Source organism: Sus scrofa, chromosome 14 (assembly GCF_000003025.6).
Source record: "Sus scrofa isolate TJ Tabasco breed Duroc chromosome 14, Sscrofa11.1, whole genome shotgun sequence".
Taxonomy (NCBI): domain Eukaryota; kingdom Metazoa; phylum Chordata; class Mammalia; order Artiodactyla; family Suidae; genus Sus; species Sus scrofa.
In genome coordinates this window covers 30,967,987-31,028,934 of record NC_010456.5, presented here as the reverse complement: position 1 = coordinate 31,028,934, position 60,948 = coordinate 30,967,987, and the positions used below count along the sequence as shown (strand labels likewise).

The 60,948-nt window shown below is 47.6% G+C and overlaps 2 protein-coding genes and 1 long non-coding RNA gene across 3 annotated transcripts; 2 read left to right on the top strand and 1 right to left on the bottom strand.

Moving 5' to 3' along the window:
* On the top strand, positions 927-16,723 carry ORAI1 (ORAI calcium release-activated calcium modulator 1). Its single transcript, NM_001173519.1, is given in 2 exon segments — positions 927-1,250; positions 16,016-16,723. Coding segments are annotated over 2 exon segments (921 nt in total). The 5' UTR covers positions 927-941; the 3' UTR covers positions 16,628-16,723.
* Positions 18,130-34,398, top strand: LOC106505926. Its single transcript, XR_001300826.2, has 3 exons — positions 18,130-19,619; positions 30,465-30,554; positions 34,273-34,398. It is a non-coding gene; the product is annotated as an uncharacterized LOC106505926 (long non-coding RNA).
* MORN3 (MORN repeat containing 3) lies at positions 22,357-37,038 on the bottom strand. The gene is given in 7 exon segments (NM_001243709.1): positions 22,357-22,626; positions 23,854-23,934; positions 24,222-24,406; positions 27,334-27,493; positions 29,589-29,746; positions 33,554-33,723; positions 36,836-37,038. Coding segments are annotated over 5 exon segments (723 nt in total). The 5' UTR covers positions 33,699-33,723; positions 36,836-37,038; the 3' UTR covers positions 22,357-22,626; positions 23,854-23,859.

The window sequence follows — 60,948 nt, the reverse complement described above, 5'->3', positions numbered from 1 at the left end:
CAATAACTGCCTCCTCCTCAACTTACACATGCTGAAAGCGAAGCAGAAAAAAAAAGGCGCTTCTAAGTTTTTCAAATTAAAATCGTAGCCCTGCACTACCCATGTTCCTTTTCCCTGCTTTATTTTTTCTATACATCTGTCACCTTCTAAACGATTATAATTTACTCAGTGTTTGCACCGCTCCTCCACTAAAATGTAAGCTCCATGTAGCGGGCAGGAGATTTTGTCCATCTTTTTCACCAACCTAGCCTCAGTGCCTAGAGCAGTGTTGGCACCCAGTAGGTGCTCAATAAATACAGAATTAACTTTAGATCACAGCCGCTCTTTCTCCTGCAGGTCTTGAGTCACCTTGTTCCAAGGGGGAAGGAAATTAGCTTCAGCAGGCGCCCAGAGGTGACCTCAGGTGGCCCGACCCAGCAGTCGGAGCTCCGAGAGAAGGGCCATTGGAGCAGCTGTGGAGATGGGAGGCGCTCGGAGAGGCCCCGGGGGCTGGGGTGCTTCCAGGAAGAGAGGCGGGTGCAGTCAGCGCGGGCATAGGACTGTGGGTGGTGCTGTCGGAACAGAGAAGTCACGTGACTCGCGTTGCTCGCCCCCCCCACGCTTCCTCCTGGGCGGGGCTTGAGTGGGCAGGACGCATGCAAATAAGCCAGGGGCGGCAGCCAATCCTGGAGCGCGCCGAGGGGCCCTGGGATCCTGGACGCTGGCTCACGCGCAAGCTCTCGTCTCTGCCGCCCCCGGCTTTTGCCAGCGGCGAGACGGCCCTGAGAGCTGGATCTGTAGTCGCTTCCTCGACCTCCTTGTTTTCCGCGGCCGGCCGGTTGAGGCCGGACCCGCGCGGGGGGCAGGCGGCGGCTGCTTCAGCAGAGGCGGAGGTGCGGCGGGGGCGGGGGCCGCTGCCCTCGGAGGCGCCCGGGCCGGCCCGCGCCTTTGCAGCGTGCTCCATGCATCCGGAGCCCGCCCCGCCTCCGAGCAGCAACAGCCCTGAGCTTCCCCTCAGCGGCGGCAGCACCACCAGCGGCAGCCGCCGGAGCCGCCGCCACAGCGGGGACGGGGAGCCCCCGGGGTCGCCGCCGCCGCCGCCGCCGCCGCCCGCGGTCACCTACCCGGACTGGATCGGCCAGAGTTACTCCGAGGTGATGAGCCTCAACGAGCACTCGATGCAAGCGCTGTCTTGGCGCAAGCTCTACTTGAGCCGCGCCAAGCTCAAAGCCTCCAGCCGGACCTCAGCTCTGCTCTCCGGCTTCGCCATGGTGAGCTCGGGCAGCCTGCCCTGCCCTGCCCCCTTTCACGTCCTGGCCACTGCCACTCGCAGCCCCGACGGGACCCGTGGGGGATCTAGCTGAGCGAGCTGGGGTTGAAAGGGAAGAGCTGGGAGAAAGCTGCCGTGGACGCGGGAGGGGGCCAGAGGTGCTGGACGTGAGGAAAGAGGGGCGATCATTGACACCCGATGTGGGAGATTGGGTGTCTTACTATGTGCAGGGTTGGAGGGCTCAGGTGCCTTCAGGTGGACCAGCTTGATGCAGCTTGGTCCTCGACGTAGATCTGTCTGTAAGAAGACAGTCCCACATATGTTCTGGGGGCAAGGAAAGTCATGAGCGGTCTGATCTCTTTGAGAACAGGTGGCAGGAGGTTGGGAGAAGGACCCCCGAGTGTCTCCCTTGTGCCCCCACATTTGAGGCTAGCAGGAATTTGCCAGGTTCTTTGATTACCTAGTAGAGGGGATTTCCTCACAGCCTTGCTCCTGCTGCGTTTTCCGAGAGCCTCAGCCCAGGGGGGTTGACAAACACTCCCCACCCGCAGTTTCTTCTTCAGAAACTTGCCACTGAGTCACTGGGTGTGGGGGAGGAGCATGGGACATGTTCCCGTTGAATGGGCTCGTTCTTGATTTAGGGGGTAGGCCTAGTGTCCTCTGCCAGGGCGGGCTGGATTGGAGTGAGAACTAGCCTTGAAGGTGGGATGGGTGAGGCTGAGGTTGGGCTGAGAAGTGACCCCGTGGATGCCCTCAGGCCAGGAATCTTGGCGTCTACCCAGGCAGGGAGCTAGAAAACAATTCATGGTTCTCGCCTTCAGTGACATCAGCCCGCCTGAATGGGGTCTGCCCCCACCCCAAGATCTCTAGCCCACAGCACTCCTGCCTCACCCATGAGTGAGCTAAGCTTTTGGCCTTGAAGGAGGGAGTGGCTGCACCCTTGTGTTTTCTTGGGAAGGCGTTGTGTCTGGTACTCTCCCAGAGTCTCACAAACAAGTGGGTGATGCACAATGCACAGGAACAAGAAATTTTTGGAGGCCCTAAGCAGGCCCTCAGCACCCCAGGCCTCAGTGGAAAAGCCAGAGGATTGAGGGAGGGAACGAGCTCTGCCCCTTGCTGTCCCCTTGATCTCAGACTGATTCCTCTGTGGGCCTTGATTTCTGAATTGTAAAATGAAGGCTGCTACTCAGAAGTTTCTCAGACTAGCAGTAGCTGAGGGAGCCCTTGAGAGAGGGTGTGTGTGTAAGGGAGTGGCACTCTAGTTTTTAGTTTAGGTCCATATGACAGGATTCTGTTATCAGCCCCAAATCCTAGGAAGAGCTGACACTTACGAAGCACCCATTAGGTGCTAGGCACTGTGTAGGTTCCTTGACTCCCCCACTAAGTCCTCAACCCTTTGATGTGGTTTTGTCAGGGGACTTAGGTGCTGAATCAGGATTTGAACCCGAGTCTGCTGGCATCCAAGACTCTTTTGGGCACTTGTGCCGTTTGTGGTGTGTGGAGTTCCAATCAACATCCAGCCAGGGACATGTTAGGACCAGGCCTAGTAGGGAATGAGAAATAGAGCAGAGAAGCTTCTTTTAAGCAAAGTAAGATGTTACAAGTAGGTGGAAGGGAGTGACACCATGGCTATCAGCTTTTCACAGCAGTGCTCTGAGTTTCGGATGGGGGAGTGCCTATTTGCCTTTTTCTTGGGGTCATAAATTCATAGCTGCCCAGGCTCCTTCCCACCCCAGAGGAAGTGAGGAGCTGACGGGGACACTTTCCTGTCTTCTCAAGTCCTCTCTCAGAAGCCGGGCCTCCTAATCAAATGTCACCTCCCTCTTCCTCTTGCTAAAAACAGTGTGGGGGAAGTCGGGCAGCCTGGCTAGCCAGCAGCATTTGGTGGGCCTTTATTGTCCCCAGACTGTTTCTGGGGGACCTGTATGTTACCCACTGAGGGTGGAAAGGCTTCCTGGCTCCACTGATGAAAGTTCTGCTAGCAGGAAGGCTGAACCCTGTGACAGCTTCCATTCTGAGGACTTAGTGGGGGAGTCAAGAAAGTAACTGTGTTTGCCGTGAGTGTGGAAATCTGTTGGAGAGGTGGGGCTGGGGTGGGGAATAGGGCTCAGCAGTGCAGATCTGCCTGCGCCCCACCCCCACCACAGACATCCAGCCTTGTGAAGGAAGGGGTGCCCTGTGGCCCAGTGCCATGGAAACAGAGTGAACAGCTTTCCTGGACTCCTCTCCCTTGGCCTGTGAGTCAGCACCTCCAACTTCCTGCCCCCAGAGGGCTTCCTTCCTAAGGACCTGGAAACCCAGAGGAACTGACATGATGTGACCTTTGATCTCCAGGGGTGGGAGACTTGGTGAGGATGCCAGGCTCACCTGCTCAGAAAGGTGAGATCAAGGGGGGGGGGGTCTCCCAAGAGCCTGGAGGGGTTGGAGAGACTCCCCTTTCATGGGTGGAAGGGCCTGGCCAGGTGCCCTGTGCTGGGGAAATAGGCTGTGGGGCCTCAGACAAGCAGCCTTTTCTCTTTGGAGCCAATTTTCTCATGTGTACAAAGGAGGCGCATACACTGCTCTCACATGGACTTGCATGAGGATTCATTTACCAAGTCTGATTGGCCCATGAGGGATTGAGGAATTACCGGGGACTGATGATGTACACCTTAGCTGGACCCTCTAGTCTGTAGATAAGATTCCCACCTTTGACAGCATTTCTACAAACTACAGGCCTTGGGAGTTCCCGTTGTGGTGTGGTGGAAATGAATCCGACTACTATCCCTGAGGACGAGGGTTCAATCCCTGGCCTTGCTCAGTGGGTTAAGGATCTGGCATTGCCTCGAGCTGTGGAGTAGGTCACAGACGTGTCTCGGATCCCTCGTTGCTGTGGCTGTGGTATAGGCTGGCAGCTATAGCTCCGATTCAGCCCCCTAGCCTGGGAACTTCCACTTCCATATGCCATGGGCATGGCCCTAAAAAGCAAAAATAAATAAATAAATACAAACCTCAGGCCTTGTCTAGGCTCAGCATCCAGACTACAAAACCAGGAACCCTGGAGATGGCAAGTGATAAGCACTCTGCAAATGCTACTTGAGCCAAGGGTACCCTGGGCTAGGACCGGGGCCTTCCTTGCCTCACTTTACCTCAGCAAGAAGCAGCCAGCCTCGGCCTGTCCCTGTCCCCCATGGGGCCATGGCCAGCACAGGCTACGATCTTAGTTTGCTAGGGAGGGCAGCCTGTAACGTTAGCCTAAGCAGAAGATAATTGGGAAGGTCAGCTTGCTGCCGTAAACAAAATGCTTTCCATGACCTGGGATCAATTATTTTTGGATTATCTGCCTCCTCAAGTTCTCCGCCAGCCAACACCCTTTTGTTCCCAGGTTCCAGTGCAAGTTCAGAAGCTGCTTGGGATTTCTCAGAAAATGAGTTGGAAGGAAGGGCTCAAATCATAAGACATTGTTGGAGTTCCTGTTGCGGCACAGTGGCTAACGAATCCAACTAGGAACCATGAGGTTTCGGGTTGGATCCCTGGCCTCGCTCTGTGGGTTAAGGATCTGGCGTTGCTGTGAGCTGTGGTGTAGGTGGCAGACGCGGCTCGGATCCCGAGTTGTTGTGGCTCTGGTGTAGGCCGGCGGCTACAGCTCCGATTTGACCCCTAGCCTGGGAACCTCCATATGCCACAGAAGCGGCCCAAAGAAATAGCAAAAAAAAAAAAAAGAAAGAAATTAGACTCATTCCTCTTGACGCTAATTACGAATGGTAATCATTGCTGTCGTCGATTGGGCTCCTGCAGTAGGCTAGATGTGTGCTAAGTGTTCTCCTTGTAGCATCTCTGTGATCTTTACAGCATGGGGAGTGGGGGTAGCTGCTGGTCCCAAATGAATGGCTTGTCCGAGGTTGCCTGGCTGTGACAACCCGAGCCGCGTCTGCCACCTACACCACAGCTCACAGCAACGCCAGATCCTTAACCCACAGAGCGAGGCCAGGGATCCAACCCGAAACCTCATGGTTCCTAGTTGGATTCGTTAGCCACTGTGCCGCAACAGGAACTGCAACAACGTCTTATGATTTGAACCCTTCCTTCCAACTCATTTTCTGGCATACCCATTGCTGGGGGAAAGGAAGCATCAGAGAGAGTGGAGGGAGGACGGAGCTGGGAGGCTCAAGTATTGTAGAGCAAAGTAAGAAGAGGGATGCTGGAGCCAGGCAACATGGGTTCAAATCTTGGCTCTGCCACTTACAACTGTGATATCCTGGGGAAATCACTTAATGTCTTTGGGCCTCAGCTTCCTCATCTGTAAAATGAAGTAATGATAGTAATACTGACCTCGTAGGGTTGATGTGAAGATTCATAAAATTATAATATTTGCAAAGCACTTAGAATATACCTGGCCCAGGAGTTCCCACAGTGGTTCAGTGGTTAACGAATCTAACTAGCATCCATGAGGACACAGGTTCCATCTCTGGCCTTGCTCAGTGGGTTGAGGATCCAGCATTGCCATGAGCTGTGGTGTAGGTTGCAGATGTGGCTCGGATCCTGTGTTGCTGTGGCTGTGGCTGTGGCTGGCAGCTACCTCTCTGATTTGATCCCTAGCCTGGGAACCTCCCTATGCTTCAAGTACGGCCCCCAAAAAGCAAAAAAAAAAAAAAAAAGAAAAAAAAAGAAAGAGAAAAAAAAGAATATACCTGGCCCAGATATGATAGCCTGCACCTGTAGCATATGGAGTTCCCAGGCCAGGACCCACACAGTTGTAGCCTGTGCCACAGCTGCTGCAAAGCAGGATTCTTAGCCCCCAGCTACACCCCAAGGGAACTTCCTCAGGACTGCTTTTATAAGGCTTAACTGATTCCAGCTAAGCCTTGAGGGTGGTAGAGTCTGGTCTGGGGAGGAACCCTCTGATCAGAGGTAGTATCAGGAGCATTACAAAGATGAGAGATTATAGGATCTCAGAGAAAGGCAGAGGGTATCATGTAGCTGGACTTGAGAATGTGTTGGGAGTAGTAGAGGAAGATAAATCGAGCCAGACTAGATGTAGGGCCTTGACTTGCTATTTGGAAGTTTGAATGCTGGTACAGGCAATAGGGAGCCATGGAAGATTTTGGAGCAGAGTAGTTCCATGATGACTTCTTGAATAATGCTGATGTATTGCTGTTTAACTGAGGCATGAGCCTTTTCTTAACATTTTTCTTTAATCCTCAGAAAGGCTTTTAAAGGTATGTACTGTAGGTGGGAAAACTAAGGCCCACAGTGGCTCACAGAGTTTCCAGTCACCCAGCTAGTAGATTTCAGGCCCTAGTCTTTCTGACCTAGATAGAGTTTTTTCTCCTCATCCACCCTCTCACTGTGTACCTGTAGCTAGTTGAAAACTGGGCTTCCTTTTTTTTTTTAATACGACCGCACCTGCATCATATGAAGTTCCTGGGCTAGGGATCCAATTGCAGCTGTAGCTATAGGCCTACTCCACAGCCATAGCAACACCGGATCCAAGCCGTATCTGTAACCTACACCGCAGCTTGCAGTAAGGCCAGATCCTTAACCCACCAAGTGAGGCCAGGGATCAAACCCTCATCCTCACTTAGCCCACTGAGCTACAGGTGGAACTCCCAAAGACTGGGCTTTTGAAGTCTTCCAGATGTGCACATCTGTACTCTGAGTTGTGTGAAAATGGAGTTTTGCTGAGTGCTCCAAGAGGACAGACACTCCCTTCCTAGCTGAGAAGCCTTTTGTAAAATTTCGCACATGCTTGTGGCCACATTTCTGGAATTTTCAGCCAGGATCTGTGCTGAGCTCTGCTGGTTTCTGGATCCAGGGCTGGTGAAGGAGAGCTCTAGCGCTTCCCAAGGTGGAACTGTGGTAATCAGTGTTGGAGAGGAGTTCGCTTGGAGAAACAAACCTGAGAACATGTAAACAAGAGCAAATTTCTCTATGGTGGAGGAGTTCTCTTGTGGCACTGCAGATTAAGGATCTAGCATGGTCACTGCTGTGGCTCAGGTTCGCTCCATGGCCCAGGAACTTCCACATGCCCCAGGTGCGGCCAAAAAAAAAGTTTATCCCCGGTAGAACTACTGGGGGGCCTTTAATATGCTCCCCAGGAGGAATGCCTCAAACTGGTAGAACCACAAACACTTTTCTTTGGGGGAGAATCTTCTGGGACTATGATTTGACAGCCCTCTTTGAGAACATTGGTCTAACTCAGCAATGGGCCAACTTATTCTGTATAGTAAATATTTTCAGCTTTGCAGTCCACCCAGTTTCTGTGATAACTATGGGCACCTCCATTTTTCAGAAAGTTCACTTTATGCCACTTCACTTTCTTTCTTTCTTTTTTTTTTTAACACTACTTCTTCTACGGAAGACCTATATTAGTACTTGTTTTCACTCACCTGAAGGAATCCCAAAGAGGAGTTCCGTGGTGGCTCAGTGGGGGTTGTCCTGCTGTGATCTGGTCTGTCCTGCTGTGGCTCTGGTTACAGCTGTGGCACAAGTTCATTCCCTGGCCCAGGAACTTCCACATGCCATGGGCACGGCCAAAAAGAAAGCGAGAATTTTTACTTTTACCAAAAAAAGACGAAAATTGTTTGCAGCGTTTGGTTTGCAGGGAGACTTTATAGAAGCAGCGCAAACCCGAGGGGTGAGAGCAGCACCACCAAGCTCCTTTCTCAAGAGCCACACTCAGCATCATAGTCACCATAGCTTTAAGCTTGGAGCTGGCTGTGAGCATCTGTACATTAGTCTCTGTTTGTGCAAGACGGTAATTGCTCTGTCACTTCAGGCTATTTTGGCTTATGAAAGGTTTCAGAGTCACACCCTAGAGGGAAGCCTGTACTCACTTCTGACATTTTAGCTTAAAAGCAGACACAGACCATGGGTAAGTGAGTGGCATGGCTGTGCGCCACTAAAACTTTATTTGCAAGAACTACTCTGCGGAGTTCCCATCGTGGCGCAGTGGTTAACGAATCCGACTAGGAACCATGAGGTTGCGGGTTCGGTCCCTGCCCTTGCTCAGTGGGTTAACGATCCGGCGTTGCCGTGAGCTGTGGTGTAGGTTGCAGACGCGGCTCGGATCCCGCGTTGCTGTGGCTCTGGCGTAGGCTGGTGGCTACAGCTCCGATTCAACCCCTAGCCTGGGAACCTCCATATGCCTCGGGAGCGGCCCAAGAAATAGCAACAACAACAACAAAAAGACAAAAAAAAAAAAAAGACAAAAAGCAAAAAAAAAAAAAAAAGAACTACTCTGCAGTACAGTTTGGCAACCCCTGGTCTGAATGATGGTCTCCAGACTTTGGAGTCCACACCTCTCTCAGAATATTGTCAGCCCTAGGCTCAGTGTATGTATGTATACGTATACATACTATGTGTATATGAATACATAGATGTATGTTTACATATGATATGTGTGCTAGTATAACATGAATATTAAAATATATGTAGGCTGGAGTTCCTGTTGTGGCTCATCAGGTTAAGAACCTGGCATAATGTCCTTGAGGATGTGGGTTCAATCCCTGGCCTCACTCAGTGGGTTAAGGGACAGGCATTGCAGCAAGCTGCAGTGTAGATGGCAAATGCAGCTCTGATTCGACCCCTAGCCTGGGAACTTCCATATGCTGCAGGTGTGGCCCAAAGAAAGAAAGGAAAAGAAAATGTATTTAGGGATTTCTCTAGCGGCTTAGTGGACTAAGGATCCTGCCTTCTCTGCTGTGGCTTCGGTTGGTACTGTGGCACATGTTCAACCCCTGGTCTGGGAACTTCTGCAGGCCATGGGCATGGCCAAAAATAAATAAAAAATATATAAAAAATACAGTATTGGAGTTCCCATTGTGGAGCAGTGGTTAACGAATCCGACTAGGAACCATGAGGTTGCGGGTTCGATCCCTGCCCTTGTTCAGTGGGTTAAAGATCTGGCGTTGTCATGAGCTGTGGTGTAGGTCGCAGACGTGGCTCGGATCCCACGTTGCTATGGCTGTGGCATAGGCCAGCAGCCATAGCTCTGATTCGACCTCTAGCCTGGAAACTTCCATATGCCACAGGAGCGGCCCAAGAAATGGCAAAAAAGACAAAAAAGAAAAAGAAAAAAAAAAATACAGTATTGAAAAGTTGAAAGGATGAGCTAAAAAAGGAATGTCATTAGGGTTCTTGTATGGTCTTATGGTTTCCAAGCAATCATATAGGATTGTCTTTGGAAGCTTTAGAGACCCAGAACTGAAATACCCAAGGGTCGGGTCTTACCTTCATTTATTCCTTTCACAACTGTTTACTGAGGCCCTTCAAGGGATGAGGTCCAGGGCTGGAGGCTGGAGAAACTGGGAAGGGGAATGGAGGAAAGCAGATTTGTCACTACATCTTTAGAACATGTTTGGCAAGTGCCCTCGTGGAGGAGCATTACAGGCAGATGCCTATCACTCTGAGAAGACACTTGCTTAAAGTCACGATCCTGGGACAGGGATTGTGCTGTTTTCCTGCATTCTCTCCAGCAGAGCCACCAGATCCTCTAGGCACCTAGTAAGTTCTCAGTAAAAGTTTCTTTCTTGGGTTAAGAATCCAACTGGTATCTATGAGGATGTGGGTTTGATCCCTGGCCTCACTCAGTGGGTTAAGGATCCTGCATTGCTGTGAGCTGTGACATAGGTCACAGATGTGGCTCGGATCTAGTGTTTGCTATGGCTGTACAGCTCAGATTTGACCCCTAGCCTGGGAACTTCCGTATGCCACAGGGGCAGCTCTAAAATAGACCAAAAAAAAGTTTTCTGTGAATGAATGAATAGCCCCATCCTTACCTGGGAGGCCATGGGACGGGGTAACTGGGAAGGTGACAGCTGAAGCAGTCAGAATTAGCCAGATGAAGAGAAAGCCTCGGCCTGTTCTCTGTCCCGTCCCTTCAGTCTGTAGGCTCAACCTGTTAGTGGTTTATGACAAAAAATGAGTGAGTAGCTACCAGCACTTTTTTTTTTTAGTGGAATAAGAATGGAATGAAATAGAAAGCTGCGGCATGCATCGCATGTTGTAAGAGTAGGCCATATTAGTGTGCTTTGAGGATAATTATTGTTTGGAGAAACTTGTTTCTGTTATAAATGGGTATGTGTCTATTTATGGAAACCTTTGGAATACTGGACTGTAGTGGTCAAAAGAGTTTGTAAACTGCTGGATGAAGCCTCAACTCTCTTAATAGATGGTTTGCATCTAAGGTGGGGCCGGCAGGCTCAGACAGCCCTGGGTGACCCGGAGCCACTGCGGCTTGGCGGCCCTTTCCTTCCAGGCTGCTACCACCCACCCTCCTAAAAAGAGTGAGCTGGAGAAGCCCAGGCTTGGGAAAGGAGTTGTGTCTCCCAGCTGTTGAGCGCTGGGGTTGGGCCAAGGCTGCCTCAGAAGGGCCTGGCCCCCCCAGGCGCCATGTGGTGGGGGTCTCCTTCGAGCCCAGCAGGGCTGAGGAGAGGTGGTTGGCATCTGGGCGTGGTGGGCAGACACCGGGCACAGCCAGCCAGGCCTACCCTTCTCAGGATCCCAGAAGCCTCTTCTTGGCTCCTGCTTGAGGTTTGGTGTCCGGGGGAGGGGCGGGGAGGTGGTCCATGGGCCAGTGAGGTGGAGCCGGCCATCCCTCACCCTTTAGGACCCGGGCGGCCAGGTTTAAGCAGGCCCTTGGCTGGCTGGGAGCTGTTTATTTTGGGTTAATGGGCCCAGCACTCTGGCTATATTTACCTTGTGAAGCTGCTTGCAATCTGATCTGATCTGATCTCTCTGAGACTCAGCTGGGGCCCTGGGAGTCGCCTGCCAGATTCCAAGAGCCCCCCCCCTCACTTTACCCTCCCTACCCTTGGGGAGATTTCCCAAGTGGGACACATTCTGAAAAAAGTAGTAGTTTTTGTTCCTGTGAGCAGTTTTCCTCAGGATTCACGATTTGTGCCAGCCACTCCTTTACGCAGCCCCGTGACACTAAGCTTGGTCCCCAATGTGGGAACAGTACATACAGCCAGCGGCATGGTCAAAGTTCCAGGAGCTGTGGAGTCCAGTCAGAAAGGGCCCCTTCTTCCTCCGAGGGCCCAGCCTCCCCCAACACCAGCCCAAGACCTTGGAGGGAAGGCTGGCCAATTCTGATGTCCCCAGGCCAGGTGTGTCCCAACAGCTGCGTGTTCTGGCTTTGGAGCCTGTGGGTGTGACAAATGGTGTCCCAAGGGTGGCCTCTGTCCTGTGGAGGTGGCCAGCTGCCTAGCTGTGCTTTGGGGCACACATGCTCCTTGTACCTGGGGTTTGGAGCTGGGGCAACCTCAGAAAGGGGAAAACCAAGAGTTCCCATCATGGCTCAGCAGAAATGAATCTGACTAGTATCCATGAGAATGCAGGTTCGATTCCTGGTCTTGCTCAGTGGGTTAAGGATCCAGCGTAGCCGTAAGCTGTGGTGTAGGTCGCAGACGCAGCCTGAATCCCAAATCTTGTGTTCTCATAGCTGTGGCACAGGCCAGTGGCTACAGCTCCGATTCCACCCCTAGCCTGGGAACCTCCATATGTCAGTGCGGCCTTTAAAAAAAAAAAAAAACAGACCCGAGGGAGGCTCTGAGCCCCTCAACCTCCCCGGCGGGCAGGTCAGCTCTCCAGCCTGAGCTGAGGGTGTCCAGGGGCTTACTTGTTTTCCACTTTGTAAGTCCTGCATTTTTCTTTCTAACTAAGATTTATTGAGTACCTTCTGTGGACTGGCCCTTTGTTAAACACTTACGTGTCAAGACCTCATTTAATCTCCTCAATGACTGTCTTAGGCCATCTGGGCTGCTACAATAGCATACCACAGACTGGGTGGCTTATAAACAACAGATATTTATTTCTCACAGTTCTGGAGGCTGAAAGTCCAAGATCAAGGTGCCAGCAGAGTCAGTGTCTGGTGAGGGGCTGGTTCACAGATGCAGGACTGCTGTATCCTCACGTGGGAAGAGTGGTGAGGGAGTCTCTGGGAGGGCTCTTTTATAAAGGTCATTAATCCCATCACAGGGCTCCACTCTCATGACCTCATCACCCCAAAGGCTCCACCTCCTAACACCATCACCTTGGGGGTTTGGGTTTTAAAATTGAATTGAGAGGGTTCACAAACATTCTGTAGTCTCTAGTAGCAGGTGTGAGGAAAGTGCCGTGACCCCCTTTGCACACAGGCTTTAAGAGCTATTTGGATGTGAGTACAGATCTCCTATCCAACAGCAGGATAACCCTTGAGACGGCTGACTTCACATCTCTGAGCCTCAGTTTCCTCTTTTGTGAAAGCGTAACCATGGTGGTGTTACTCACCACTGACACTGTCAGGCACACAGCATTCCAGCTCTTGTTCTAAGGGCTTGGTATTCAGTGACCCACTGAATCCTTGTAACCGCCATAAGGAGGCCCCTGTTTTATAGATGTGGAACCTGTGGCGAAGAGTGGTTGCCAGCTTTGGGTGTTCCCGTTGTGGTTCAGTGGGTTAAGAACCTGGCTAGTATCGGGAGTTCCTGTTGTGTCCCAGCGGAACCATGAGGTTGCGGGTTCGATCCCTGGTCTTGCTCAGTGGGTTGGGGATCTGGCGTTGCCGTGAGCTGTGGTGTAGGTCACAGACGTGGCTTGGATCCCACGTTGTTGTGGCTGTGGTGTAGGCCGGCAGCCCCAGCTCTATTAGACCCCTAGCCTGGGAACCTCCATATGCCACAGGTGCAGACCCAGAAAAGACAAAAAAAAAAGAACCTGGCTAGTATTCATGAGGATTTGGGTTCAGTCCCTGGCCTCACTGAGTAGGTTAAGGATCCAGTGTTGCTGCAAGCTGTGGCATAGGTCAGAGATGTGACTTGGATCCAGTGTGGCTGTGGCCTACTAGGTCTCTGCTATAGCTCCATGTTTGACCCCTAGCCTGGGAACTTCTATATGTCTTGGGTGCAGCACTAAACAAAAAGAGAGAACAGTTACCAGCGTCTAAAGTCGAGAAGCCAGTTCACTCTTAATGTCTCTATAGAGGAGGAGATACCAGGTTTAAGCCATCAGGTTGGTTACCTGTATGTGCCCCCCCCACATCGGCCCCACCCCCCACCCCCCCAGCACTCAGCTCAGGGCCTGACATACCTAATGGGTCCCGACATTTCCCATGAGTGGATCAATAGCCAGTGGACCTGGGGCAGCCAAACAGTGGGCTCTCCTGGTTGTCCCTTCTCTGGTTTCAGGTTCCGGGGCATCAGGCCAAAACAGGAAGAGGAAGTGCTGGGGGTGGGGAGGTGACAGGAGGTACGCCCTGCTGGGGATGGGGAGGGTGCCCCCCCATTTTCCAGTGTGGTCAGGCCTGAGGACAGAGACCAGGGAGCCAGGGGTACAGCCTTAACCTACCCGTGCCCTGGTGACCTGCCTTGGTGCCTGTGTCCCTTACCCACATGTGCTAAGAAATCTCAGGGTTGGCCTTAGGCCACCAGTGATCCTAAAAATGGTCAAAATCCTCGTGGCCGTGGCCCTGGCCCAGATTTATATGAGCTTGAAATATTTTGTAAACTTCTTGGCTGCAAAAGTTCATGGAATCATCAGTTGTAGTTTGAAGATAAAAGTCTGTGAACCCTGTTGAAATTGTCTTAAAAGCCCGCTGACTATATATACCTGAGTGTTTTAAGGAGAGTATCCAGTATTTTCACAAAATTCTCAAAGATGTCGAACCCCAGATCAGCTCTGGATGCTGGCCTTCATCTTTCCCCTCCTTTTTCAGAGACACAGGTCTCTGACCTTGACAAGGTCACCCGGGGAAGCAGGGATGATTCTGGAGTCAGAACCCAGGCCTGCTGGTTTGGCTTTGATGTTCTCAGTACACGCATAGCCGTCTAGCAGGATAGAACCCAGTGGGCTTCATAGAGAGACAATGGGATTGAGGATAAGGTTAATAATAAAATTCAGTGTTGGGTTTTTTGGGGTGTTTTTTTTGTTTGTTTTGTTTTGGCCACCCCATGATATGTGGAATTCTGGGGCTTGGGAACAAATCTGAGCTGCAGCTGCAGTAACATGGGATCTTTTAACCTACTGGGCCGGGGGTCGAACTTGTGTCCTGGTGCTACAGAGACACTGCAGATCCTGATGTACCACAGCGGGAACACCCAAAGGTTACTTTTATTGACGTTTTTTTTCTGTGTCAGGCATTTAAGTATTTGACATGGGGTTACCTCAATCCTCACAACAACCCTTTACGTTGTTCCCATCTTACAGGTAAGGGAACTGAGGGCCGGAAAGTAAAAGAAACTTGCCAGAGGCACACGGCCTAAGAGCAGAGCAGTCTGATCTCAAAGCAGGCAGCCTGACTCCAGAGCCCATACTCCTCACCATTGCCCGACACTGCCCTTCCAGGCCACAGGAAGGCTGCCGAGGGAAAAGAAATGAAAGCCAGCAAGGCCAGGCATTACATACAGGCAAGAGAACTGGGAAGGAAGGAGCCTACCCCCTCCCCAGGAATAAGGAGGGGTTAGACACATACAGAGCAAACCCTTTATGAAGGGTCATTGTCCTTAATGGTATTGCCTTTGGCATTCACTGCCCCTGTCCCTCAGACTCTGGCAGCAAGCCCACTGCCCGCTTTTCCTGCCCAGATCTGATGAGCTGGCTTTTTCACATGAGGGTGATTTGCAAGGCTCAGGTGAGAAGCAGCGGGTAGCAGCCCCAAACGTGCCCCTGATGACCCGATCCACAGGTCTCCAGGAACTGGGGGGCAGCTACTGCGTCAGCGCTGGGGCCCTGAGCCCAGCCCCAGGGCTTGCCAGCTGTACTGCAGCACCTGGCCAGGGCCCATCTCTTCTGAGAAGCCTTTCTTCGTTCCTTCCTCGTCAGTGCACTGTGTTCTCAGAAAGGGCCTGGGCATGACCTGGGAGGGCTTTCATCCCTTCACCCCCATCCCTGGAGCAGGGCATGAAGACGCCTCTGTGTGGGTGATGGGAGTGTGGCACCAACAAAGTGGTACCTTTTTTTTTTATGTAAACTTTTTTTATCACAGTAAAAATTACATAAAATTGGAGTTCCTGTTGTGGCCTAACAGGTTAAGGACCTGGTATAGTGTCCAAGGGGATGTGGGTTTAATCCCTGGCTTTAGTGGGTTAAGGATCTGGCATTGCTACAAGCTGCAGTATAGGTTGCAGAAGCAGCTCAGATCCACTGTTGGTGTGACTGTGGTATAGGCTGGCAGCTGCATCTCTGATTCAGTCTCTGGCCCAGGAACTTCCATATGCCATAGGTGCAGCCATTTAAAAAAAAAAATTATGTAGAACTTACCATTTTAACTATTTGTGGTGATTACAATTTGGGAGATGTTTGCTGTGTACCAGGAGCTCTCATTTATTTGTTAAAATACTCCTATGAATAGGAGTTCCCTGGTGGCTCAGCAGGTTAAGGACCATTGTTGTCACTGCTTTGGCTTGGGTCACTGCTGTGGTGCAGATTTGATCCTTGGCCCCAGGAACTTCCACATGCCGCAGGGACAGCCAAAAAAAAAAAAAATCCTGTGAGCTAATATGATCTTTATTTTACAAATAAAGTCGAGGCTCAGAGAGGTTCAGTGACTTTCTCAAGGACACATAGCTCCTAAGTAACAGAACTCGGATTCAAATCCAGGCAGTCTGGGCTCCAAGCCTGCTCTCTTTACTGGTGCTTTCTGCCACTTGGCAACACTAAACTGGTGGGTCTTATTATCCCCATTATACAGATAGGGAAGCAGAGGCCCAGAGAGATCACTTGACTCACCCAGGGTCCCAGAGCTTGGTGGGAGGGGAGTCTGTGAGCCAGGACTGTCTTGTCACTCAGCCCACCTCTCTCCTCCCCAAGGTGGCCATGGTGGAGGTGCAGCTGGACACTGACCACGACTACCCTCCGGGGCTGCTGATTGCCTTCAGTGCCTGCACCACGGTGCTTGTGGCCGTGCATCTGTTTGCGCTGATGATCAGCACCTGCATCCTGCCCAACATCGAGGCGGTGAGCAATGTGCACAACCTCAACTCGGTCAAGGAGTCACCCCACGAGCGCATGCACCGCCACATCGAGCTGGCCTGGGCCTTCTCCACTGTCATCGGTACACTGCTCTTCCTGGCAGAGGTTGTGCTGCTCTGCTGGGTCAAGTTCTTGCCCCTCAAGAAGCAGCCGGGCCAGCCACGGCCCACCAGCAAGCCCCCGCCCAGCAGCGAGGCCACCAACGTCAGCAGCAGCAGCCCTGGTGGCATCACCCCGGGCCAGGCTGCGGCCATCGCCTCCACCACCATCATGGTCCCCTTTGGCCTGATCTTTATCGTCTTCGCCGTCCACTTCTACCGCTCACTAGTCAGCCACAAGACGGACCGACAGTTCCAGGAGCTCAACGAGTTGGCTGAGTTCGCCCGCCTGCAGGACCAGCTGGACCACAGAGGGGACCACCCCCTGACCCCCGGCAGCCACTATGCCTAAGCCCTCCCGGGCTGGGCACTTCAGAGCTTTGGCCTTAACGCCCTTCCGCATGACCTTGTCCTGCCCTAGCCTCAAGGACAACCTGTGCAGGGGACTGGGCTTTCATCAGGGGGCAGAGAGCGAGGGGAAGAGGCTTTTTTTTTTAAGAGAAGTTACTGCACTTTGAAACTTTCCTCTAAGAGAATAAGCACTTCCTGTTCTTCCAGCTCCAGGTTCACCTCCTGTTCGGAGGCCACCGGTGGAAGCCAAAGCAGGGACAAATGCTCCTTTTGTTCCTCCTCCTCCCCCGTGCCAATGCCATCTGGGTGCCTCCTGTCCTTTCCGTCTTGACCCCACCCCCACCCCATTCAGCCATCAGGTGTGTGTGTGCGTGCGTGTATGAACACAGAAATATACTCATAAGGGACACCTCCTCTTGTGTCTATGTTTGTTGGGTCTGAGCTGCCTGGCATTATTTCTCCTGGTGCCTAGTCAGGTGAGCCTCTAAGCAAAAAATGTTTTTAAACATTTTGAGAAATTTCAAACCTACCCCAAAAGTTGCATGCACAGTGGCCAGCAGTTCTTGTTATTCACAATGGTTCTGTTCTGTAAAGTCACTGTGAACACTGAATTAGTAAATGCTGAACCCTTGCTCCTCAGGGAAATACAGAACTAAGTTCCTGCGAACCTCTGGCCATGACATTTTTGTCAACCAGTCAATGTGTAGCCTTGTTTTAAGTGTGTTTCTGTTTAAAGACACCTTACTTAATATATGTTGTTGGAGTCACCTTGGTGGCTCAATGGGTTAAGAACCCAACATAGTACCCACGAGGATGTGAGTTCGATCCCTGGCCTTGCTCACTGGGTTAAGGATTTGGTCTGGCCACAAGCTGCATCCGTACTCACAAGTTGGGCTCGGATCTGGCGTTGCTGTGGGTGTGACATAGGCTGGCAGCTGCAGCACTGATTCTACCCCTAGCTTAGGAACTTCCGTATGCAGCAGGTGCAGCCCTAAAAAGAAAAAAAGAAAAAAATATATATATGTTGTTGATTCATTAATGTTGAAATTATGGCTAACAGCATTATCACTCATGCATGACTGAAGCTTACATATTTTCTCCATAAGCCACATCACAGCCTTCCTGCACTCTGAACACTAGGCAGCACTTCAATGCTCCCCTTGGGGGTCATTTTAAAGAATGAAATATGGGAGTTCCTGTCATGGCACAGCAGAAACGAATCCAACTAGGAACCACGAGGTTACGGGTTCGATCCCTGGCCTTGCTCAGTGGGTTAAGGATCCGGTGTTGCCATGAGCTGTGGTGTAGGTCACAGATGCTGCTCCGATCCGCATTGCTGTGGCTCTGGTGTAGGCCAGCAGCTACCGCTCCGATTAGACCCCTAGCCTGGGAACCTCCGTATGCTGTGGGTGCGGCCCTAAAAAGACAAAAGACCAAAAAAAAAAAAAAAAGAAAAGGAGTTCCCTGTAGCCTAGCTGTTAAAGATCTGGCATTGTCACTGCTGTGGTTCAGGTCACTGCTATGGCATGGGTTTGTCCCTGGCCTGGGAATTTGCACATGCTGTGGGTGTGGCCAAAAATAAATAGTGAAATCATCAAAAAAAGCACAAACATGAAAAAATGTGGCAGTAACTAGACCATGAAAAGGCCACTTGTTTACAGCAAGAGCTGAGACACAAAGGCAAAGGGTCACCTTGTTCTACCTCAGCAAGTCGGCAAATTTGCAAATAATGAAAACATGAATAATGGAGATGAAGTGTTTATCTCCTCTAGCCATATGCATTAGTTACAGATACCCTAAATACTACCTCCTAAAACCAGGGACATTCCCCCACAATTCCATGATCAAATTAAGGAAGTTTGATATTGATGCAGTACTCTTTTCTAACACAATTTTCATTTTCAATTTTGTTCTTGTTTCAATCATGTCGTTTCTTGCCATGATTATTTTCATCAGGGATCAGGCACTGCATTGAATTGTCATGTCTCTTTATTCACCTTTAATTTGGAACAGCCTTTCTTTGTCCTTTGTAACATCAACATTTTTCAAGAGTACAAGCCAGTGGATTTGTAGAGTGCCACGTCCATCTAGTTTATCTGATATTTTCTCATTATAATTATCAGGTTTTCATTTTGGCAGGAGTTTTATCTCCATTTTGCAGATGACAAAAGTTGATGCCCAGAGAGGGTAAGTAATTACTGGGCAGAATTTGAGCCTAGAAGTCTGGCTCAGAGCTTAGGCCTCCCAAAAATCTCAGGCTAATTCTGGCTTTGCTTAAGAAATTGGAAGGTCCAGCAAGGAGCATTACTGGGCCCACCTTATTGCAGAACAATAATGAACAGGAGCTGAGTTGCAGCTACTCTTCCCCAGGAGATATATTTGCCACAGTCCCTGCCCTTCCCTATTGTCTTGTTCCTGTCTAACTTCATTTATGTTACTTGCCTGGCCCCAGTGGGCCATGGACTTGGAGAACCCTGTACTCTCCCCAAACCTGATGTAGAAAGGGGTTTTTTCAAAACAAAGGGCTCTGGTTGAAGTGAAAGTTGATTGGGGGAAAGTGGGCTTAAGCGCTTGTCTTTCTGTGTAGACTCGGACATGGCCAACAGCAGTTTTCATGGGCTGAGTGGGGGAGTGGGCCTTCTTTTATCCTATTGCAGCTTCTTTCCTCCATCCTGCGTCACATGCACCAGGACCCACCCCTCCCCTGTCCCCAGATGACCCTCTAACTGTGACAGAGTAAGATGGGGCGGGTGCCCCTGTGTGAAAGTCACTGCTCCTCAGAGAAGAGCTGAGCATCTTGCATCCTTCCCTGAAAGACACCCACCTCTCTGCTTCTGCAGAGTACTGGGATCCAGCTGGAATAATCTCAGGGCTGTGACTCTGTAGTCTTTTATTTTCTTTCCTAAACTTGCCTTAACTCAAGTATCATCAGATTGGCTTATAAAATGTGGATATCCAAGCCCTTCTGCAGATTCCTATTCAAGTTGGTCTGGGTATGTCTCTGGAATTTTTATTTTATTTTATTTTATTAGAGTATAGTTGACTTATAATGTTGTATTAGTTTTTGCTGTATGCTGTCTCTCTCTCTCTTTTTTTTTTTTTTTTTTTTTTTTGGCTGTACCTACCCCATGCAGAAGTTCCCAGCCCTGGGATCAGACCTGCACCACAGCAGTAACCCAAGCCACAGGAGTGACAATGCCAGATCCTTAACCCACTATGCCTCAAGGAACTTCTTCAACCTCTTCTCCAAATAGCACTCATGCAACTTGGAGAAACACAGACAGTTAAGAACACAGTCTGGAATTTCCTTATGGTGCAGTGGGTTAAGCATCCAGTGGGGTCGCTGCTATGGCACGGGTTCACTCTCTGGCCAGGAACTTCCACATGCAGCAGGTGAGGACCTCCTCCAGAAAATACAGCCTTGGAGTTCTTGTCATGGTTCAGCGGAAACGAATCTGACTAGCATCCATGAGGACGAAGGCTCGATCCCTGGCCTCTCTCAGTGGGTTAAGGATCCTGTGTTGCTGTGAGCTGTGGTGTAGGTCACAGATGTGGCTTGGATCTGGTGTTGCTGTGGTCTAGGCCAGCGGCTACAGCGCCAGTTTGACCCCTTAGCCTGGGAACCTCCATATGCTGCAGGTGCAACCCTAAAAAAAAAAATACTATCTCTTTAATTTCAGTTTTATGTTTTGAATATAATACATTCACAAGTTTCAAATACAGCAGGGAAAAGTTGCTGTCCCTCTCCTGTTCCCAGGTCCCCAGTTCTCCACAGAAAGAACCATCGTTGCCCGTATATTGTGCTCCCATCTAGAGAGATTTTTTAAAAAGCACACCCCCTACTTTTTCTGAAAAAAACAAAAACAAAAAATCGATAGTCTTCTTTACACACTGCCACTGTTGTGCACCTTAAAAGCATGGACCTAAGTTTAAGTACACTTTCTAGTTTGGTAACTTGTGAGACTCCCTGAACCTCTGTTTCCTCTAAAATGGCACAAATCATAGCAATACACCTTGTAGATTGTTGAGGGGTCGTGGGAGAGCACATAAAACTAAGCACAGGGCCTGGCACTAAGTGAGTGCTCTGTATCTGGTTGGTTCTGTACCCTGAGGCAGCTAGGCTCAGCTTCCTGGCTTCAGAGATACAGATGGAACCATGCCATGGGTCAGGCCAGCTGTTTAGGATTTAGATGGCAAACAGAACCGCAACAGTGTTACTGAACATTTCACTACATTCTGGGCACTTGTGGAGGGCTTGACAAACATAGTATTTCAAGATTATTTCATGGTATTACACCATTAAAGCTGGGTTGGATAATTCTTGGGTAGAGCTTTTATAACATGTTGAACAGGATCCCCAACCACTACCCACTGAGTGCCAGTAGCATTCTTCCCTGCCCAATATAACAACCAAAAGTGTTGCTAGGAGTTCCCACTGTGGCAAAATGGGTTAAGGACCCGGCAGTGTTTCTTCAGCAGCAAAGGTTCAATCCCTGGCCTGGTGCAGTGGGTTAAGGATCCAGCATTGCCACAGCTATAGCAAAGATAGCAGCTGCAGCTCAGATTGAATCCCTAGCCTGGGAACTTCTATATGCCACAGGTTTGGCAAAAAAAGAAAAAAAAAGTCCAGACAGGAAGAGGATAAGCAAAATCACCCTGGGATTAGAACCACACCATACTTCATCCTTCCAGTGACCACAATAACTCCATGTAGTTGGAGTTCCCGTCCTGGCGCAGCGGTTAACGAATCTGACTAGGAACCATGAGGTTGCGGGTTCGATCCCTGCCCTTGCTCAGTGGGTTAAGGATCCAGCATTGCCGTGAGCTGTGGTGTAGGTCACAGACGCGGCTCGGATCCCACGTTAATGTGGCTCTGGCGTAGGCTGGCAGCAACAGCTCCAATTAGACCCCTAGCCTGGGAACCTCCATATGCCGTGGGAGCGGCCCAAGAAATGGCAAAAAGACTAAATAAATAAATAAATAACCCCGTGTAGTAAGTACCATTATTGTCCAATATTAGGCATTAGACGGGAGGAAACCTGAAGACAGAGAGGTTGAGTGATATACCTAAGAAATCAGTGCTGGGGTTCATACTCAAGCAGTCTGCCTGCCAAGCTCCTGTTCCTACCCATTATGTAAGAATCCCTCTTATCTTGCAGGACTGTTGTCTAGTTTAGAAACAGAAATCTGCTTTGCAATTAACCTTAATACATATTTGTAATTTTTACCTATGGGAGCAAATCCTCAAAACACCCCTGTGAGATTTCCACAGTCCCATTTTACAGATAGGGCAACTGAGGCCACTTGCTTAGGGTCACAAAGCCAGTAAATGAGAGGTCCTGGGACCTAGCTGCACATTAGAATCAGCAGGGGAACTTTTTTTTTTTTTTTGGCTGCACCCATGGCATGCAGGGCCTGCACCCCAGGCCAAGGATGGAATCCACACTACAGCAATGACCTGAGTTGCTGCAGTGATAACCCTGGACCCTTAAGGCACTGCACCACAGGAGAACTCCCTTAATGCCAAGTCTTGGTTACCCATGTAACCAGAGGCAGGCTGTATCCCCTCCCTGGAATATCTCAAAGATCAACTACCTGGAGGCACCTCCGCTTTCTGCCTAGGGTGAATCCATGCAGCCCATGGGGACCTTTTCCCTCTTCTCCACCTGAAGTCCCTCCCAAGGCTCCCCCCCGCCCCCCGGCTCCCCAGTCACTCACTGCTGGCCTGGCTCACGCTGCCAGATTCTCATTTATTCTCACGCACTCAGGGACAGGGTCTGAGAATGAAGGCCATAACAAAAGGGTCCCCAAGGCCAGCTGGGAAAAGAAGCACCGGCCTTCTACTGGTAAGGAATGATCCAGGGCTGGGAGAAGTGAGGTGTCTTCAGAGGGTGCCAAGGGTGTGCCAGAGTTGTCAATTGCTCCTCCATCAGGAGCCACACTGGTCCAAGCAGTTGGGTGACTCTGGTTTGAATTCCTCCTGAAGTGCTAGTGTTCGCTCTGCAGGGACAAGGGGTGGCATTTCAAAGATACTGTTCCAGGAATTCCCATTGTGGCTCAGCGGGTTAAGAGCCTGACTAGTATCCATGAGGATGCAGGATTGATCCCCTGGCCTTGCTCAGTAGGTTAAGGATCCGGCGTTGCCATGAGCCGTGGTGTAGGTCAAAGATGCATCTGGGATCCAGTGTGCTGTGGCTGTGGCATAGGCTGGCAACTGCAATTCAACGCCTAGCCTAGGAATGTCCATATGCCGCAAGTGCGGCCCCAAAAAAGAAAAAAGAAAAAAAAACCACCAAAAACCCTGTACCAATACTCTCTCCTGAACCCACTTACACCCATGCCAGGAGGGGCTCACACTGCCTGAGGTCCCACTGGACAGGTGGGCAAGTGGAGGCCCAGGGCAAACCACCTTCCTCAAGGACGAGCAGACCACCTGACTCTAGTCTAGAATTCATCCCAGTAAGCCCAGGGTGCAAATGGGAGGATCTGGGCAAGACTGGAAGGACCTGGTCTTCAGGGAGAAGAGTTTTGAAGGGGAGGAACCAAAAAGGACACCACCAGGGGAGTTCCTGTCGTGGCTCAGTGGTTAACAAATACAACTAGGAACCATGAGGTTGCGGGTTCGATCCCTGGCCTCACTTAGTGGGTTAAAGATCTGGTGTTGCTGTGCGCTGTGGTGTAGGTCACAGATGAGGCTCAGATCCCACGTTGCTCTAGCTGTGGTGTAGCCCAGCAGCTACAGCTCCGATTGGACCCCTAGCCTGGGAACCTCCATATGCCGCAGGTGCGGCCCTAAAAAGACCAAGAAAAATTAAAAAAGGGGGACCAGCAGAACTGGAGGAGGCAAGAAACCTCTCTGGGAGTTCCCATCATGGCGCAGTGGAAAAGAATCCAACTAGGAAACATGAGGTTTCGGGTTCAATCCCTGGCCTCACTCAGTGGGTTAAGGATCCGGCATTGCCATGAGCTGTGGTGTAGGTCGCAGACGCGGCTCAGATCTGGCGTTGCTGTAGTTCTGGCGTAGGCTGGCGGCTACAGCTCCAATTGGATCCCTAGGGTAGGAACCTCCATATGCTGTGGGTGCAGCCCTAGAAAAGACAAAAAAGACAAAAAAAAAAAAAAAGAAGAAGAAGAAACCTCTCTGGTCCTGTCCCTGAGCCCTTGGCCAGAGGAGATCAGGAGCTACCTGGACCACATCAGAGGGTGGCAGATGTGCTGGGCCCTCACCTGACATCAGTCTTCTTCTTGTGTCTTCTTGAACATGGCCATAGCTTCCTCTAACACTCCATCAGGGTCTAGAATTTTGACCTGGAGGGAAATAGCAGGGGTTGGTTTGGGAGCATGGAATGCCCAAGCTGCCAGCCTTGGGCGTGCTGCCAGCTTTTGGGGTTGCTGCCTGATTCAGAGGGGTGCGGCATGATTTGGTGGTGGTGTGGGGGGGTACTGCCAGCCTCTCTGGGAATGCATTGACTGAAAACAAAATCTTGTTTGTTTCCTGGCTGGGCTGGGCCAGGCCGGAGGTGTGGCTGGGGTTGCTGTTTTCTTTTCCTCTCTGGGTTGGGTGTGGCTTCAGGAATCTGATGAGAGCTGCCCACCTCAGGAATGGGGAACTTGGTGGGCTCAGGGGCCTCATCACGACCAAAGTCAATCATTGTGCCACACTTGGCCACACTGTCGACCCAGAAGCCTTCAAACAGCTGACCATGGTCCAGGTGGAAGAAACGCCCCAACCCATTCTTCATGCCTCTCTCCCAGTAGCCTTCATAGCGGTTCCCGTTCTCTGGTGGGGAAGGACAGGGAGTCATCAGTGCTGGCCCACTGAACCAGAGCAGACTACACACACCCGGGCTGAACCCTCTGCCATTCCCAGACTAGACACCATGCCCCCCAGAAAGCTAGAAGGGAAGCAGGTTGGCTGGAGCATGCTGGGCCAGGTGGGTAAAGTTAAATCTGAGACCACCAAATCATAAATCTTAGAGCCCTGAGTGTCAGTGACTTCCAGTTTCAGACCTGGTTCTCATCTCACCTCCACTACCTATCTGAAGTTGGATGAGGAATATCATTTCCTAGCTGTAAAAAATGTAGCTAATAATACAGATAGGCTTTTTTTTTTTTTTTTTTTTTTTTTTGTCTTTATAGGGCTGCACCTGAGGCATATGGAGGTTCCCAGGCTAGGGGTTGAATCTGAGCTGTAGTCGCCAGCCTACGCTATAGCTACAGCAACCCCAGATCCAAGCTGCTTCTGCAACCTACACCACAGCTCATGGCAATGCCAGATCCTTAACCCACTGAGCAAGGCCAGGGATCGAACCCACAACCTCATGGTTCCTAGTCAGATTCGTTTCCACTGTGCCAAGACGGGAACTCTGAGATAGCCAATGTTTTACCAGCACTTACTCTGCCCAGTTCCATGCTATGTTTCTGACCTCCTTTCTCACAAAAAAACAGCTCAGTGGAGAAAGGCAGACTCCATTTTACAGGTGGAACTTGAAAATCTCAAGGAAGTTGATTGACTTGCTCAAGGTCACAGAACTAGGAAGTGGCAGAGGCAGGATGTCACATCAAATCCTTTTCATCCCGGAGATTCATACTCTTTTTTCCTTTTTTCTTTTTTTTTTTTTAAGGGCTGCACCCATGGCATATGTGGGTTCCCAGGCTAGAAGTCCAGTTGAAGCTGCAGCTGCCAGCCTACACCACAGCTCACAGCAATGCCGGATCCTTAACCCACTGAGCAAGGCCAGGGACCAAACCAGCAACCTCATATTCCTAGTTGGATTAGTTTCCACTGTGCCACAACAGGAACTCCCATACTCTTTTTTTTTTTTTTTTTTTTTTTTTTCTTTTTTCATGCCGCACCCATGGCATATGGAAGTTCCCTGGCTAGGGGTCGAATCAGAGCTACAGTTGCTCCCTACGCCAAAGCCACAGCAATGCAGGATCCAAGCCTCGTCTGTGACCTATACCACAGCTCATCGCAACGCCAGGTCCCTGACCCACTGAGCAAGGCCAGGGATCAAACCTGCATCCTCATGGATACTGGTTGGATTGTTTCTACTGCACAACAGGAACTACCCAGGGACTCATATTCTTAATCAGGAATCAATTCCACCTCTCATTCGATGGTGGTGGTGGTGCAAAAATAATGAGTTCCCTGGTGGTCTAGCAGGTAAAGGATATGGAGTTGTCACTGCTGTGGTGAGGGTTCAATCCCTGGCCTGAGAATTTCTGCATGCTGCCGGCGAGGCCAAAATAATAATAATAATAAAGCCGGGAGTTCCCGTCATGGCGCAGCGGAAACGAATCCGACTAGGAACCATGAGGTTTCGGGTTGGATCCCTGGCCTCGCTCAGGGGGTTAAGGATCTGGCATTGTTGTGGCTGTGGTGTAAGCTGGCAGCTGTAGCTCAGATTCAGCCCCTAGCCTGGGAACCCTCATATGCCGCGGGTGCAGCCCTCAAAAGACAAAAAGATAAAAAACAAACAAACAAACCTAAAGCTAACATTTCTCAGCTCAGACAGTAGCTGTGTGATTGAGCAAGTCACTTAACCATTTTGTCTCATTTCATCATTTGTAAAATGGGAACAAGAGTAGAACTTGCCTTGTAAAATTATTATGAAGATTAAATGAGCCCATACACAGACAAGACTTAGAAGAGTCCTGGGTAAACTCTAGATCAGAGGTCAGCAAACTTTTCTGCAAAGGGCCAGACAGGATTTTTGTTATTGCAGGCCATAGGGTCTCTGCAGAAGATCATCAGCTCTGCCATTGCCGCACAAAAGCGGCCATGGACAATACTGTGTGCCAATAAAACTTTATTTACAAAAACATGCATTGGGCTGGATTTTGCCCAAGGGCCATAGTTTGCTGAGCCCTGCTACATATTAGCATGTAGTGATGTCATTAAACACTTAATGTTACGTATCATGCTAAGCACTTTACAAATATAAACCTCATTTAACCTTCACAATAACCCTAGTTAAATTTTACTTTTACCCTTACTTTACAGATGAAAAAACTGAAGCATAGAGAGTTTAAGGAAATGAACTGCCAGAGGTTCCTCAACTAATAAGATCTTGAGCCAGAATTTGAACCCAGGCAGACTGGCTCCAGCATCCAAGTCTTAGAAGTGATGCACTTAGAGCTCCTTCACTGTGGGGGCCACAGCAGGCACTCACTCACTAAACCAGGCCTATTACTAGAATTCAAAGGGAATCCCTTAGCACTTTTGGCCTCATGACCAGATTGTATAACCTTGAGCAAAGGACTTAACTTCTTTGTGCCTCAGTTTATTTGTAAAGTGAGGATGACATGAGTACCTATATATAGGATTGCAGTGTGGATTAAATGAACTCAGGGCTGTATAAGTGTAAGCTACGCCACAGCAATGCCAGATCCAAGCCACTGAGTGGGGCCAGGAATCGAGCCCTCATCCTTATGGATACTAGTCGGGGTTTGATACCGCTGAAGCAGGATGGGAACCCCCCTCCAAAAGACAATATCTTAATTGTTTACATTGTTAGGCTCCCCTTTAGTGTATAAACTCCCTGAGGGCAGGGACCAGGTCCATCATTCACCTTAACTCACTCAGGAGTAGGGGTGTGCTGGGGCGTGGCCCGGTTAGGGACCCGGTCTCGCCTCCGAGAAGTGTGGGTTAGGGGCGTGGCTTGGGGCGTGGTCAGCAGGCCTGGGGCGGGGCGGGGCACTCACTCAGGCGTAACATGCCCTCCCCGTCTGGCTTGTCGTTACACCACTGGCCTTCGTAGATGTCGCCATTGCTGTAGTACATGCGGCCCCACCCGCTGCGCTGGTTGCCACACCAGTCACCCTCGTAATACGCCTTGGGTCCGAAAAACTGGATCCCATAGCCCTGAAAGTGCAAAAGTGTCCCTGCTCACTGACGCCCCACATCACTGGGAACCCCCACCACCCTCCCTGGCACCCAAGCCACACATCTTATTTCTTTCCTGCTTCCTCTCTCAGCCCTCCTTCCAAGCTGTGTATTGAAAAATCTCCCAGGCTCTCCAGTTCCCTCTAGCCTTGTGCTACCCTCTTCCTGCAGCCCTCCGATATTTCTACCCTCCCCACTGGTCTTCCTCCGACACTTTGGCATTCTTCCAGGGCTCCGTGCACCTGCCATACAGCTGCTAGATCTTTACATAGCCTACAGTAGAAGGATCTTTAGGTAGCCTGTCTGATGACATTTGCCCTATCTTCCCAACTCTAATTTGACCCTATTAAAAGTCTAAGATGCAGTTCCTGTTCCATGAGGATGCAGGTTCGATCCCTGGCCTCATTCATTGGGTTAAGGATCTGGCGTTGCCACCAGCTGTGGTGTAGGTTGCAAAGGCAGCTTGGATCCAGTGTTGCTGTTGCTGTGGCGTAGGCTGGCAGCTGCAGCTCGGATTTGACTCCTAGCCCTTGGAACTTTCATATGCTGCAGGTGTGGACCTAAAAAAAAAAAAAAGGCACAGATACCTCTGAGAATCAGACCAAAGCTACAGAACTTCTCCCCAGAAAAAATGAACATAAATACATTTATGCAACAGCAGAAAATCACGGACCTCCCAGCAGATCACACCTAAGGAGGCTGGGTTAAGCAGCCCGAAATTCCTCAAAAAATTCCTCAAAATTCTGATCCCCCACAAATAACCTTCAAGGCCTCCACCTCCCTCCTCCCTCCCACCCCTGTGGGCAGACACACCTCGGTGTTTAATAACTCCTTCCTTTTGCTACTTCTACCTCTTTTGCTATTTCCCCTTCTCCTTTTTTCTCCTAACTCCTTGCATCTTTTGGTATCACCATCTACAGGAAGCCTGCCCTGAATTCTCAGTGGACTTCCTCTGCACTCCTGTGAAGAACCTCTATCCTAGCACCATATTATATGTAAATTATTTATTTGTAGGAGCTCTGTCCCCATTGACAATAAATAATTTTGAGAGTAGAGATCATGAAATCCTGGACTCTATGGGCTTGCCAGCCATGTGACCCCAGGCCAGGCACATCATCTATTGCACTTTTCTGAACTTGTTTCCTCATCAGTAAAATGGGAAGAATAATAATAACAATAATAGGAGTTCCCGTCATGGCACAGCGGAAAACGAATCCAGCTAGGAACGATGAGGTTGTGGGTTCAATCCCTGGCCTTGCTCAGTGGGTTAAGAATCCAGCATTGCCGTGAGCTGTGGTGTAGGTCGCAGACATGGCTCAGATCTGGCGTTGCTGTGGCTCTGGCGTAGGCTGGCGGCTACAGCTCCCATTAGGCCCCTAGCCTAGGAAACTCCATATGCTGTGGGAGTGGCCCTAGAAAGACAAAAACAAAAAACAATAATAATGTTGATGTGAAAGTTTTACAACATATTGTGTGCCAGGGTCACAGTGGCAGTTGTTGAATAGCAGTACTGTAAGATTAACTGTCTCCATGACCTAGGGTGAGGATTTAGGTGTTTATGGGTTGAGGACCTGCCTCTGGCTGGGTCCTACCCCTCAGGAACTTCCTCTCTTGGCCAAGGGTGTGGCCTCTGCTTTCTTTCCTGTTACCATTTTTCCCACCACCACCTCACCTCTTATCAAGTCCCAGCAGAAGAGGGATTCTCAGAAAGGGTTGCCCAAGGAAAAGAAAGCCAGGAAATGAGTATGGGGAGGAGAGTTTGCCCCTTCACAGCCTGGCTGGCTGCTCCTCCATACAGGGTTTCAAGGGCTCCTCCCTGGGCCCTCTCCTCTTGCTTCCTGTTTCCTGGGTTTTGTTCTGAGAAGGCTTGACCCACCCCTTCCTTCTACCACCCACATAGCAACCCTGTTCACCCTCACCCCCCATCTCTCCTCTCTTTCTCCCAGGCCTCTGGACTGCTTCACACACACACACACACACCACACACACACACACACACACACACACACACCACACACACACACAGCCTGCTTTCAGTATAACCCAAGCCCAGGGCATACTAAGAATCCCTCACAGATTTCTTATCGCCTCTCCACCAGCCTGAGTAGACTCTCCTGTGCTTTCCGGTCTTTTGGTCAGGAAGGCTGAGCGTGCCATAGCCATCTCGCTTCCCAAACTTCCAGTCCCCTTCATAGATGGCTCCTTTCTTCTTCCAGACCTGTGTTCCTTTCCCTGGGACGCAAAGATGGGTCAACACTACAAACATGGCCTTCAGGGGGTTGGGGGTGGGAGGAAACAGGTGCTTTGTCTGCCTGGGGTGCAGAGGCCCCTAGACTGAGACAATTCTCAAGGACTGGGTCAAGGGCTATACCTAGTCTCTAAACCCCCAGCACCCAGGAAAACCCCAAGAAAGTTCCATTTCTACAGTCCTGAAGCCAAACAGATATAGCAAACCCCAAGCAGAAATCTGCTCTTTCAGTGTTTCGGCTTCATCTTTCAACAAAACTGAATGGACTAGCCAGATGGTCAGGATTTCTAGAAAATGTTCTGCTTATTTCTTTAGTTCTCGGGAACATACATGGAGACTTTCCTCCTTCCATTCCAGCCACTTCTGAGTTCTCCACTCCCATTTTCCATTCTGCCCTCCAACCCCTTTGGCATTTATGCTATTCCTGGAACCCACCAGATATGCTTCTGCCTTAGGGCTTTTGTACCTGCTTATCCTTTGGCCTGGAACACTCTTTCCCAAATATTCTCTCACTCCCTACCTCCTGCAAGCCTTTGTTAAAATCTCATTTTCTCACTGAGGCCTGTCCTGACCATCCCATTTAAAATTATAAACCTCTTTTACTCCCTTACCCTGCTGTCTTTCTTTCCCATGTCACTTGTCAACACTTAACATCAGAGATAATTCATTTATCATTTATTGTCTATTGTCTATCACTTCCAGGAGATTGCACATTCCACAAGGACACAGACTGGTCTATTTTGTTCATTGCTCTATTTCCAGCGTGGAAGAACAGTGCCTGGCATGCAGCAGGTGAGCAATATTTGTTAAACAAAGGGATGAACACAATGTTTATGGAGTACCTATAGGCGCTAATTCATATCCTGGTCCTTGGTAGCTCAAGAACAAATTCAGCATTGTCCCTGTGAGTGTTCTGATCTAGCACCACAAAATTTAACTCTCTGGGACTCAGGTTTCTCATCTGTAAAATGGGGATAAGAATATCTTATGGGGTTGCTCTGATCACTAAATTAGTATAGGTGGGACATTTAAGACAATGATGTCAAACAGGAAAGATGCTGTCAATGATTTTTGCCCTTAAGGTAGGGTCTAGTCACACTGTAGGGGATGAAGGACATTAGCATCAGTCCTCCTGCTGTTTAGTTCCTTTCTAGAATCAGCCCTCCCTCACTCTCAAGCACAGAGATTTTCAGGGGGCTGACTCCTCCTCCTCCTCCCAGCAAGCCTAGCCAATCAGTGTATTCTACCCACCTAGGCCACTGTGATTGGCTCAGTGAAGGGCATGTGACCCAGTTGGTCCAATGAGGCTTTGCCTCCCAGAGGAAGGAAGAACTTACCCAGGTCTATGAGGCCCTATATGATTGGCCCTCCTGAACTGCCCCTCACTCTGTGTTCCATCTACACTGGCTTTCTAGTCCTGATCTTGAACAGGATGTGATACCCCAAAGCATCCTTCCATTTCTGTTTCCATTGGCTAGAAGAGGTGCTCCCCCTGGCTGGCTAATGGTTTTCATTCTCTAGGCTTGGCTCCAGCATCACTTTCTGACCATCTATGTTCTCATGGCCCCTCTCAAGGTTTCTCTCTGGTCCTTTTTACATCCCAATATTACCACTTTCAGCTGTGTGGCCTTGAGTAAATCTCTTCCTCTCTCTGAGCCTGTTCCTCATCTGTCAAATGCAATATTACCTATGGTGCAGATCTGTGAGAATGGAGGCACCCTGAGGGTTAGAATTCTTCCAGGTGCCCAGTAGAGGTTCTGGCTGGACTAGGAGCACAATGAGTGATAACAGAGTGAGTGGTCTAGGGAAACCAGTGAGGCCACCCTTTCCTTGCCCAGAATGATGACTCTCTTGACTGCTTCTAATCTGCTTATACTACAGCAGCCCCCTTCAACTTGGTCAAAAGGTGAATCAGGAGAGGGGGTGTTGGGCCTGGCTTCTCCCACCCGCTTTCTGTAGCTCCAGCTCCATGGGCTCTATGCCTTCAGGGTGTGCAGGGAGGTGGGACTCACATAGAAGAAGGGCTCAGAAGGCCACCTCAGCCCACAAGGTCATATCACTGGTGGCATCCAGAGAATGGGAAATGGCTTTCTCAAAGTCACACAGCAACTCAGTGGTAGAGCCAGGATCAGAACTTCAGGGTCTTGAGCCCTAGTTCAAGGATCTGTCCACACCACAGGCTGCCCATAAGAACCAAAACATGCAGGCAGACATGTTTAACCACACACAGAGCTCCAAGCAGCTGCATAAAGTCTGGTCTTAGAGTTCCCTTGTGGCATAGATAGTTAAGGATCTGTTGTTGTCACTGCAGCAGCATGGGTGGCTGCTGTGGCATGGGTACAATCCCTGACCCTAAGAGTGGGTGGGGTCAACTTTGGAGGGCTTCTTGGACAAGGAAGATCTTCTGATCCCTGACATGCTCAGCTCTTAGAGAACATTCCCGAAGTTCCCCTTCTGCACAGACCCTTGGCTATATACTTGATAGATGTCATCTCTTAACAAATAGGTCTTATTCCCATTTTACATATGGGGATACTGAACCTCATTTTGGTGTAGTAATCTCTCAGGGTCACAGTTGGTGGAGCTGAGATTCTGACCCTGGTTTATGGACTCTAAAGTACTTAACACAGAAAGGCAGGAGAGAAGAGTGGTTAAGAGCAGAGTATCTAGGAGTTCCTGTTGTGGCTCAGTGGTAACAAATCCAACTAGTATCCATAAGGATGAGGGTTCGATCCCTGGCCTTGCTCAGTGGGTTAAGGATCTGGCATTGCCATGAGCTGTGGTGTAGGTCACAGAGGCGGCTTGGATCCTGAGTTGCTGTGGCTGTGGCATAGACCTGCAGCTGTAACTCCCATTTGACCCCTAGCCTGGGAACCTCCATATGCCACGGGTACAGCCCTCCAAAGACAAAAAAAAAAAAGAAAGAAAGAAAAAAGAAAAAAAGGCAAAGAATCGGGAATTGCAAGACTGGATGGAGAAGCCACACCACATTTTTGTTTGTTTGTTTTGTCTTTTGTCTTTTTAGGGCCGAACCCATGGCATATGGAGGTTCCCAAGCTAGGGGACCAATTGGAGCTGTAACTACCAGCCTACACCACAGCCACAGCAACTCGGGATCTGATCCATGTCTGTGACCTGCAGCACAGCTCATGGCAACACCAAATCCTTAACCCACTGAGCAAGGCCAGGGATTAAACCCCCATCCTCATGAATACTAGTCAGGTTCATTAACCACTGAGCCACGACAGGAACTCCCACTTTTTTTTAATTATTATTTTCATTTGCTTCACACACAACCTTTTTTGAGTAAAATTTTTTTTTCCTACAGGGCTTAGTTTGTATCACAGAGTCTGCTAGTTAGACCAGGAGCCAGCCCAGTTAAAGTCAGAGCCTCAATTACTTGGGTGGATGGTGTTAATACTCCCCCTTCCCCTCCAGTTTGAAAGGCTGAGTTTGAATACTAGAATCCCAGCTGGGGGCCACCTTTTTCTCATGCTAGCCAGCCCTAGGCTGAGCCCAGGTCTCAGAGGGTAGGGAATGAGCCAGTGTCCTGAGAACCTGGCTGAGACTTCGGCTGGTGTCTAAAGACCACCTTGTCCCCTACTGGTTCCTGAAACCTTTGCTCAGCTAAAGTCAGGGTTGAGTTTGGTTCCACAGCCCCAGCATGCAGAGGCCTCTGGCTGGCCCAAGTCATCATTCACTTCTTAGGAACACATCTTATGTCCCCAGTAAGTAAGGCAAGTTGCTTCCTCGGCCCCAGTCCTCCACCATGGCCCAGACCCCACACTTACCGTGTTTCATGTTGTCCTTCCACTCTCCCACATAGTGGTCGCCATTGACAGCATACACCTGGTGCCTCAGTCCATTCTTCTGGGACTTCTGGTCCCACTCTTTCCACAGGGGATCCGACTTTTTCGGGCACTTGGAGATAGGCATTTGGCTGCTACTCTTGGACCAGAGGCTGCTGGCAAAGGGTTAGCACATCAGGGGCTCAGTTCGCCCCAAGTAGCACCAGGATCCTGGGGCTTCCCTGGGCAGACACTTGTCTGAGTTTAAGTGGGGTGAGTCATGTGTATTCTGAGTCCCTGGAGCAGATGAGCAGCCCTTGGGGGGATTCTTTTGTGCTGGACTGACCCTTGGCTATCCCCTCCCTTGCCTCTCCAGGGCACCCCTGGGGCGGGGGATCTGATGGCACAATTGCTTGGGATGGGAACCCAGGGAAACCAGTAGAGCAGGGGGTTTGTGATGACTTTCAGTGCTAAAATTGGGACAGTGCTAGGCACAGCAGGACAGGTGATCACCCTCCTACCTCTGACCTCTGCCTGGGTACTCTTCCTGTTTGCCTGGTTAGGGTTTTTTTTTGTTTGTTTGTTTGTTTTATCAGACCTGCGCTCTCCTCCCTGGCTTGCCTGGTGGGGTTGTGGAGAGACTTTGGGTGGTCTAAGGTCTGTGCTCTTCCCATCCCCAGGATCTCCAGTGCAGACATTCATGTCCATTTGTCTCTCTCCAGGGAACTTGTGCAAGGTGATAAAGATGGTCTCCAGGAGTTCCCGCCCTGGCACAGTGAGTTAAGAACGTGAGTGCAGCATCTCAGGTCACTGCAGAGATGCAGGCGCAGTGGATCCAGCATTGCCACAGCTGTGGCATAAGAGGCAACTGCGGCTCAGATTCCATATTTTGGTCTTTGGTCTTTTTAGGGCTGTGCCCAAGGTATATGGAAGTTCCCAGGCTAGGGGTTGAATTGCAGCTGCAGCTGCCAGCCTACACCACAGTCACAGCAACAGTGGATCTGAGCTGTGTCTGAAACCTACACCACAGCTCATGGTAACACCAGATCCTTAACCCATGAGCAAGGCCAGGGATTGAACCTGCATCCTCATGAATACTAGTCAGATTCATTTCTGCTGAGCCACGAAGGGAACTCCCAGATTCAGTCCTTGACCTGGGAACTAACATCTGCTGCAGGTGTGGCCATAAAAAAAAAAAAGAAAAAGAAATCATCCAAATCATGGGGATCCTTGTTTCCCCTCTGGAAACGCCATCTATCCTGCTCCGTGGGCATGGGAAACACACACACACACACACACACACACACGCAGACACATTCCAGTAGTGCTAGCAGCTAGGCATAGGGGGGTGGGGGAATAGGAAGATAGAGGAATGAGGGCATGGGGGTGGAGGAATAGAGTGAACTATTTATTTATTTATTTATTTTAGTTTTTAAAATTTTTTTGGTCTTTTTGCCATTTCTTGGGCCGCTCCCGCGGCACATGGAGGTTCCCAGGCTAGGGGTCTAATAGGAGCTGTAGCTGCCAGCCTACGCCAGAGCCACAGCAACGCGGGATCTGAGGAACCTCATGGTTCCTAGTCGGATTCGTTAACCACTGCACCACGACGGGAACTCCAGAGTGAACTATTTAAATATCAGTAGGCAGAGATATTAACAAATCAGCATGACCTCAGGGCTGAGCAGGTTTCAGGAGACAGTAGTGCCCTAGGCATCCACACACCCAGGGCTGGCATCACAGGTTCTCAACCTCAACAGTGCACAGGGCCTGGTCCTTAGAAGGGCATGTGGGAGTTCCCATCATGGCTCAGCAGAAATGAATCTGACTGATATCCATGAGGACCCAGGTTCTATCCCTGCCCTTGCTCAGTGGGTTAAGGATCCTGCGTTGCCATGAGCTGTGGTGTAGGTCGAAGACCCGGCTCAGATCCCATGTGGTTGTGGCACAGGCCAGAGGCTACAGCTCCAATTCAACCCCTAGCCTGGGAATCTCCATATGCTGCAGGTGCAGCCCTAAAAAGACAAAAAAAAAAAAAAAAGAAGGGTATATGCTTGGTTTTGGCTCTGCTGTCACTGTTTTGAAATTCTTAATATTTTATGAACTATGGCCTCGAATTTTCAGTTTGCACTCGGCCTTGCCCATTAAGTAGTTCCCTGTGGGGCCACAGCAGGGGCCTCCAGGAGTCTGACCAGGTTGGCCAACCAGACCCTACTAGCTAGTACATTTTTTTTTTTCGGCTGTGCCTATAGCTTGTGGAAGTTCCTGGGCCAGGGACCAAAATGAGCCACAGGAGTGACAACAGTAACCATAGCCACAGGAATGACAACACCGGATCCTTAACTCGCTGAGCCAGGAGAGAACTCAAGCTAGTACATATTTTGACAATCATGCCTAGGAGCTGGGAGAGTCACTCCAGGCAAAGAAAATGGCCAGGCAAAAACTGAGCAGAGGGAAACAGTCTCATGTCCTAATTTTTTTTTTTTTTTTTGGCTTTTTTTGGCTTTTTTAGGGCCGCACAGGAGGCCTATGGAGATTCCCAGGCTAGGGGTCTGATCGGAGCTATACCTGCCAACCTACACCACAGCAACGTCAGATCTGAGCTATGTCTGCAACCTACACCACAGCTCATGGCAACGCCGGATCCTTAACCCACTGACGGAGGCCAGGGATTGAACCCACAACCTCATGGTTCTTAGATTTGTTTCTGCTGGGCCACGATGGGAACGCCTCAGGTCCTAAATTTAATGTTTTTCTTTTTTCTCCCATTTGCATGTACCACACATGCTATGATTAATCTTTATATTGGAATTAATTCACTTTAAAAAAATCAATACATTTATCCAAGAAAGAGATTTTACATATCATTACTTAAGCCTTAGCTAGATACTGGGGCTTACAGCTGAGATTAACAAATGTTTAGAGAGGTGTTAATGCCATATTAACCCCAAACTGACACTTTCTCCTTGGTTTACTCAGAACTGTAAAAGAACTCAGAATCCAGTAACTTTCTCACCAGGTCACTGAGTGTTACTTAACGCTTCATTAATATAACTCATCCTCTCACACTTGGATAGAGCGGTAGATTCTACCCAGGAGGAGACTGCAGTCTTAATACATGAACTACTGATAGGAAAAGAATGCCTTGCAACGCGGTGCGCGGATTCTGCCCGGGTTGTTTTGATACTGAATGACAGTCATTACCACCATGGAAGGTGGAAGGAGTGGGGCCCAAAAGGCTGGGGGTCAGTCGCCAGCTCTTGCCCAGTCACATCTGTGCCCTCTCACCTGCGCACTCCTGCCGGTTGGAGAGCAGAGTCGCAGGTTACTGCCTCCAGCCTCAATTGCCGCCCGCTGCGCGCGCACTGGCGTCCAGAGCCTGACCAGGGTCGCTATGGCAACGCGGGCCCCAGCAAAGCCGCGAAGCAGGGCCCGCCCCTTCCTGCCCAGACCTTGCGCTGGCGGGGCCGCGCGTGGGGAAGGCTGCAGATGCTACAGCTGCGCGAAAGAACGTCATCGGGCATGTGGAGGTCCAGTGCGGGCTGGTGCACCCGGCTGGTAGTCTTCCACACCCCAAACTCCTCTCCTGCCCTAGGTTCTCCTGGGCGAATACAATACCCCAAGCCGGCCTGAAAGGGTCAGAGGCTTTTCTGCCAAGTTGCAAAGACAAAGGTGAAAACGTGAAAGGAGACCCAGCATTACACCTGTTCTTTATTTTGTGGGAGTCTAGCTGGCTCCTTTGAGAATCTATGGGAAGCTATATAGCCCTTCCACACCTGAAGATGCCTAGGCTTTACATATTCACAAGCCCACCAAGTCCTCAGCTCACTGCATTCAGGGGCTCTCCTGGTCACTCAGAGTAAAAGCCACAGTGCCTACAATGGCTTCAAAGCCCTGTGTCATCTGTCCACCTCCGTCCCTTTTTCTCTGAGCTTGTCCCTGCTCTGCATACCCAATCTCACTGTACTGGAGCCTCACACTTGTTTCCTTGCTATTCCTGGAAAATGCTGGGCATGTTTCTGCCTCAGGGCCTTCGCCTGTTCTGTGCCCCCCGTCAGGCCATCTCTACCTCCAAATAGCAGCCTGGATCACTCCCTGCTCTCCAGGGCTTTATTCAAACATCATCTCAGTAAATCTTTGGACCATCTTATATATATATATATATATATATATATATATATATATTTTATTACTCAAATGAATTTATCACATCGGTAGTTGTATTATGATCATAAAAATCTGATTTCACAGGATTTCCATCCCACAGCCCAAGCACATCCCCCCACCCCCCAAACTGTCTCCTCCAGAGACCATAAGTTTTTCAATGTCTGTGAGTCAGCATCTGTTCTGCAAAGAAGTTCCGTCTGTCCTTTTTTCAGATTCCATGTCAGTGAAAGCATTTGATGTTGGTGTCTCATTGTATGGCTGACTTCACTTAGCATGACAGTTTCTGGGTCCATCCATGTTGCTAAAAATGCTGGTATTTCGTTCTTTTTGATGGCTGAGAAATATTCCATTGTGTATATGTACCACATCTTCTGGATCCACTCCTCTGTCGATGGACATTTAGGTTGTTTCCATGTCTTGGCTATTGCAAATAGTGCTGCAGTGAACATCGGAGTACATGTGTCTTTGCGAGTCGTGGTTTTCTCTGGATAGATGCCCAGGAGTGGGATTGCTGGATCAAATGGTAGTTCTATGTTTAGTTTTCTGAGGAATTTCCATACTGCTTTCCACAGTGGTTGCACCAATTTACAATCCTACCAACAGTGTACTAGGGTTCCTTTTTCTCCACACCCTCTCCAGCACTTGTTGTTTGTAGACTTTTGGATGATGGCCATTCTGGCTGGTGTAAGGTGGTACCTCATCGTGGTTTTGATTTGCATTTCTCTAATAATGAGTGACACTGAACATCTTTTCATGTGTTTCTTGGCCATCTGTATGTCTTCTTTGGAGAACTGTCTGTTTAGATCTTCTGCCCATTTTTGGATGGGGTTGCTTGTTTTTTTGGTATCGAGCTACAGAAGTTGTTTATAAATTTTGGAGATTAATCCCTTGTCAGTCAATTCATTTGCAAAGATTTTCTCCCATTGTGTGGATTGTCTTTTTGTGTTGTTTAGGGTTTCCTTTGCTGTGCAGAAACTTTGAAGTTTGAGTAGGTCCCATTTGTTTATTTTTCTTTTTATTGTCGATACTCTGATAGGTGGATCTGAGAAGATGTTGCTGTCGTTTATGTCAGAGAGTGTTTGGCCTATGTTTTCCTCTAGGAGTTTGATAGTGTCTGGTCTTATATCTAGGTCTTTAATCCATTTGGAGTTTATTTTTGTGTATGGTGTTAGGGAGTGTTCTAATTTCATTCTTTTCCATATGGCTGTCCAGTTTTCCCAGCACCACTTATGGAACAAGCTGTCCTTTCTCCATTGTATAGTCTTGCTTCCTTTGTCATAGATTAGTTGGCTGTAAGTGCATGGGTTTAATTCTGGGCTTTCTATCCTGTTCCACTGATCTACATGTCTGTCTTTGTGCCAGTACCATGCAGTTTTGATGACTGTTGCTTTGTAGTATAGTCTGAAGCCCGGGAGCCTGATTTCTCCGAGCTCCATTTTTCTTTTTCAGGATGTCTTTGGCTATTCTGGGTCTTTTGTACTTCCAAACAAACTTTAAAATATTTTGTTCAAGTTCTGTGAAAAATGTCCTTGGTAATTTGATAGGGATTGCATTGAATCTGTAGAGTGCCTTTGGTAATATAGTCATTTTGATAATATTAACTCTTCCAATCCACGAGCATGGTATATCTTTCCATCTATTTGTGTCATCTTTGATTTCTTTCATCAGTGGCTTGTAGTTTTCAGAGTACAGGTCTTTTGTTTCTTTAGGTAGGTTTACTCCTAGGTATTTTATTCTTTTGGATGATAAATGGGATTGCTTCCCTAATTTCATTTTCTGCTTTTTCATTGTTAGTATATAGAAATGCTATCAATTTCTGTGTATTGATTTCATATCCTGCAACTTTGCCAAATTCGTGGATAAGCTCTAACAGCTTTCTGGTAGAGTCTTTAGGATTCTCTAGGTATAGTATCATGTCATCTGTGAATAGTGATAGTTTTACTTCTTCCTTTCCAATTTGGATTCCTTTTATTTCTTTTACTTCTCTGATTGCTGTGGCTAGGACTTCCAGAACTATGTTGAATAGTAGTGGTGAGAGCGGACATCCTTGTCTTGTTCCTGATCTCAGCGGGAATTCTTTCAGCTTTTCACCATTGAGAATGATGTTCGCTGTAGGTTTTTCGTATATGGCCTTTTATCATGTTGAGGTAGGTTCCCGTTATGCCCACTTTCTGAAGGGTTTTTATCAGAAATGGGTGTTGGATTTTGTCAAAGGCTTTTTCCGCATCTATTGAGAGGATCATATGGTTTTTATTCTTCAGTTTGTTAATGTGGTGTATCACACTGATGGATTTGCAGATATTGAAGAATGCTTGCATCCTTGGGATAAATCCCACTTGATCATGGTGTACAATCCTTTTAATGTATTGTTGGATGCGATTTGCTAGTATTTTGTTGAGGATTTTTGCATCAATGTTCATCAGTGATATTGGCCTGTAGTTTTCTTTTTTTGTGGAGTCTTTGTCTGGTTTTGGTACCAGGGTGATGGTGGCCTCATAGAGTGAGTTTGGGAGTATCCCTTCTTCTGCAATTTTTTGAAATAGTTTCAGAAGGAGAGGTGTTAACTCTTCTCTAAATGTTTGATAGAATTCGCTTGTGAAGCCATCTGGTCCTGGACTTTTGTTTGTTGGAAGTTGTTTAATCACGGTTTCAATTTCAGTTCTTGTGATGGGTCCATTCACCTTTTCTATTTCATCTTGGTTTAGTCTTGGAAGATTGTACTTTTCTAAGAATTTGTCCATTTCTTCTAGGTTTTCCATTTTATTGGCATATAGTTGCATATAGTAGTCTCTTATGATCCTTTGTATTTCTGTGGTGTCCGTTGTTACTTCTCCTTTTTCATTTCTAATTTTATTGATTTGAGTCCTCTCTCTTTTTTGCTTGATAAGTTTGGCTAGGGGTTTATCGATTTTGTTGATCTTTTCAAAGAACCAGCTTTTCGTTTCCTTGATCTTTTCTATGGTTTTCTTTGTTTCTATTTCATTGATTTCTGCTCTGATCTTTATGATTTCTTTCCTTCTACTAACTTTAGATCTTGTCTGTTCTTCTCTCTCAAGCTGCTTTAGATGTAAAGTTAGCTTGTTTATTTGGGCTTTTTCTTGTTTCCTGAGGTGGGCTTGTATTGCTATAAACTTTCCCCTTAGAATGGCTTTTGCTGCATCCCATAGGTTTTGGAGTGTCGTATCTTTGTTGTCATTTGCTGCTAGGTATTTTTTAATTCCCTCTTTGATTTCTTCAGTGATCCATTGGTTGTTTAGTAGCATGTTGTTTAGTCTCCACGTGTTTGTGTTTTTTGCAGTTTTTTTCTTGTTGATTTCCAGTCGTATAGCATTGTGGTCGGAAAAGATGTTTGATATGATTTCAATTTTCTTAAAGTTACTGAGGTTGGATTTGTAGCCCAGGATATGGTCAGTCTTAGAGAATGTTCCATGTGCACTTGAGAAGAATGTGTATTCTGTTGCTTTTGGATGAAATGTCCTATAAATATCTATTAAGTCCATCTGGTTTAATGCTTCATTCAGGGCCTGTGTTTCCTTATTGATTTTCTGTCTGGTTGATCTGTCCATTGCTGTAAGTGGGGTGTTAAAGTCCCCCACTATGATTGTGTTATTATCAATTTCTCCTTTTAAGGTTGATAGCAGTTGCCTTATATATTGTGATGAACCTGTGTTGGGTGAGTAGATATTTAAAATTGTTATAACATCTTCTTGGATTGATCCTTTGACCATTATGTAATGTCCTTCTTTGTCCCTGAAAATATTCTTCATTTTAAAGTCTATTTTGTCTGATATGAGTATTGCTACTCCAGCTTTCTTTTGATCCCTGTTTGCATGAAATATTTTCTCCCATCCTCTCACTTTCAATTTGTATGTGTCCCTAGAAGTGAAGTGGGTCTCTTGAAGACAGCATATATATGGGTCTTATTTTTGTATCCATTCAGCCAGTCTATGTCTTTTGGTTGGGGTGTTTAGTCCATTCACATTTAAGGTAATTATTGATGTGTATGTTCTTATTGCCATTTTATTAATTACTTTGGATTTGTTTTTGCTGCTCTTTTTCCTTTCCTTCTTCTCTTGTTCTTTTCTGCCTATAGAAGTTCCTTTAGTATTTGTTGTAAGGCTGGTTTAGTGTTGCTGAATTCTCTCAGCTTTTGCTTATCTGAGAAGGTTTTGATTTCTCCTTCAAATCTGAATGAGAGCCTTGCTGAGTAGAGTAATCTTGGTTGGAGGTTTTTTCCTTTCATCACGTTGAGTATATCATGCCACTCCGTTCTGGCCTGCAGAGTTTCTGTTGAAAAATCTGCCAATAACCTTATTGGGGTCCCCTTGTATGTTATTTGTTTCTTTTCTCTAGCTGCTTTCAAGATTTTCTCTGTCTTCAATTTTGGTCAGTTTGATTAGTATGTATCTCAGGGTGTTCCTCCTTGGGTTTATTTTGTATGGTATTCGTTGTTCTTCCTGGATTTGAGTGAGTGATTCCTTCCCCATGTTAGGGAAGTTTTCAGCTATTATCTCTTGGAATATTTTTTCTGTCTCCTTCTCTCTCTTCTCCTTCTGGCACCCCTATAATACAGATGTTGGTGCATTTCACATTGTCCCAGAGTTCTCTGAGACTCTTTTCATTTGTTTTCAATCTTTTTTCTCTTTTCTGTTCTGCATCTGTAATTTCCACTAATCTGTCCTCCACCTCACTTATTTGTTCTTCTGCCTCCTGTATTCTGCTGTTAGCTGCTTCTAGTGAATTTTTTATTTCAGTTATGGTATTTTGCATTTCTCCTTGTTGAAGTTTTATATCTTGTATCTCTTTGCTCAATGTTTCCTGTAAGTTATCCACCTTTGCCTCCAGTTTATTTCCAATGTCTTGCATCTTCTTCAGCATCAACAGTCTAAAGTCTTTTTCCTGGAGGCTGAGAATCTCCTCATGACTTAGCTGTTTTTCTGGGGTTTTTTCTTTCTCCCTCATCTGAGTTATAGTTCTCTGTCTTTTCATTTTTATAGGTTTTTGGTGTGGTGACCTTCTTACAGATAATAGAGTTGTAGCCTTTCTTACTTCTGATGTCTGCCCCCCTGTGGCTGAAGTCAGTATGGGGGCTTGGTGTAGGCTTCCTGATGGGAGGGGCTGATGCCTGCCCCCTGGTAGGAGGAGCCGATTCTAATCCCTCTGGTGGGTGGGGCTTAGTCTCTGGATGGGATTAGAGGCAGCTGTGTGCCTGAGGGGTCTTTAGGTAGCCTGTTTACTGAGGGGTGGGGCTGTGATCCCACCTGGGTTGTTGTTTGCCCTGGGGCTTCTCAGCGGCTGGCTGACGGGTGGGGCCAGATTTTCCCAAAATGGCCCCCTCCGGAGGAAGGCACTACTGCTAAATATTCCCCAGAGCTTTGCTTCCAATGTTCTTTACTCACAACAAGCCACATTCACCCCTGTTTTCCCAGGATGTCCTCCAAGAACTGCAGTCAGGTTTGACCCAGATTCCCTTAGAGACTTTGCTTTGCCCTGGGACTCAGCACACGTGAAAGTCTGTGTGTGCCTTTTAAGAATGGGGTCTCCGTTTCCCCCAATCCCATGGAGCTCTTGTGCACAAGCCCCACTGGCCTTCAATGCCGGATGCTCTGGGGCTCTTTCTCCCTGTGCCAGATCCCCACACGTGAGAGTTTGATGTGTGGCTCAGAACTCTCACTCCTGTAGGTGAGTCTCTGTGAACCAGTTAGTTTCCAGTCTGTGGAGCTTCCCACCCAGGAGGTATGGGGTTGTTTATATCACGAAATCGCCCCTCCTACCTCTTGATGTGGCCTCCTCTTTTTCTTCTGGAGTAGGGAATCTTTTTTAAGGTTTCCGGTCCATTTTGGTGAAGTGTGCTCAGTCTTTAGTTGTGAATTTTGTTGTTTTTAGGAGAGAAATTGACCTCCAGTCCTTCTATTCCGCCATCTTAATCCTGTCTCTGGGTCATCTTATTTATATTTACATATTTATTGTTTTGTTTTGTCTTTTTGCCTTTTCTAGGGCTGCTCCTGCAGCATATGGAGGTTCCCAGGCTAGGGGTCTAATTAGAGCTGGGGCTGCCGGCCTACGCCAGAGCCACAGCAACGTGGGATCTGACCTGTGTCTGCGACCTACACCACAGCTCACAGCAACACCGGATCCTTAACCCACTGAGCAAGGCCACGGATCGAACCCGCAAACTCATCGTTCCTAATCGGATTCGTTAACCACTGAGCCACGACGGGAACGCCCTACTTTTTTTTTTTAATTAAGGTATAATTGATTTACAATGTTGTGCCAATTAAAGGCAAAGATTTTTTTCTCAAACTTTTAAGTGAAAAATTTCAAACACACAGAAAAACATAAGTAATAGTACAATGAATACCTGTTATAACCTCTGCCTGTACTGGGCCATTACTGGCGTGTTGCCTTATGGAAACTGAGTCCTCATAAGACCAAGTTCCTTTGCTGACTGTATGATTGTTTTTTGTTTTTTGTTTTTTTGTTTTTTTTTTGTCTTTTTAGGGCCGGACCCATGGCATATGGAAGTTCCCAGGCTAGGGGTCGAATTTCATTTGCAGCTGCCGGCCAACGCTACAGCCACAGCCACAGCCACACCAGATCTGGGCCTCGTCTGCAACATACACCACAGCTCACAGCACACTGGATCCTTAACCCACTGAGTGAGGCCAGAGATTGAACCCAGGTCCTCATGGATACTAGTTGGGTTCTTAATCTGCCGAACCACAATGGGAACGCCAAACTGTTACTGTTTTTAAAGCTTTTTGCAGAAGTTCCCTGGTAGCTCAGCCGGTTAAATATCCAGCATTGTCACTGCAGTGGCTTGGATTACTGCTGTGGCGCAGGTTTGGAGAACTTCCGTATGACACAGGTATGGACAAAGAAAAGAAAGACATTTTCCTCTCCTCCTCAAGCTCAAGTACCTGGCCAGTTGTGCCAGCAGGTTCTATCCTGGTGCAAACCGTCCCTTTGCTGTGGCTTGTTTTAGAGCTACCTTGCCACCCTCTGGTCTAGTTTCCTCTATCCCTAGGCCAGGCTAATACACAGCCTCAAGCCTCAGTCCCATCCCTGCAAGAGGTTTTTCACAACCCCTAATCAGATACTGGCTCAGAAGAACTGACTGTCCCTAGGGACAGGTTAAGGCTTATCTGCATATGTAAGCCAACTGGATGGGCAGTTTACGAATCCAGGAGTTTATTCTCCTTATGGAGTCAGAATTTGGTGGCATTATTCACTCTTCAGTAGGTGCAATCCATCACACCTTAATATGGCTACTCCTTAATACTAAAGTGCCAGGACATCAAAAGTGAGGGTTCCTGTCCCATACGCCCTTTGATAATTACTTGTCAGGTCTGAATGGGTCATTTAGCTGGGCTCTTCTCTAGGACCTTGTTTTCAGCTTGGGGTGAAGGGAGTTCTCCTGTGTAGTCTGGGGTTGGAGGGACTCCTCCACACATACACAGATAGACATTGCTCTGGGGAGGCATATGCTTTGGCTGGAAGCCTGGATGTTCCACCTTGGCAAGAAATCCTGATTTCGTCCAATGCTTGCTGAGTTGTCAACTTCAGGGGCCGACACTCATGTGTAGTCCATTATTGAAAGCACCATCTAAATAAAACAAGAATAAGGCCTTCTGAAGCTGAGCAATCCGGGTCTCAACCTTCCCAGAAGTGGCATGAAGGACCCACCTGGAGATAACCCAACTGTCCATTAAGAAAAGGGAATTCCGGAGTTCCCGTCGTGGCGCAGTGGTTAACGAATCCAACTAGGAACCATGAGGTTGCGGGTTCGGTCCCTGCCCTTGCTCAGTGGGTTAACGATCCGGCGTTGCCGTGAGCTGTGGTGTAGGTTGCAGACGCGGCTCGGATCCTGCGTTGCTGTGCCTCTAGCGTAGGCCGGTGGCTACAGCTCCGATTCGACCCCTAGCTGGGAACCTCCATATGCCGCGGGAGCGGCCCAAGAAATAGCAACAACAACAACAACAACAAAAGACAAAAAAAAAAAAAAAAAAAAAAAAAAAAAAAGGGAATTCCCTGATGGCTCAGCAGGTTTAGGATCCAGCATCATCACTGCTGTGGCTCTGGTTACTGCTGTGCCACAGGTTTGATTGATCCCCAGCCTGGGAATTTCTGCACACTTCTGGTGTAGCCACAAAAAAAAAAAAAAAAAAAAAAAAAAGGATGAATGCATAAACAAAATGTCATCTATCCATGCAGTGGATTATTATTCAACCGTAAAGAAGGAATGAAGTACTGCCACATGTTACGACACAGATGAATCTTGAAAACATTATGCTAAATGAAGGAAGCCAGACACAAGAGGTCATGTATTATTTCCATCCATATGAACTGTCCAGGATAGAAAAGTTTATAGATACAGAAAGTAAAATTAATGGTTACTTTGGGAGAGGGAAGACAGGGAGACAGGAAGGTGATAGTTGAAAGGCAGATTTTGGTTTGGTTTTGTCTTGTGGTGATGAAAATATTCTAAAGATGACTGTGATGATGGGTGCATAACTTTGAGAATATACTAAGAACCACTGAGTTGTACATTTAAAAAGGGTAAATTGTATGGTAAGTGAATTCTCTCTTACAAAGCTGTTGTTAAAAGTCTTCAGTGCAGAATGAGCGCCCTCTAGGGGCTCTCAGGTGTCCAGAGGGACTTACAAGCCACCCAACTTCGGCTAAATTAAAAATCAGAGAAATGCCTAAACTTAAAGTGCAGCAAATGTTTAAATTTTTATTGAAGGAGTTCCCGTTGTGGCTCAGCGGAAACAAATCTGACTAGTATCCATGAGGATGCAGGTGTTATCCCTGGCCTTGCTCAGTGGGTTAAGGATCTGGCATTGCCATGAGCTGTGGTGTAGGTGGCAGAGCAGGCTTGGATCCGGTGTTGCTGTGGCTGGGGTGGAAGCCTGTGGCTACAGCTCTGATTCGACCCCTAGCCTGGGAACTTCCATATGCTGTGGGTGCGGCCCTAAAGAGATAAAAAATCATAAAAATAAAATAAATCAATAAACAAATTTTTATTGAAGTATAAAATATGTATACAAAAGGAAAAATATCATCAGGATATAGCTGATAGGTTTTTGCAAACTGAGCACATTCTTTTTGTCATGACTGACTCTCTGGGACTGTCTCTCTTGGAAATGATGTGAAAATTTGAGGAGTTCCCATCATGGCGCAGTGGTTAATGAATCCGACTAGGAACGACGAGGTTGTGGGTTTGATCCCCCGCCTTGATCAGTGGGTTAAGGATCCAGTGTGCTGTGAGCTGTGGTGTATGTTGCAGACGAGGCCCAGAACTGGTGTGGCTGTGGCTGTGGCTGTAGCGTTGGCCGGCAGCTGCAAATGAAATTCGACCCCTAGCCTGGGAACTTCCATATGCCATGGGTCCGGCCCTAAAAAGACAAAAAAAAAAAACAAAAAAAACAAAAAACAAAAAACAATCATACAGTCAGCAAAGGAACTTGGTCTTATGAGGACTCAGTTTCCATAAGGCAACACGCCAGTAATGGCCCAGTACAGGCAGAGGTTATAACAGGTATTCATTGTACTATTACTTATGTTTTTCTGTGTGTTTGAAATTTTTCACTTAAAAGTTTGAGAAAAAAATCTTTGCCTTTAATTGGCACAACATTGTAAATCAATTATACCTTAATTAAAAAAAAAAGTAGGGCGTTCCCGTCGTGGCTCAGTGGTTAACGAATCCGATTAGGAACGATGAGTTTGCGGGTTCGATCCGTGGCCTTGCTCAGTGGGTTAAGGATCCGGTGTTGCTGTGAGCTGTGGTGTAGGTCGCAGACACGGGTCAGATCCCACGTTGCTGTGGCTCTGACGTAGGCCGGCAGCCCCAGCTCTAATTAGACCCCTAGCCTGGGAACCTCTATATTCGGCGAGTGTAGCCCTAGAAAAGACAAAAAAAAAAGCCTAAATTTGAGTTCCTTCATATATATGAGTCCCCCCTCCCCCCCAACTTTGTAACTTTTAGGATTTTATTGCATCTTTGGGGAATTAGTGGTAAAACAGATGGTTAGACAAAACCCATTATGTTTCAGTGGGTTAAGAAACCAACTATTATCCAAGAGGACTTGGGTTCAATCCCTGGCTCCATTCAGTGGGTTAAGGATCCAGTGTTGCTGTGAGCCTGTGGTGTAGGTTGCAGAAGAGGCTCAGATCTGGTGTTGGAGTGGCTGTGGCACAAGCTGGCAGTTACAGATGTGATTCAACCCCTAGCCTGGGAATCTTCATATGCCACAGATGCAGCCCTAAAAAGAAAACAAACAGTTGTGCTCAGCTGAGCCACTTATCTGCGCTGTAGTAGTACTGAAAAATAATCCTAATGTCATGATGTAAGACCTTGACACTGTAAATCGGCTATAATAAAAAAGTATTAAAAAACGATGTAAGACCTTGAGACAAGACCCCAAATTTTTTTGTGTTTTATTTTTTTTATTTTTTTTTAATCTTTTTGCCATTTCTTGGGCCGCTCCTGCGGCATATGGAAGTTCCCAGGCTAGGGAATCAGAGCTGTAGCCGCCAGCCTATGCCAGAGCCACAGCAACGCGGGATCCAAGCCACGTCTGCGACCCACACCACAGCTCATGGCAATGCCGGATCCCCGACCCACTGAGCGAGGCCAGGGATGGAACCCGAAACCTCATGGTTCCTAGTCAGAGTCATTAACCACTGAGCCATGACAGGAACTCCTGTGGTTTTTTTTTTTTTTTTTTTGTCTTTTGTCTTCGACCTACACCACAGCTCACGGCAGCACCGGATCCTTAACCCACTGAGCAAGTCCAGGGATCAAACCTCCAAGCTCATGGTTCCTAGTCGGATTCGTTTCCTCTGTGCCACGATGGGAACTTCAAGAACCTAAATGTTTTACAGCCTCCTCAGTAAAATGTGCTTTTCCTTCTCAAAAAAGTATGAGGCCACTATAAAGGCACTCTGTAGGGCCCCTCTTTTCCCATCCTTTCTCTCCTTTCTTGATCTCCACTGTAAGGCCATCAATGAATTGGCTGTTGGTAAAATATCTATTGAAATTTAAGTTAAATAGAAATAAAAATTCAATTCCTGGAGTTCTCATTGTGGCGTAGCAGAAACGAATCAGACTAGTAACCATGAGGTTGCAGGTTCGACCCCTGCCCTCGCTCAGTGGGTTAAGGATCCAGCATTGCCAAGAGCTGAGGTATAGGTCGAAGATACGGCTTGGATCCTGCATTGCTGTGGCTGTGGCGCAGGCCAGCAGCTGTAGCTCTGAATCAATTCAACCCCTAGCCTAGGAACCTCCATGTGCTGCGGGTGTGCCCCCCCCCCAAAAAAATTCAATTCCTCAGTTGTAATTGCCACCTTCCAAGTATTCAGTAGGCACATATGGTAACTTGCTATCCTAGGGGACAGCACAGGCAGATTCAGAACATTTCCTTTACCATAGAAAGTTCTACCTGACAGCACTGCTTGGGGATGAGTTCTCTATCCTTTCCTTGGAAAGTTTCCATTTCCTGCCCACAGTTCCCCAATCCGCCCCCCCCCCTTTTTAACTGATCAGCAAAATGCTCTCTCAGAAGCTAACATAATGTCTGCAGGGATAAGCCAGTGGAAATTACGGTGTTTGAAAATAGTTGTCAGCTACAAAAAGACAGCTAATAAATCATCCCATGAAAAATGCACAACCTCACTAGCAATTAGAGAAATAAAAGAACACTGCCATACCATTACATACTGTCTAGACTAGAAAAATGGCAACACTGTGGAGAAAGAGGCACCATGACAACTGCTAGCCATCATGGCAATTAGGTAAATCCTCCTGAAGGACCACCTGGGATTACGTTACAGAAACTATAAAACTATTTTCTGACAAATTCCACTTAATGATTGCTATTTATTTACTAGATAGCTGGCAAGAGCCACAGTACTTGGTACTTTCCATACCTTTTTTTTTTTTTTTTTTTTTTTTTTTTTTGTCTTTTTAGGGCCGAACACGGGGCATATGGAGATTCCCAGGCTAGGGGTCAAATTGGAGATACAGCTGCCAGCCTATGCCACAGCCACAGCAATGCAAGATCTAAGACTCTTCTGTCACCTACACCACAGCTCATGAAAATGCCAGATCCTTAACTCAATGAGCAAGGCCAGGGATTGAACCCGAAACCTCATGGATACTACTCAGATTCATTGATCGATGAGCCACGACAGGAACTCCTCCATACTTTTTTTCAAACCAATCCTATGAGGTGGGTAGTTAGCCTATCTTCATTTTAAAAAATCTCTAAAAATGGAGTTCCCATCATGGCTCAGCAATAATGAACATGACTAGTATCTATGAGGTTGCAGGTTTAATCCCTGGCCTTGACCACTGGGTTAAGGATCTGGCATTGCCATGAGCTGTGGTGTAGATCGCAGACACTGCTCGGATCTAATGTTGCAAGATCCTCGGACCTTGTGTTTTGCGGCTGGGGTGTAGGCCAGCGGCTGCAGCTGGCCTGGGAATCTCCAAATGCCACAGACGAGGCCTAAAACAAACAAACAAAATGCAAATGCTTACATTCACAAAAGTTATGCAAGACACAGAGCAAAAGAGCAAAGAAATGGATTCAGTCTCAGACCTCTTGATCCAGGAAGACCTGCTCAGAACACTGCATCTCCTCCTATTTTGGAGAAGAGCATCAAAAGTAGTAAATGATACAAGTGGGGCCAAGAGAAGAACTTTACTCAAAAATATACATATTGGAGTTACCGTTGTGGCGCAGCAGAAACGAATCCGACTACTAATCATGAGGTTGTGGTTTTTTTTTTTTTTTTTGTCTTTTGTCTTTTTTGTCTTTTGTTGTTGTTGTTGTTGTTGCTATTTCTTGGGCCGCTCCCGCGGCATATGGAGGTTCCCAGGCTAGGGGTTGAATCGGAGCTGTAGCCACCGGCCTACGCCAGAGCCACAGCAACGCGGGATCCGAGCCGCGTCTGCAACTCACACCACAGCTCACGGCAACGCCGGATCATTAACCCACTGAGCAAGGGCAGGGACCGAACCCGCAACCTCATGGTTCCTAGTCGGATTCGTTAACCACTGCGCCACGACGGGAACTCCAGGTTGTGGTTTTGATCCCTAGTCTCGCTCAGTGGATTAGGGATCCTGCATTGCCATGAACTGTGGTGGAGGTCGCAGATTGGCTTGGATCCCGAGTTGCTGTGGCTGTGGCGTAGGGCTGCAGCTACAGCTCCTATCCACTCCCAGCTTGGGAACCTCCATATGCCATGGGTGTGGCACTAAAAAAAAAAAAAATTAACGTAATTATTACCAAGGGAAAACTGAAAAATGCACATAAAGTACAATGTAAGCTGGGCCTGGCACACTGTAGGCTCTCAATAAATACTTAATTAAAAAAAAAAAAAAAAAGCAAGTTGGCGAAAAGGGGCTCCCCAGCCCTTTAAATGTCAAAGGGGGGTAAACCCGAGAGAAAGGAGGCGGGCTAAGGAGCTGACGTAAGAAGCTGCTTGCCTTATTTAAATGAGCATGCGTAGAGGCTTACCTTTGGTCTAGGCCACGCTCCTGCACTCAGTGCGCGTGCGTAGCCTGAACCTTTAGGAGACGTTTGGCTCCGCCCGCCTATTTAGATGGGCGGAGACAGTCGCGTGAGTTCCTTGGACCTACATTCTCCCGCGCAATTAACCAGCCCTGCCCCCTCGTGCACATGCGCATACTTCAGCACTCGACCTGAAGGTTGGGGAGTTGCGCCTGCGTCGTGGTTGTCTCTGCCGGAAGTGGGCGGGATGGTGTTCCCAAGCCAAAGGGCGGAGGGAGAAAATGCGGTAAAGGCAAGTGTAGCTGAGTGGAAAGCAGTATTTGGGGACTGTCCCTAATACCCTGCTGCAGAGCCAAGAGGTGATCACAGGGAACTTAATTTTCGATTTTAAAAAGGTTTTACAAGATTATTCTTTTATGTGTGTCTTAAGTAAAGTTTTTAGGGAAAAAGAGGAGTTCCCTAAGTTTTTTTTTTTGCCCCGTGAATTCTTATATTTCTAAAAAAACTTCAGGACTTTCAATGTCCAGGTTGAAAACAAGTGTTACTAAAAAAAAATAGAGTACAGAGTCTCACACACAGAAAGGTATGACCTAGTGAGAAATCTTAGGAAATATATATTTTTTTAATAATTTATTTTTTGTCTTTTTAGGGCCGCACCCACGGCATATGGAGGTTCCCAGGCTAGGGGTCCAATTGGAGCTACGGCTCCCAATCTACACCACAGCCACAGCAACTTGGGATCCGAGTCATATCTGCAGCCTACCCCACAGCTTACTGTAATGCCAGATCCTTAACCCACTGAGTGAGGCCAAGGATTGAACCTGAAACCTCATGGTTCCTAGTCTGATTCATTTCTGCTGTGCCACAACAGGAACTCCTTAGACAGGAAATCTTTAGGAAAATATGTTGAATAAGAGCCAAAAAAGAAACAAGTCTGCCTAGAGGCAAATGTGATTTTGTGATGTAAAATTATAGATGTTTTGAAAGTCCCATGTGTCACTTCACCAACTTAATTCCGTAGATACATGTGGAAAACATGTTATCTTTTTTGTATGTACACTGTGCTGGATGCTGGAGATTCAAAGGTGAATAAGATTCAACCCCTGCCCTTGATGAAATCACACTCGGGAAGGACTGCAGGGTTCAGGCATAGGAGTAACCTGGGTAAGTTCTTGGAGGTAGACGGGATGGTGTAAAGTGAGTACAGAGACTCTTTTTAGGGCCATACCCATGGCATATATACGTTCCCAGGCTAGGGGTTGAATCTGAGCTGTAGTCGCCAGCCTACGCTATAGCTACAGCAACGCCAGATCCAAGCTGCGTCTGCGACCTACACCACAGGTCACAGCAATGCCGGATCTGTAACCCACTGAGCGAGGCCTTGGATCGAACCCGCCATCTGGTTCCTAGCTGGATTCGTTTCCACTGCGCCACCACGAGAACTCCCATTGTGTCCATTTTTTAGATTCCGCATGTAAGTGATAGCATTTGATGTTGGTGTCTCATTGTCTGACTGACTTCACTTAGCATGATAATTTCTATGTCCATCCATGTTGCTAAAAATGCCGGTATTTTGTTCCTTTAAATGGCTAATATTCCATAGTGTATATGTACCACATCTTCTTTAGCCACTCCTCTGTCGATGGACATTTAGGTTGTTTCTATGTCTTGGCTATTGTATATAGCGCTGCAATGAATATTGGAGTACATTTGTCTTTTCGAGTCATGGTTTTCTCTGAATAGATGCCCAGGAATGGGATTGCTGGATCAAATAGTAATTCTATTTTGAGTTTTCTGAGGAATCTCCATACTGTTTTCCGCAGTGGTTGCACCAATTTATATTTGCACCAACAGTGTGATAGGGTTCCTTTTTCTCCACACACTCTCCAGCACTTGCTGTTTTTAGATTTTTTAATCGTGGCCATTCTGGCTGGTGTAAGATGGTACCTCATAGTGGTTTTGATTTGCATTTCTCTCCTAATGAGTGATGTTGAACATCTTTTCATGTGTTTCTTGGCAATCTGTATGTCTTCTTTGGAGAACTGTCTGTTTAGATCTTCTGCCCATATTTTGATGGGTCGTTGGTTTTTTTGGTATCGAGCTACAGAAGGTGTTTATAAATTTTGGAGATTAATCCGTCAGTCGCTTCACTTGCAAATATTTTCTCCCATTATGTAGGTTGTCTTTTCGTTTTGTTTAGGGTTTCCTTTGCTATGCAGAAACTTTTAAGTTTAGTTAAGTCCCGTTTGTTTATTTTTATTTAAAATTTTTTTTTTAATTTAATTTTATTTTTTTGTCTCTTTCTAGGGCCGAACCCAAGGCATACAGAGGTTTCCAGGCTAGGGGTCTAATCGGAGCTGTAGCCACTGGCCTACGTATGCCACAGCCACAGCAACGCGGGATCCGAGCCGCATCTGCGACCTACACCACAGCTCAGGGCAACGCCGGATCCTTAACCCACTGAGCAAGGTCTGGGATCCAACCCGCAACCTCATGGTTCCTAGTCGGATTCATTAACCATTGAGCCATGAAGGGAACTCCATTTTTTTTTTTAATTGTCATTATTCTAGGAGGTGGATCTGAGAAGATGTTGCTGAGACTGTCTTGATTAAAATAGAATGGGGATTTCCTGTCGTGGCGCAGTGGTTAACGAATCTGACTAGGAACCATGAAGTTGAGGGTTCTATCCCTGGCCTTGCTCAGTGGGTTAAGGATCCAGCATTGCCGTGAGCAGTGGTGCGGGTCGCAGACGTGGCTCGGATCCTGCGTTGCTGTGGCTGTGGCGTACGTAGGCCAGTGGCTACAGCTCGGATTAGACCCGTAGCCTGGGAACCTCCATATGCCGCGGAAGTGGCCCCAGAAACGGCAAAAAGACAAAAAAATAAAAAATAAAATAGAATGGAATGGGAGGGAGTTCCTTTAGTGGCTCAGCGGAATTGAATCTGACTAGGTTGCGGGTTTGATCCCTGGCCTTGCTCAGTGGGTTAAGGATCTGGCATTGCTGTGAGCTGTGGTGTAGGTTGCAGACACGGCTCAGATCTGGCATTGATGTGGCTCTGGTGTAGGCTGGGCGGCTACAGCTCCGATTCGACCCCTAGCCTGGGAACCTCCATATGCCGTGGGAGCTGCCCAAGAAATGGCAAAAAAAAAAAAAAAAAAAAAAAAAGAATGGGAGGGAGTTCCTGTAATGGCTCAGCAGAATTGAATCTGACTAGTAACCATGAGGTTGTGGGTTCGATCCTTGGCCTCACTCAGCAGGTTAAGGATCTGGTGTTGCTGTGAGCTATGGTCTAGGTCACAGACGCTGCTTGGATCTGGCATTGCTGTAGCTGTGGTGTAAGCCGGCAGCTACAGCTCTGATTTAACTCCTAGCCTGGGAACTTCCATATGCCATGGGTGCGTCCCTAAAAAGCAAAAAAATTAAATTAAAAAACAAAATAGGATGGGAGTTCCCATTGTGACTCAATGGGTTAAGAACCCAACGTAGTGTCCATGAGGATGTGGGTTTGATCTCTGGCCTCTCTCAATGGGTTAAGGATCCTGCATTGCCACAGCTATGGTGTAGGTCACAGATGTGTCTGGGATCCATTGTGGCTGTGGCTGTGGTGTAGGCCAGCAACTGCAGCTGTGATTTGACCCCTAGCCTGGGAACTTCCAAATGTCGAAGGTGAGGCCCTGAAAAGAAAAAAGCATATATATTAAAATAAAGGTGGGGGGGGAGTCTGGAGACAGAGACACAAGGAAATTGCCAAGTGAGATTGAGGTGACTTGTCCATGAGCCAAGGAACATCAAAGACTTCAGGCAAAGCAGCAGAAGGTAGAAGAGAGGCTGGCAGGGAACAGATTCTCCCTCAGTGTGTCCAGGTGGAGCCGCTCCTGCTGACACCTTGACTGCAGATTTCTAGCCTTCAGAACTCTGAGACCATAAACTTCTGTCATGTAAGCCACCTGGTTCTTGGTTTTTTTTGTTTTTTGTTTTTTGCTTTTTAGGGCCACACTCGCGGCATATGGAGGTTCCTAGGCTAGGGGTCGCATTGGAGCTACAGCTGCCGGCCTACACCAGAGCCACAGCAATGCAGGATCCAAGCTGCATCTGTGACCTACACCACACCTCAGGTCAACGCCAGACCCTTGACCCACTGAGTGAGGCCAGGGATCTATCCCACGCCCTCATGGATACTGGTTGGGTTCCTTTCCGATGTGCCACAACAGGAACTCCTTTTTGTGGTACCTTGTTAGGACAGTACTAACAAATGAATACAGTTCCCAGGTGGTCCTTATACTCCCTGAATAAATGGATGACTGAAAAAAGGACAATTTTATCATCTCTGGCTCTTCAAAAGGTGACAAAATAGGTATCAAGATAACAACTTTATCCAACCTTTCAGGTCTGATGAATGGTTGAAAACAGTCCCTTTCTCCGATGACATTTTCACTGTATTTGATTGATACTGACTTTGTCCTGGGCCTCAGACAAATCCCCAGCCACGATAATAGGGGCAGGTAGAGTGGGTGGCGATGGTCCCCTGTGTTGGATGTACTAGTGGTTGCTACTGAAATTCAAACCCTCCTCCCTCCTCCCCCTTGATGGCAGATCTCCAAATATGTTAGGTTTCCTTTTGTCTAGGGAAAATGAACCCTCTTCTCCAGAGCCAGGGAGTGAATTATAATTGGCAAACCTTTTTTTTTTTATAATTTTAAAGCTGCTCCTGTGGCATAAGGAAGTTCCCAAGCTAGGGTTTGAATCAGAGCTGCAGCAGCTGGCCTGTGCCATAGCCACAGCAGCGCCATATCTGAGCCATATCTGCAACCCACGCTGTACCTTGTGGCAAAGCCAGATCCTTAAACCGAGTGAGGTCAGGGATTGAACCCACATCCTCACAGACACTATGTCAGATTCTTTTTTATTTATTTATTTTTATTTTTATTTATTTATTTTTTTCTTTTTGTCATTTCTTGGGCCACTCCTGCAGCATATGGAGGTTCCCAGGCTAGGGGTCTAATTGGAGCTGTAGCCACTGGCCTACGCCAGAGCCACAGCAATGCTGGATCCGAGCCGCGTCTGCGACCTACACCGCAGCTCACAGCAACGCCGGATCGTTAACCTACTGAGCAAGGGCAGGGATCGAACCCGCAACCTCATGGTTCCTAGTCGGATTCGTTAACCACTGCACCACGACGGGAACTCCCATTATGTCAGATTCTTAACCCTCTGAGCCGCGACAGGAACTCCTGGGCAAATCTTTTCTGTAAGGATGGTTAGTATTTTTTGGCTTTGTAGTCCAAACATTCTGCAAGTGTGTACACACACATACACATATATATATTGCACTTCTGAAATGTTGAATGAAGTTAAGATTGTGTTGCCAATAAAGTAGTTTCATTAATTTCTCAAACTATTGGGTCCCCTCTTAGTTTGTTCAGGCAGCTCTGCAAAATACTATAGGATAGGCGGCTTATTAACAGCAGATTTACTTCTCATGGTTCTGGAGGCTGGAAGTTCCAGATCAGGGGCCAGCATGGTCAGGTAAGTGTCCTCTTCTAGGGTGCAGATTTTTCCTATCCTTTCCTGGTGGAAGGGACTAGGGAGCCCTGTGGGGACTCTTTTACAAGAGCACTAATTTCATTCATAAAGGCTCCACCATCATGACCTAATCACCTCCCAAAGGCCCCACCTCCTATTGCCATCTCTTTGGGTGTTAGGATTCCAACATATGAATTGGGAGGGGGGACATACACATTCAAAACAGAGCTGGCCCCAAATATAAATCATGAATAAGAAAATCTGGAGTCCCTGTTGTGGCACAGTGGAAATACATCAGACTGGTATCCATGAGGATGCAGGTTCCATCCCTGGCCTTGCTCAGTGGGTTAAGGATCCAGCATTGCTGTGAGCTGTGGTGTAGGTTGCAGACGTGGCTCAGATCTGGTGTTACTGTGGCTGTGGTGTAGGCTGGCAGCTGCAGCTCCACTTTGACCCCCTAGCCTGGGAACCTCCGTGTGCCTTGGGTGTGACCCTAAAAAAAAAAAAAAAAAGGATAAGAAAATCTCACAATCCTAGGTACCATTCCAAAGAAGGGTTCTGTATGCTAAATCCAATCCTGTATCTCGGATTGTGTCAGTTAGCTTTTGCAGGAAAAGAAACAGCAATCTGGAGTTTTTATATGATGCATTGGGTTAAGGATCTAGCATTGTCACTGCAGCATCTCAGGTCTGCTGTGGTGTGGGTTTGATCTCTGGCCTGGGAACTTCCACATGCCTCAGGCATAGCCAAAAAAATAAAAATAAAAAATAAAATACCCAGTAAGAGCACTTATCGCTCAGGATTCTTATGAGGATTAAGTGAAGCACTGTATATGAAAGCCTACTGTAAACAGTTAACGACTGTTGCCGTGGAAGGTGTGTACAAGATGTAGAAATGGTGCTGTTTGCACTGTTGTCAAACAGAGCCCAGAGCTGAGAGGCGCTGAGCAGTTGTTAAGTTCTTTAAAGTGCTTTTTCTGGCAAGTGGCACTTGTCTCCCCATTTTAAACAGCTCAGTAGCAGCTTTCCGGCAAACCCACTTCGATTTTTTTTTGAGCGACCAATCACATGAAATAACTTTTCAGGAGTTTCTGTTGTGGCTAAGTGTGTTAGAACCCAACTAGCATCCATGAGGATGTGGATTTGGTCCCTGGCCTCACTCAGTGGGTTAAGGATCCGGCAGTGCCTTGAGCTGTGGTGTAGATTGCAGATGAGGCTCAGATCTGGTGTGGCTGTAGCTATGGTGTAGGCCGCTAGCTGAAGCTTGGATTTGACCCCTAGCTGGGAACTTCCATATGCTGCAGGTGTGGCCCTTAAACAAAACAAAACAAAACACCAGAAATACACTTTTCCAAGGTATTTCTGAAACACAGAAGGGTCACACTCTTTGGGGAGTGTGAAAAGCTTTGGAAGACAGTTAAGTGTGATCTGATAAAGCTGAAGAGGTGAGTATCCTCGTGGATACTAGTTGGATTTTGTTTCTGCTGAGCCACAGTGGGAACTCCTCTTTTGCTCTTTTCTGTATGCATATTTCACAAATAAAAATTTTCCTTCCTTCTTTCCTTCCTTCCTTTACTCCTTTCTTCCCCCACTTCCTTTTTTTTGAAATTTTCCCAAAACAAAAGGCAGAAAAAAGTTAAGCATATATGTAATATGATGGCTTTATCTTCTCCATTTTATATCCAGGCCTCTTTTCACTCATTTGTTAGTCACACTCATGGTGGGTGTAGAGAGGGCCGGCATCAGCCTCTGATTCCTTCAACACAGACGTGAGATTTAGAGCTTTACTTAATCATAACAAAGTTCTACTAAGCAGAAATAATTGGGAAGTCTTGTGTTATTAATTGGATATTGCCTTCCCTTTGAAGATCTCTGAATATCTTTTGTGTGATGTAATATTTAACACTATGTATACCGCATATGGACAGGAGCTTTTTCTCTCAGTTCATTATTGTAACCCCAGTGCCTTGCACGGGGCTTGATCTGTAGTAGGCATTCAAAAATACATATTATCATTATTTTCTTTTTTGGCTTGCCCATGGAATGCAGAAGTTCCTAGGCCAGGGATCAAACCCAAGTCACAGCGGTGACCCAAGCCACTATAATGACAGTGCTAGATCCTTAACTCACTGAGCTACCAGGGAACTCCAAGTGGATTTTAGTATATTCAGAGTTGTACAGCCATTATTACCATTATCTAATTCCAGAACATTTTCATCACCCCCCAAAAAACCTTGAACCTACAAGCAGTTAATCTTCCTTTCCCTCATCCCCATTCCCTGGCAGCCACTAATCTACTTTCTGTTGCTGTGGATTTGCCTGTTTTGGACATTTCGTATAAATGGAATCATATAGTGTGTGGTCTTTTGTGCTGACTTCTTTCACTTAGCATAATGTTTTCAAGGTTCCTACATGTAATAGTATGTACATCATCCCACTTTATGGCTGAATAATATTCCATCATATGGCAGATCACATTTTATTTATCCATTCCTCAGTCAATGGAAATGAATGTTGTTTTCACTTTTTGGCTATTTCGAATAGTGCTGCTCTGAATATTCTTGTACAAGTTTTTGGGTAGATGGATGTTTTCTTTTCTCTTGGTAATTGCAAGGTCACATGGTAACTGTGTTTAACTTTTTGAAGAACTGCCAAACTCTTTTCCAAATTGGCTGCACCATTTTAAACTTCCATCAGTAATGTACAAGGGTTTTAATATCTCCACATTTTTGGCCACAATTTATTATTGTTTCTCTTTTATTTTATTTATTTGTTTTTGTCTTTTTTGTTGTTGTTGTTATTTCTAGGGCCACACCTACGGCATGTGGAGGTTCCCAGGCTAGGGGTCTAATCGGAGCTGTAGCCTCAGGCCTACACCACAGCCACAGCAACATAGGATCTGAGCTGCGGCTTTAACCACAGCTCATGGCAGAGGCAGCCCCGGATCCTTAACCCACTGAGGGAGGCCAGGGATCGAACCCACAACCTCATTCCTAATCGGATTCATTAACCACTGAGCCAAGGGAACTCCTGTTTCTCTTTTAAACTTTAGTCATCCTAGTGGGTGTGAAGTGGTATCATTATCCTTTGCTTTGTATTTCCCAGATGACTAATGATGTTGAGCTCTCTCACAAGTGCTCTCTCCCTCTCTCTCCCTCTCTCTCCCTCTCTCTCCCTCTCCCCCCCCTCCCCCTCTGCCTCTCCCTCCCCCTCTCCCTCTCTCTCTCTCTATGTGTGTGTGTAGAAATAGATTGCTTATTAGGGCCGCACCTGTGGCATATGGAAGTTCCCAGGCTAGCTGTGGAATTGGTGCTGCAGCTGCCGGCCTATGCCACAGCCATAGCAACGTGGGATCCATGGGATCCAAGCCACATCTGCAACCTACACCACAGCTCATCGCAATGCCAGATCCCTGACCCACTGAGTAAGGCCAGGGATCAAACCCGCATCCTCCTAGATACTAGTGGGATTTGTTTCTGCTGCGCCACAATGGGAACCCAGTATATATTTGTTTTTGTTTTTTTGTTTGTCTTTTCTAGGGCTCCACCAGCAGCATATGGATGTTCCCAGGCTAGGGGTCTAATCAGAGCTGCAGCCACTGGCCTACGCCAGAGCCACAGCAACGCCAGATCTGAGCCTCGTCTGTGACCTACACCACAGCTCACAGCAATGCGGGATCCTTAACCCACTGAGCGAGGCCAGGGATTGAACCCAAAACCTCATGGTTCCTAGTCGGATTCGTTAACCACTGAGCCACGACAGGAACTCCCCAATACATGTTTGTTAAGTGCAGGAATGATCATGTAACTTTCCAGATTAAATACCTACACCAAATTTTTTACATTATTTTAAAAAATTAATACTTTAGTTGGTTTCTGATTTTAAAAGTAGTTCATGCTCAAATGATTATCTTCATCATCAGGATAGTGGTTACCTTAGGGGAAAGGGAAGGAGAAAGTTATTACCAGGAAAGAGGGGCTTGGGGGTTAATCTAGGGCAATGACAGTGTTATTCTTTTTATGTTGTTGTTAGCAATGTCTTCATCATCTTCTTCTTTTTTTTTTTTTTTTTTTTGCTTTTTAGGGCCATACCCACAGCACATGGAAGTTCTCAGGCTAAGGGTTAAGTTAGAGCTACATCACAGGCACAGCATTGCCAGATCTGAGTTGCATCTGCTACCTATACTGCAGG